At 43.7% G+C, this 71,896-nt stretch overlaps 3 protein-coding genes across 5 annotated transcripts; 2 read left to right on the top strand and 1 right to left on the bottom strand.

Annotated features, from left to right (window-relative positions):
• Positions 1-6,259: 6,259 nt before the first annotated feature.
• LOC119453099 (histone-arginine methyltransferase METTL23) lies at positions 6,260-20,645 on the bottom strand. 2 transcript variants are annotated; one of them, XM_037715097.2, is made up of 5 exons: positions 20,247-20,645; positions 16,179-16,283; positions 12,746-12,983; positions 10,347-10,431; positions 6,260-7,843 (listed from the first exon to the last, which is right to left on the bottom strand). In XM_037715097.2, the coding sequence occupies exons 1-5, from the start codon at positions 20,373-20,375 to the stop codon at positions 7,651-7,653; spliced, it is 750 nt and encodes a 249-aa protein (XP_037571025.1). In that variant the 5' UTR covers positions 20,376-20,645; the 3' UTR covers positions 6,260-7,650. The 2 variants fall into 2 exon arrangements, with proteins under 2 accessions (XP_037571025.1, XP_049523498.1); XM_049667541.1 differs by lacking the exon at positions 6,260-7,843 and adding an exon at positions 8,330-8,555.
• Positions 20,646-47,962: 27,317 nt separating this feature from the next.
• On the top strand, positions 47,963-68,039 carry LOC119453098 (mitochondrial glycine transporter). Of its 2 annotated transcripts, XM_049667539.1 has the most exons (11): positions 47,963-48,355; positions 48,847-48,959; positions 49,844-49,931; positions 51,093-51,163; positions 54,635-54,740; positions 58,228-58,297; positions 59,772-59,870; positions 61,465-61,631; positions 63,520-63,616; positions 64,590-64,642; positions 66,187-68,039. In XM_049667539.1, exons 1-10 carry the CDS (start codon positions 48,293-48,295, stop codon positions 64,598-64,600), a joined length of 885 nt encoding a protein of 294 aa, XP_049523496.1. In that variant the 5' UTR covers positions 47,963-48,292; the 3' UTR covers positions 64,601-64,642; positions 66,187-68,039. The 2 variants fall into 2 exon arrangements, with proteins under 2 accessions (XP_049523496.1, XP_037571023.1); XM_037715095.2 differs by lacking the exon at positions 64,590-64,642 and having other exon boundaries at positions 47,966-48,355; positions 63,520-63,612.
• Positions 68,040-69,217: 1,178 nt separating this feature from the next.
• On the top strand, positions 69,218-70,792 carry LOC119453096 (ER membrane protein complex subunit 8-like). Its single transcript, XM_037715093.2, is given in 2 exon segments — positions 69,218-69,908; positions 69,910-70,792. Coding segments are annotated over 2 exon segments (612 nt in total). The 5' UTR covers positions 69,218-69,450; the 3' UTR covers positions 70,064-70,792.
• Positions 70,793-71,896: the final 1,104 nt, after the last annotated feature.

The following is a 71,896-nucleotide window of genomic DNA, read 5'->3' as shown; positions in this document are numbered from 1 at the left end:
CCAGTAAGAATGTAATGTGACTGTTATGCACCAAGATATACGAGAAATGTGCATGAAAGCAAAAAGAGAGAAATTGAAAATTTCATTGGCATACTCGTGGCACGTACACTATTTCTTTGCTCTACTCCAGTTTGTAGTTATGTACAGTAACATGTCAAACAACAATGTGTAGTGGCTGCCATATTGATATGCAATGCTCATTCAAGAAAACTGCGCTGCTTTGGCTGGGCTTCAATCAAAATCTGTGTGGCTTCGTAATGTTTTTCACACCCCAAATCCTCAAATTTGTGACCAAACCATCTACAATATAAAATTTATCAGAAAGCTTGTGCAGTACAGTAAGAAAGAAAGGTGAGTTAACCTCTGTCGAGCATGCTGCAGATATTGAACATTCCACTTACAATGTAGAGCTAAGAAGTAACTTAAAAAATGCACACACGTGCCATTCTATGATGAATGACAAATTCAAACAAGAAAGTGGTCACAAAAAAAAGAGAGAGAAAGAGAGAATCTACACGTCATAAGAACACTCTGTGACAACCCTAGAAAAATTCACAAAACACACTGAAACAGCACGTACTGGACATCACTTTGTCTAAATCCACAGGGCGCTTCAATCTCCTTGCAAAACAAGCTGCCTTTACATTTCAGAGACATAGCACGAGTTCAACATTCGTTAATATTCATGACTAGATGTATAAATACTTGCTCACTTCTTCACTGATGCATGGGGGTACCATCTCCATTGCCATTCTTGTCCATTCTTGCATTAAAAATCTCAACACCAGAGGCAACAGAGGGTAACAAAGTGAACCAGACATCTTTGAGGCAACTCTAGTAGAGCAAAGGACGTGAATCCAGTGGGAGGAGCACAACACAACAAACTGTTGGTTACTCTCCAGCCACCGTTACCCCTTCTGCTTTCATACTTCTCCTAACGCCCCTTCATCAGCCTGTGCTGACTCAAAAAGATTCCTGAACAAAAACGTCACCTTGTCGATGCAATCGTAAACATTCCTTCAACCGTGCGCAGCTTCCTCTAACCCCCAAGTTCAACTCGTGTGAGCGCGTTCTTCGGAACGGGGACGGAAGATGTGAAAAAGACGATCAACAACAACCCTCGACCTGTGCTCGTCAGAGAGAGAGATTAGAGTGGTCCGTGCATGTACTTTGGAAAAATGGTGTTGCAAGGGAAGAGCAACTTCAAAAGTTGGGGAGAGAGGCGACTTCTTACGCTCATGGATGCAAACATTGTGCCTAAGCACTGCTGTAGTTGTGGAGCAGGTAACCACAATCCTCAACTCGACAAGCGGCATTCAGACCAGCAAAGGCTTAGCAGTCAGAGAAGTCCGACAACAGCAGCTAGTGAAGCCACCTTCACACCCCCTCTGTTCACACATATCATAAGTGGCTGGAAAGAGTGCGAACATTACCGGACCGACTTAGCGGCATCTACTCTGAACACCGCGCTATGCCGCGGAATCACTGACAGCGTGGGCACGGAGGCGCAAAAGGTCTGCATCATCCGGGCAAAGCTTCCGTCATCCATATCAGAGTTCTGCATTGTTGCACCAACGTCAGAAAAGCAAATCGTTCTCGTCTCGTGATACACATTTCGCCATGCGGGGCCACTCCTGTATCTACCAAGGCTCGCCGACAACTTTGCGAGAAAGAATAACAGTGAATAAAAAATAAATGTGTCATCACGAGATGCTCCATGACACAACAAGGTGATCGGAGCTCGCCAAATTGAGCGCTTTCTCCGTCTCTGTGACCACAATTACATAGTGTACCGATGGCAAGTTGGGAGGCATTCATTAGGAAGTGCACTAGTACGAGGCATTATAGATGGTGGAGTAGCCCAGTCTGTATCCTGCTCCATAGTGTATAAGCTAAAGCCACCTAAGAACTACTGGTGGGGAAGCAGAGGTCGTACAGTCGGGTGATCTACTGTCACTAGCTAAAGTTCAATGTAACCAATGAAACGTGCCATATTCACACAGTCTGATGAGCACTATTTCCCAAGTAATAACGGCCATTTCCTTCCAGTGGGTTGTGCAAGTGTGCTTCGAACATTTTGAATACCAACTGTACAGCGGCCTTCATGTTTATCCTAAGAATTTGTAAAAATCCCAAACAATTTGCAATTTTCTTAGTTTGGATGGGGTTTGTCTTACATGTCAATCCTAAGCTTACTGTTAAATGTTGACAATCTGGACAAATGGAATAAACTTTCACAGTGTTTCCAATTTCACCGTGGCCCCAATATCATTCCAACCTCATCGAATGTACTGTGGCAGACAAATCAAATGCTAACACGTTAGGCCTAACAAGTTGAGCCTGACTAGAAAGCAACCTTTCACTTTGGCCACTTTGTGTGACGTTAGCATAAAATCCACTAGCGTGCCTAGTTTAGAGCTTATACCATTTTTGGCAACAGGACATCTAGCACTGTGAAATAACACCCTGATTGGGAATGTTCTGCTACCTCGCTTATCCATCATGTAGTACATAAACAATATACAAGAAGCATAGAAAGCCTGGCCAATATACACTCAACATTGTGGCGACCTTGGCCCTATATTGGGCAGCACTGGCCCTAATAATAGCCAACATTGGCCTAGCTTCCACTGCTACCTGGGTGCACTTGTCAATCTCAAACTGTGCTTTGAGGCAGGTGCACATACCCGTACATTTAGTTCAACTACCGGCACACAGGGAATCCACTTAAAGCTTGCAAGGCTGAAAACCTTTGACCGCTGGAGTGGAATTTCGTTCTTCCGTGCATGAGGGTAAAAACGTGCGAGTTAAAAAATGTGTGAGCAAGCCACAGCATGCATTTGAGGCATGCATACCATTCCGTTAAATGCGGTTTACCTTACAGATAGAGCCAAGAGCTAATGTGCAGGCCAGGGCTAGATGAATGAAGAAGGTGCATCCTAAATTCAGTCACGCTGCAGGTTTAACTTAGATTAGGAGAGATCTTAGTCCCTTGTTGAGCTACAAATGTTCTATGAGCAACACAACATGGCAGCTGACATTTAAGGTCAACTGGACAGCCATGCGCAAACACTTGACACATTCTTAAAACATGCACATGCACTGGTATACAACACTACGCTTTACTATGAATTCATCATGCAAGCTGATGAGGAATAGAATGTATCAACATTGGGCAACAGCTTAATATTAGGGTAAATATTAAATATTTTCTTAACATTTTGTATATATATTTACAGAGGCAAAATACCTGTCTTTGCGTGTCAGTACACTACCCGGAACCAAACTTTATAATGTGCAAACTGGTGTTGTTAGTATCGGTGCAAGCCTTCACAGAATAAAGAAAGGTGTCAACATATATGCAACAGCCAGTTTCTGAATACTGGTTTCTGGAAAAAGTTAATGCTTGCATTTTACACTGATGTGCAAAACATATCTTCTTGCAGAGGTACATCATATTGCAAATGTTGTGCATTTCCCTCGGGTTTAACTACTAGCGGTTGTCGCAAACTTCCTTGAAACACGCAAGACAGCAAGAATCGTACGTGGTTGTGAGTCCACACGTGTGGTAGTTGCCGTCATTGAGATGAGTTATTTCGAGTCAAATTGAAATAAAAGTAAATTATTAGGTTAATTAAGAATGCCTCAGTTATGCATAGTAATCACTACTTTGAAGAAATTGTTAAATGACAGCCTGAATGCAGTCAGTCGCTGAGTTACCTGCTGTGTTTTAATCCCTCATTCATTCTCACAAGGCCTGCAGGCCCTTTCTATTAGAAATAAACAACAACAGTCACTAAGAATTGACAGGGTTCACAAGAGTGCAATCAACTACCACAGTTGGTATGTCCTCTGTATAACCTTAACATCACAGCTTATATTTTCAGCAGAGTGTTCCAAGAGCCTTTCGGGTAGAAAGTTTGAAATCAATGAACAGATTTAGTTGTAGCCACAATGTCACACATCAATGGTTACGGTACTTCCGAGTGCTCACAAAGGAGCCATGTGTAACACGCTATGGTAATATAGCAAAATAAACACATCTAGTATGCAGTGAGGAAAGGTTCACACCACCACATTTCTCCAAAGATAAGCCAATGCGAGACATGCATAGACATCAAGATCATGCACCAGACAAAGCTTGCCTTATCCAGTTCACCTTTGTAATAAAGAATTTGTCTACTAAGAACAGAAACGTCACGAGATCCGGAAACACTACTTGCACGAAAACAGCGTGTCTTATGATGCCTTCTGTTCGTGGTGCTGCACATGGTGCAACAGAAAGGGAAAGGTTCTTTACAGTATGTTCCAAAAGGGCCCACTCTGCATATACTCTGCCCAGCCAGGCGTTGCCTAGCAACGGAGACACATCCTTGCTGCATATAATTTTTCCATTTGGCTTGTGCAGTACATGACACGTTCTCACTGTCCATTTTTTTTTTATTGTAACATACCCATTTGGAGGTTATGCAGAAGTTCATGTTCATGGCTGGGTGGAGAACTTGCAGAGCGGGCCCTCCTGGAATGTACTGTGTACTGTGAAACTCTTTTTTTCTGAAGCAGCCTTCTGTTTGCGGTGCAGCAGAAGTGGTGGTTTCAAACTGCCTTCTGTTCATAGTGTAAAAGAAGTGGGGCATCTGAAGCTGCCTTCTGTTCGTGGTGCAACAGAAGTAGTGTGGCTAAAGCTGTCATTTGTTTGTGGTGCAAAAGATGCGGCATCAGTTGCCTTCTGTTTGCGGTGTGACAGAAGCATTGTCCAAAACTATCATACTGTTGGTGGTTGAATATCGGTAAAAAAAAGAAAGGTAGTGACGTAAACAACTAAATTTCATGGAAGGACACAAATTCTTGTGCACTGCCTGAAATGAACAAGAAGTTGGACTCAGGGAGTGTTTAATTATGAGCAATGTTCCACCATCACACTCCTGTAGTGACATTGTCATCTAAAAAGCTTTGTGTTCAAAACCTTATTCCAAATTTTCAGCAGAGAAAATCAATTAGCAAAGGTTTAGGCTTATGAAAAACAGTTAATTTGGCAGCACTTGCCTCAAAGTTCCAGCCAGACAAATATGGCTTTTTCCAGCTCGACTTACCGACAGGGGTGTCATTCTTATTGTCTGGGGCCATTCCTTAATGTTCCTGGCACCAATTTCCCGAATTGGCACGTTATAAAAAGTGCCTCCTTTTCTAAGATTACCCCCATTCTTTGAACAGGATACTTAAAAAGCTGGCGCAGAATGCATTTAGCAAGGTCTAAAAGTTTACATTCATAGACTCTAATACTAGCACACAAGCATCTTCCTCGTGTTCCTCCAACAAGCAGAAAAACAGTTTCCTCCTCTCGCAGGAAGTTACAACCTGTCAACTATAACTTTGTGACCCTTAAATGCAGTGCGTGCTTTAGGTTCATTATAAACAGGCAGTAGGAAACGACACTTTTGGCATAGGGTTGTAAGAAGGTGTGCTCCCATTTGCCGAGCAAGCAGTGTTTTACCCTTTTAGAAGCCCGATGTGATATCATCAAGCTGCAACAACAAAACTGCGAACACCATGCCAAACACGCAGTGAGGCAGTGCGTAGGATTAAAAAGCAGAAAATGCTGTATATAGATCATATGTACATACAATGTGTCATAACACATACGGGGTTGGTTAGAGATCACTCCAAGCCAAAGAAACCCTGGAGACATCGCTTCTCGCAGCTGTGGCAAATACACACTGATCAACAAAGTTTTTTTGGTCAATACCAGGCCCACTGCACACAACATGAACATGGTAAGCAAGCTCTGTTTGTAAAACGAACGAATAAGTAGCAAGAAAACACTTCCTTACCCACTACTGTGACTCGTTTCTAATCTGCAAGCCCTTTAACAATCACATTTGTGAGGTTGAGCACGCTAGGGTGGGTCTACAGACAGGATCACAACACGCATTTTTCTACGAAGGCTGAGCAAGTTGATTACTTTAACCGTTCCAAGCTGCGTTGACGTCACAGACACAGCTAAGTGGGCAATAGAAGACGTACAATAGATATCAGAAGCAGTAGATTTCACAGTTGTATGCAATGATCATTACTCGCTTGACAACGTGCAGGCAATACTTCTTTTGCACGCAAAAATACCCGGTACAGAATGTCAAGAAATAGTGGTGTGTAATATGGCATGCCATACAATACGGCACAATACCAAGCTCCAATGCCAAATTAGCAAGGTTGAGATGTGCTCCGAAACTGTGGCATCAAAAGTGTGTAACAAGCTGAAGAAAAGACAAGAAAGAGCTTTGTTACAATGTAGAGGCAATGTGGTGTAGTTGTGTGAAACACGCTCACAAAGTCATATAGAAGAAAAGTGTGGCAACGCATGCCGAGGCGGGGCTTCGTAACAATGCGGGTTCAACGTGCAATGTCACAGAAAGCATAAAAATGAAGCGTGATGAAATGGAGTTACATTAATAAACAGGGATGAGTCTGAACGTTCACGTCAGAAACGGTTGCAATGACTCCATGAAGCCTCTAGTTTGCCTGTGCACTGGCCAGAATGTACTCAATTTCAAATTGCCTAGTGACACTTAGGTCTAGAGTAACGAACATTTCAATGTTCCGAGTGTCGCCAAAACACAGTTTGCAGCAGTATATATATATATATATATATATATATATATACATACCAATTATATATGTTTCTACCGCACACGGTATATGTTTCTATAGCACTACCATGGAAAAATGGACAAATGAATCTTGAATAAGAAAATTCCAGGTCTCCGGAAATTTCGCTTAAGGTGCGTGACATACTAGCACAGTTGATTTTTCACTTTGACACACCATACATTGTTTGCAGGGAAATCTTATAATACACCTATTTATGAAAACCAGCAAGGAAATCTGACATCATTTCGCGTTTGTGTTTCAATTGCCCTGTTCAAAATTCATATGTCTGCAAATACTGTACATCACCGAAGAATGACAACTTCGCGAGTTGACATAAGGAATATGAACACCGACCTAAAGTGGTACAGATTAGCTGGCTTTGATTCCATAGGGTCTTTCATCATCTGGGCCCCAAGGCTGACTTAAGCGAGACTCTCATTCATTCTGTCGACCTTGCACGTTCAGTAATCAGAAAACGGTACTGCACAGAGACAGCTTGGCCAGTTCACAGGAAATCAGAGCAACACTTTCTCACCGTGACAGGAACAAGTCTGCATGTCCAGACGTCAATGGCATCCAGACACCCGGATATTCAGGTGCGATATAAAACCTCGAAGGCCAAGCCTCCTTGAGGTGCCAAGACAGCATGGCGATTTCACAGGAAATCGAAGCAACCTTTCATGCCATCACAAGAAGTCGTCTGCTCGTCCACCTCACGCAAATGGCATTCAGACATCTGGAACGTGGCACGTCGTCTGCACATCTTGACGTCTGGAATGTGGCACCCAGATGTCCGGATGTCCAGGTGAGGGTGTAAAGCCTTTACGAAGACTGAGCCTCTTCGAGGCTCGTTCTTCAGGAAGCGGGGAAAGTGGGAACGAAACAGCACAACAACGACTGGGTTGTATTCGATGCACAACGATGACGACAACAGCACGTTGCCACCGACGCGGTCGTTTTTCCCAGCTGCCAGCGAACGCGATGCACCGCGGGTCCACTTGTTCACGTCTTCGCCTTGTCCGTGGCAGCCGGCTCCACAGTTGTGTTGACACTCATCACGAGCATCTCGATGGTGTGCGAGCCTGGAAGGCCCGAGCCGGCGAGGTTGGGCGAGTCTGCCTCAAAGTTCTCGAGCGGAACTTGGACGCAGACCAAATTCCACTGCCGGAGCAGGCCTTCCATTGAGTAGTCCGCACTGGAAGTAAGGCAGAGAGAAATTTGGGTTTGCTTCCTAGCACATGTCTCTACAGGACAATGCCACTATCTTGCCTCCAAAGGGCTTAAAAACGAGACGAGGAACATAGTGGCCAGCTTGTGAATGCAAGATGCCATGAAGACCAAAAGTTTCAAGCGGCTCAATAACAAAATGGTAAGGTTAACGGCTGCGGGAAGCACAAAACAGATGGAAACACAGAAGCAGACGACACAAGCGCACGTCTTTGTCTGTCCCTCGTGTTCCCGTCTGTTTTGTGCTGCCTGCTGCGGTGGATTCGCAGCAATTCATCTAATTATGGTGTTTCTAGGGTTACTACTAAAAAAATATGTGCACTAAATGAATCATTGACTTCTTGGTAAAAGGCAACAAGGTAGCTTGGATCAACTAAAGCATTCATAAGTTGCATTCTTGAAAACTGTGCAGGTGAAGACAGAACAAAGAAAATAAATTTGACAAAGCCGGGTGCAGACTCGCAACTGAATTTATTGAAATGAAACACACAAAATATGCGAGGGGAAGTCAAAAAGTAAAGGGACTTTTGCAATTTCTCGCACTAGGGTTTGGTAACACTGCTAGTATCCAGCGCTGAATTAGTATCATCTGCAACACTTCTATGGAACGCGTCACTCTTATTCCCGCGTTAGTCGTTAGAGTGTAGCAGACCGTTAAGCATGGCAGCTCCATTGTTGATCTGCACCAAGGAGGAAATGAGGGCAGTGATTCGCTTTCTGTTCCCAGAAGGTGTTAAAGCTGCGGAAATTATTCGTCGAATGCAAGCGCAGTATGGTGACAGTTGTTTATCGCGAAGCAAGATCTACGAATGAATAGAGCGTTTCAAACAGGGAAGAACTTCTTTATGTGACGAGGAAAGATCGGGCAGGCCATTGATGTCAACGACTGAGGACAATTTGAAAGTCGTTCAGGGTATGGTGATGGAAAACAGATGAATCACAGTGGAAAAATCGCCAATACTTTACATATCAGTCATGGTTCAGTGTATTCCATCTTACACGACAGGCTAAATTTTCGGAAAGTGTGTGTAAGGCGGGTCCCAAAAGAATTGTCAGCGCAGCATAAGGCACAAAGATTGGACATCTATCGTAAACATTTGGCCCGTTATCGTCGCGAGGGAGATGGATTTTTACAGCAAATTGTTACTGTAGATGAAACTCGGATACATCATCACGAACCGGAAATTAAGGCTGCGAGCATGGTTTGGAAACACTCATCATCACCAGAAGTTAAGAAATTTGAACGTCAACCATCAGATGGTAAGATTATGGTAACACTATTCTGGGACATGGAAGGTGTGGTAGACGTTCATTTCACCCCAAGAGGCGAAACTGTGAACAGTGAGAACTATAGTGATGTGTTGCGAACTAAACTGAAACCCGCAATCAGATCCAAACGTCATTAAAAAATGCGAAAAGGTGTCATCCTGCAGCAAGATAACACCCTGCCACATTCTGCCAAACGGACAGCCGAAACAATAAAGGAGTTAGGATTTGAATTGCTGGAACACCCGCAATAGAGTCCAGACCTGGCTCCAAGCGAGTTTCATATGTTTGGACCATTGCAGGAAGCGCTCAGGGGAAGAAGATTTGCAACCGATGCAGAAGTCATTGATGCGGTGCAAAATTGGTTACAGGCGCAACCAAAAAACGTTTTCTGACAGAATCAAAAAACTTGTGAAACGTTAGGCAAAGTGTGTTTAAGTGCAGGGAGGTTATGTAGAAAAATAATGTATGTTTCAGTTCTCTATCATTCGAATAAATGCACCTTTTCTCAAAAGTCCCTTTACTTTTTGACTTCCCCTCGTATATGCTAGCTACCCCTCCTACGTACATCAACTGATCAAATGTGAACAAAGGAAAAAGCAACGATCACCGTGATAGGTAGTCATTTATGCGAAATGTTGTGCTTCGAAGGTACGCAAATCCTTCACTTCACCTGCTCAGTTTTCAAGAACGCAACTGTGCCAGTTTGCCCCGTTATCCATACTTTTGATACGTAAGTAGTTTGTACACATCTGGAAGTGAAATGAAATGGAACAGTCCATAATGCATGCAGAGAAGAGAATGACATCACAATGCTGACTTCAACACAATGCCATTAATGTTTGACTGGCCTTTGTACGTACATGACCAAAACAGCAAATTAGTACAGCAAGGACTAAGTAAGACATGTGTTGTGTTTTATGCGCTATTTTATTTATAGTATATATATAAAATGACTGACAAATGCAATCAAATTCTGCTGAAGTCAGCACTCTTTCTTGTCCTTACAGTCACATATTGGACAATTTTGATGAGTTAACTCAGCATAAGTCATCTTATACAAAGCCAGGAGTCAAAGTCGCCTCCTTAATCGTTGCTGTGGAACACATCATAAAACACCCACTTAGAGTCAAATTACATGGCCTGTAGTAGCAATTAGCGTTAGCTCTCACAAGAGAGCAGTTGTTGAGCTCACGGGTGCTCACCTTCGAATCTGGTAAGCGCACCAGAAGCGCCCGTGAGGGTTCTGGTGCAGCAGGTAGGACACGGTGACAATGATGTTCTCAAAGTCTGCAACAAAGTGCAGGTCAAAAGATTGAAAAAAAGTATCTACTAAAGTCATATTGCATACAACTGTGACTAAGGGAACCTGCAATAGCAAGTTCACATGTTGCTTGCACGCAGTGCAACTAATGTACGTGCCCTTGGGCATCAACTGCCAATCACTAAAGGCACGTATTGATTGAAATCACCTCCCTCGAAAGATTGTTCTTATAACTGACTCCTCCCATTTTTGAAATATGCATTTTTTTTAATTGTGAGTAACGTACGGTCTTGTTCTTACATTGTACTACGTGGGTTCCTAGCTCAGCTATTTCTGTACTTTGTACAGTGCAATCTCGTTACGATCTTCACGGGAACTGGAAAACAAAAACGTATCATCCGGAAATTGTATTATCCGAAAATATTCGTACATAAGAAAAAGTAGTATGTAAGAAGAAAACGTATTATCCTGAAAAACGTCTTAAGCAAAATCGTATCAACAAGATTCCACTGTATGCATGCTTAGTTGGTTGCGATTGTATTGCTCTACCTTGTTTTTGCATTTCACCCGTGCCTGCTCCCCTCTGTAATGCTGCTAAGCCCTCAGGGCAATAATAAATGAAATAAAACGAAAAACTGCCACATTAGGTACCTACTGAACGCTCGCCGGCACACGTACGTGCAGTTTGGCCTTAAGTGCCTTGGAAAGCCCTCCAACTCTTCTGTGGTATGGTAGTGTGGCACCATCTAACATTCACTCAGTGAATGACAACCACTGCCTCTGAGATTTCGGTGCACACCCTTGTCCTCTTTCACCTTTTTATCCTTTTTCGCTTTTCTTATTGTGCATGTGTTATTAAACATATGGCACATGAAGAACTTCAGAGGAGATGACATGGACCAGTGCAAACACTGAGCATAACTTGCTCTTGCAAGTTGATTTTTGTACGATTACACATATTGAGGCACATATGACACATAAGAGGCTTCAGACAAACAATCCCACGAATCAGTACAAAGGCTAAGTATACCTTGCTTGCGCATGTAGAAAAAAATAAAGAGAATCAGAGCTGTCAAAACAAATAGGCCACAACAGTGGAGAAATTCTAGGTCTATACACACCAACATCCCATGTTGCAGATACCAGAAGGTTCGGTGTGCTCATGGTGTTAATATACAGTTGACTCATATGGGTTTTAAGTTTCCTCAGGAGCACATATCAATCATTGATTTATCACAGGCTTGAACTGCCCAACACTGAATATCAAATCATTAGCATGCATAAGGTCCACTGCAGAATGAAGGTTTCTGCTGCCAGCGATCTATAGTTACACTACCTGTCCTCGATGAAGTTAATCCACCACAAACAACGAATCTCTTTAAAAGCCTTCTCACTTCACCCAAGCCTCTGCCATCTTAATTTCATTTCTCCATTCCTTGGCACCCATCCTCTTAGGCCACCAGTTAGCTGTTCTACATTTTACATGGCCTGGCCCATTGCAGTTCTTTATCTCAATTTCTACTAAAATATCGGCTACTAACATTGTTCTCGTTACTGCACTCTTCCTACTTATAGTACTTCCAAAAGAAGTTGTCCTACGGCAAGTTGGTGGTTAGGCTTATTATACATGCTGTTTTCAATGCAAATTATAGAGCACGAAGCCAGGGAACAAAAAAGACACAAAGAAGTGCCAACTATTAACTGTCCAATAGCCGACCCAGTACAAAATGAAGAAGGCTTCCAGACATGCGCAGCTCAGAGAAGGTGTGACGTAGAAACACGGCATCACAAAAGCTGCCTTTTGAAAACAGACACTGCAAAAGAAAACAAATGTGATAGATGTGCCACTAGCGCAAGCCGACTCTTTCTTTCTGATACAAAAAGCTTCCAACAATTCCCTCGCAGTATGGTCCCTGGTTCGAGCAAGTTATGCATGAAAATTTTCTTTTGTTTTCTATCTGGGTCTACTATTAAACAGTTGGTACTAGTTGGTGCTTCTCTGCATCTCTCTTTTTTCCTTTTCTCTTGCTTCACACTCTGTACTTTGTGCCAAGAAAACATGTATAGTAATACTTCTACTTTCTAATGTATCGTGCGTCATTTTTTTATTCCGTCGCCTGTTTCGTGGCACTCGAATATTGCTATAAGTGGCTTCGACTTACTAGTATAAACAGAAAATCCAAATGCCAGGCTGCATTCAGAGGCTGTGGGGCTATTCAGCTTTACCTATGACCCCGTAGTCTGTAAACTCGTGCGGCTGACTGTACGTGCACGTCACCCTCTGTGCTGTTTTCGCGTGCTACAAGTTTGTAAACCAAGACAGCTCTGCTAAGCCGATACCTTTGGGGTCGTAAAAACAGTCCGACCCCAGGATGATGTCAATGGGCCCGAGTTGGAAGAGGGCCGGGTTGAACAGTCCCCAGGAGATGGAGACCACGGGCACCTCGTTGGCGGTCAGCCCGTTGGCCTCCACATTGCGTTGGCAGTTCTTGAGGCCCAGTGGCGAGCTGTCCGACAGGGTCACTCGGGCTCCCAGAAGAGCCGCCAGGATCCCCGGCAGGCCGGTGCCGGCACCGATCTGAAACACAACGCAACGGTCAGTGGTGCGGTATCAAGCATACGGTACAGGCTAGTTGATAAAACATTCATGTTGTATTTTCCACCAGATGGCAATGCACTGAGACACCCTCGGAACAGTGCGAAAAGTTGGAACGTAAGGAAGGGCACGCGACGAGACAGTCGTACTGTGCAGGCGTTGCAATCAAAACACGGGGGAAATAATAATCGAGACGTATCACGTCGACAGAGAAGCAGAGTCCTGTGTCAGCCAGCCAAGTAAAACCTAGTCAAAAAAAGAAATATTGTTTCCAGATGTGTCATAGCCTTGAAAGCTGTGGTGGTTTGTCTGTTTTTCACTTTTGCTTTGTGCATTTGTTTATCGCCACCGAGTTGGGTATTGCCCTATATATATATCTCCTCTCTCTAATAAAATTTAGTTAATAGCCAGCACAGTCTCGTCTTGCGCTTCTTAACGTTGCGTCTTTTCGTGCTGTTCTAGCATCATCTCGCCCAACTTTCAGTACTACAGCTGTGAAACAACAGTAGCTAATAGTGGCTAGTTGACAAAACAAGTCATCTGTCCTCATCCCTCTTTGTGTTGTCTTTTGTGTCCAGAAAGTGTTGCAGTAAACTAAAACAATGATCGGCTGTCAACATAATGCCAACATGTTGACTGATTGTGCTATTGGTTTATTGACTGGGCTGAACAAAAAAAAAAAAAAGTGACAACTAGGAGGCCTCTAGATTAATTCAGATTGCCTGGTGTTCTTCAAAGCACATAAAATTTATTTATTTATGTATTTATTTATTTGTTTGTTTATTTATTTATTTGTGTTCGGTGGAATTGCCGTAAGGCATATAAAAATAATAGCAAAAGGAGTCAAATACAAGTACTCGAGCATTTTTGCATTCCACCTTTATCGGTTTGTGAAAATTTTTGCCATTGCCAGCTGTTTCGTAAGAAAAAAAGCAATGCTAATAATCAAGCTAGCTTTACCAAACAGACATACCTAATGCCGGAACTATGTATTTTAGTGTAAAAACTAGGTTCGTCACCAAACAGCAGCTGATAACTGCCTGCCCATTCTACATATTCGCTGCATAAAAACTACTGCATCGTTGCGCCTATAACCTGCATCGAAATTCGAGGTGCTAAGGTACAAGGTTAGGAGGCGGGTTTCACGGCAATGGCGTTCTACATTGCCGTGAAGCTGCACCACAGGCCAAAATTTGCATTTAACTCAAACTTCTACTTTGTACCTAAAGCTTATATTAACTGACAGGGAAGGTTATACGGCTAAAGGTACGGTACAGCTGCAGCAGCAAAGTGCACCACAAACAACTTGCAACATGCCAGATGAGTGAGCCACCTACAATAATAAACAAAGATGACTGCAGCCAGACAATGAACAATGACGGGTCATTGGCAGGGATTCAGTCGGGTTATCTTGCGACAAACACGACAGGAAGCGTCGATAACGGCACGGCCCGAGCCGTGTAGCCAAGACCCACAATTCAAGCAAACAAGGTCAAGGCTCTGTGCCAGTTTGGTTACTTCCACGGCCACTATCCTGTCCGTGAATGAGCCAAGCCAAGAACATCGTCTTTGCGCTTCTACATCAAGCGCAAAACAATGGGTGCAAAGCAACAGGCACATAGCATGTCTAAAACGACAACCTACCAAAATATGTTGAGGACAGTGTTGTCTAAACTGTGGTCTGCAGACCTCCAAATGTTCAAGGAATTCTGCAGGCACCTGTTTCACAATGCGTGATCAATGAGCATCATCCACCTAAAGGGGTGAACCGAATTGTCTGCCACGCCTTTTCTGTGTGAAATTCAATTCTCCATATAGATTCAGATTAAAAAAAAAAAAAAAACTAGAACGAGATTCTAATCAAACCAGACTTCCCCGCTCTGACAGGCCCGAAACGTTTACTACCTGAACGTAACACCAATCTTAATATCGACCATAATTTTTCTCAATGGTTGTTGAACACTCGTATCACAGTAACATACATAAAGGTGGTGACAGTGCACAACTGTGACCACAAAAATGGTGCTGGTTATCCCATTCTATTAATTTTTCTTCAGATCTAAATGCAACACTAATCAGTCATTTTTGCAGGAGCAACTCATAATTGGCTGTAGTACAACATGTCAAGTCACCAGCTAGGTAGGTGTCAACATGGTGCCTGGCACTCGAGTCACCAATAAATTGCTTTTGTAAATTTTGCTATGGTCGGCGTTACCTTAGTAATTGGTGAAGAACAACTGCCTAGCCAAACCATACGGGCCTCTTCTTGCATAATGTGGCTGTGTGCAGTTATCTGCACACAAAACTTTTCACGGCAAAGCAACCTTCCAAACACTCTACTGTTCCCTGGCAAGAAGGCTTGCACAAATGAAAGGACACTCCAGCAGAGTCTAGTATGAACACACCTCCAGATTTTACCATCGGAATTGCTGCCAACATTTTCATCCCTGTATTCCGCTAAAACAGCAATGCCAAATCGTATGCATAGCTCTAAATGTTTTGCTTGTTTAATTGCACAGCCAATGGAAATTGTATGAGTGGGTCAGGATTGTTGTATATGCTTAGCTGGAATGAGGACACTAGAGGGTAACACTACGTCAAGCTTAAACTGATATAGCATCTTTTTCAAAACCTTATTTTCATTCTGTTGTTAGAAAACAGTTCATTAATTGTTATCACTGCAGTAAGTGAAAACCAAGCCTACCCTGCTTGAGTTTTGTGCCGTAAGTTCAGTGATTAGTAGGTCAGTGTGACGTCATGAATAAATTATTTTCTCACAACTAGGCTGCATTGTGGTAGGAAAAATTTTACGAACTTGCAAGGTTGAGCCTTTGGCTCCGTTAAAATGTGATGTGGTCCTTATTTGCTTATTAACTATTGACGAAGCAGATGCTGTGACGTCACGACAAGCTGTGATGTCACGACAAGCTGTGATATCACGAATCTGTGACGTCACGACAAGCTTATGCGGGAACTTCGGGCCCAGTGTCACCACCCATCTTTAATTTTTGCGTTTTCTTCTGACTTGGCGATCCAGAAAGCCTCTCGAAGTAAGAATGGCTGTTGTGCTATTGCAGAAGCTTAACTTACTTTGACAGCTCAACTCTTTAGTGTCACTTCAAGCAATATGACTTGCAGCAAGTCACCAGCGAGTGAAGTGAGCCAGATCGCACTCACCTCGAGAATGCGTTTGCCCTTGATGTGCTCCCGGTTGAACCAGAGGTACTGGGCCAAAACGGGACTGCAGGGCCAGACATACATGCCGTAACTTGGGTCCAGCATCTGCAACCAAGAGTGACAGGATGCATGCGTTTTGAGACCTGGTCTTCACTACAAGCTGCAGGAACAAAGGAATATTCTTGGTCCATAACTTTTGGGGATATCAGTTTCAGTACCAGTTTTCACTTTTCACTGTCATCAAACACTTTCGGGGATATCTATGTCAGTGCCGGTATCACTCTTGCTATTATCAATCACTTTCTGGGATACTTATGTCCGTGCCAATATATCACTTTTGCTATCATCAATCACTTTTGTGGATATCTATTTCAATGCCAGTATCCCTGTTGCTATCAACAATCACATTCCGGGATATGAGGTTCAGTGCTGGTATCACTTTCACTATCATTGATCACTTTCGACCGATCTTGGAGATATCAGTTTCAGTATTAGTTTTTGATATATCAGATTTATTGGACAAGCCTTTGAGCAGGATGCCCATGACTCCAATGGAGTGTTGTGTTCAATGTTTTGTTATGCAAATGTTTGCATGAAAGTGATCAACCAAGAATATGTCCCCAGGACAAGTAACAGTTGTAATGTATGTGCGGTATGGATCAAACTTAATACAGGACATGAGCCTAATTAGTGCTCCAACACTGATTGCAGCTAATGTTAAACATGATCTTCAGGCTGACCTTTCTTAAATTACTGCTTACATCATGTACAAGCATGACTACATCTTGTCCTTTAATTGCCCAAGAAAACAAGGGAAATGGATTGTGGAATTCGCATTAATATTCAGCAGAGGTTCCTCTAGCTTTGCCATCGGTACGGTTATGGTTCAATGTTGAGGGGAGCACTTAACTGTTTTGTTACGGCTAGAAATGTGTTCAAGTTCGTTCCGTTTATGTTTTAACATTTTATTTCAAGACGTAGTAGTCACAATGTATACCGTGATACATAGAATTATAGCCTGATCAGTGGTGTATTGAATGGATGTAAGGCAGTAATGAATGCTGAGGCAGTTTTTCACAACTTTTATGTGAAACTTCAAAAAAGCACCTCAAGGAACCTGAATGAAAGTAATAATTAGCTATTTTTAGTATAATTACTAAGAGCAACAAGAAACTTTGAAATATACCAAATAGTCGCCTGACTCGTAGCTCCCTACTTTTGCAAGTTGGACCACACAAAACAAATTACTACTGTGCAGATTTGGTGGCGTCAATAGAAACCATAGAGATGCCCATGCAATGTGACAGAGCATTACTTTCACAAATGTGAGAACGAGTAAGTTACTATTGTATAGGGAGCATTTTTTTTTTTTTTTTTGCTCATTGCAGCAAGCACCTGGTTCGTTGTTTACTCCGATCTTTAGGCTCGTGAAGCAATGGTTGTCAGGTCATGGAGCATGCAGAAGCCTCTTCATCCTTGTATACTGCATTTGATCAGCTTTTCTGGGCAAGCAAGTTGGTCTAGTGCATGTTCAATTGGCGCTGGAGCCTTCAAGTGCTTTGTTCAGCTCCTGTACAGTGCTGTACATTAATGTGGAGTGTTGCGCAATATTGTACAGTAATGAAAAAGGGCACTTGTACAGGCGGTGTTCAAGATGCAAGAGATCAGCGTGCTAGTCAAGTTTCGGTCGAAGATCGTTCTGAAATCGAATGCGTGCTCTCGTGAGAGTGACAACCCCAAACGAAAAGAAAGATAGCTCGTAATAATTTGTACATACGCTGTCGAAACACTGATGGATAAAAGCAACCTATGGTGGGAAAAATAATGTTGCACTTGATATTAGTCAAATGGAATTATCAGTATAACATGCATTCATGAGCATCTATCATTTTTTGAGACATTGTTAGTACAGCCTAGACTTCAGATCACCAAATTAGAAAACCCAAGAGAACCTTATGCACCTTCACTGCTGCTGTCATTTAAAAACTGTATTGCCGAGTGGACCTGAGCGCAGATCTTGAGTCGTTTTATTGAGGAAGTGTTATCGGCCATACCTCCCAGTTCAAGTTTCATCTTTCCAGACTCCCCAATCTGCCAAAAATGGTCAAATCAGCGCAATAGTTGAAGTTCAGTCATTATTTCAGACGGTGCATGGCGTTGCGAGTATAAGTATTCCAACAGACATGTTTAACAATGTGTTGAAATATTGTAGATGAAATTGAATGATTTATATAGGCCCAGTAAGGAAAAACTTAAATGGCAATAAAGCCGATATTGCTGGAACACTTATTCAACTTTCTCAGAAAAAAGTGACTAATTTGGTGCTTTCGGTTGACACACGGGTGTCTGTGTCACATCTCAGCAATAATCAATGGCAAAATACTAATTTGGTGTCTTTAAGAGTGGAAGATAATGAACATGCATACTACATATTTTAATTACTAAAGGCATGCATTCACAATGTTTTTACTTTATTAAACAGTTTTACCTTGTCCGTAAATATATTACTCTTTACGAATTTGGTATTACCGGAGATGTGGACAGCAGCAATGACACTGGTAGCGACATCTCGTGATGCTTTGTCCAACCACAATGTGTTGGGCACGGTTTCATGTACATGTGTGTTCTTAATGAAGGAAAAATTTTCAAGGCTGCATGTTAACAATTACGTCCCCGTGAACACTTTATAACAACGGCTAAGTAGAATATGGTTGATTACAACAATAATAAGTCTGTGCTCTCTCTGGTTAATATATTAACTCTATGTATGCTCTGTGCTATAGGCATTATAATATCTGTGCCACCAATTGCCCGTTACTCATATCTACGTCTCTAGTAACCCAGTATTCGGCAAAGGGCAACGTGTTTACAGACAAGCTAAAGTTATTATTTCAGCCTCATAATAATGAATGTGTGTGTGTAAAACCTGACATGAAAGACTCTTGTAAACAGCTATAATGCTTCCTGCTCTATCTTATCTCTATACAAACTTTGCCCAGGTCATTAGGAGGGGACCGGGACATTTCTACCGCATCAATGCGATGAATTTTCCCATACCACACAATATACCTCGCCGGCTAGACTGAGAAGTCACTAGTATGCTATAATTTGAGCCCATATAAATGCAAGTTGCCTGGAGGGTAGATGCATACACTTTCCACTCTAGATCAAAAGAGGGCCTTTAATGACAAATCTTGCCGCTCCCGTCTAACACTGTACGTCAGAACCAAATCTTCAACTGTAAATCAATGCTCCAGCTGTGTTGTTAACATCCTTCACACGAGCCAAAGGGGGTTGCAAAATGGAATTCAAAATGAAACTTAAGGCTTCCGCCAAAAAACTCTCATTACACGTACAAATGCTGATAGTATAAAGTTTGTTGGCGTAACTACAAAACATCGGTAGCCTGCGCACGACGCTGATATCATGACATATGTCGCATGAAAGCAAGCCCAGCAAGCCGCCGATCACGTAGCAGAGCACTTTGGCCTCTCTTACGAGTATCGCGCGGAATTTTTCTTTCGGACAAGCATAGCACACGCGATCGACAACGCAAGCTTACACCGATCGCTATAAAAATCGGTCGACGAGGAGTCTACATATCTTGTTGTGAGGCAAAAGTAAGAGTAATCTCAAAAGAACAATCTAATACCAGCGTCACACGGCACGGCGCACTTTCAATCGCGATCAAACCCGACTGGGATCGAATTTCTCGGTCGCGATTGGCTCCCTTGTGCAAGCTCTGGGAGGAAGCCAATCGCAGTCGAGAATTTCGATCCGGATCGGGCTCGATCACAATTGAAAGTGGCCGCGTGACACCAGTAAAAAAAAAAGGGGGGGGAAAACCGCTGCTGGACTTTTTTCTCCCTTTCTTTTTACTTCGTACAGTGCTTACACGCGCCTAATCTACCCAACGGTCGCTCAAATCAAATTAAGGCAACCGGTTGCACAATCAAGATGTCTGAAACCGAAACTGTCTTTCGCGGCGTTCCTTTTTCGCGCGCAGCGCGCCCTATCAACTGCTGGACTGATATCACATCGCGATAACAAACGCGCCGCCCACTTTACCTCGATGATCTTGACAGTGAGCGACTCCTTGTGCGACTCGAAGACGAACGTCCTCGTCTTGTAGCTGCTGTCGCCGTTCTCCATGTAGTCTGGCTGCTTCATCCGCTGTTTTTTGCGACTCAGTGCCATGTCCACTCAACGCGTTCGCCGTCGAAGGGCTGCGCGGGCGCCTCTGCTGATCTCGGCCAGCGACTGTCGCGATCACGCTACATGCTAACCTACGTACGGCCCTACGTGCCTATACCTAGAACAATAAACGGCTACGCCCCTGGCGAAGAAAAAAGAAGACACATCTCCGAGCGCAAAGAAACCTAAGCTAAACATAAAACGGCCTAAAACACAATACACACACCGAAAAACTGGCGCACGCACGGCGCCTTCCTCACTAGCACTCCCCCATCTTTGAAATAGCTTCGCCGCACTGCACCGACCGCAGCGCCCTCGCGTTTTCGTGACGGCGGTGACGGGAAACGCGTCCGTGCGCGCGCGTCGTCTGCTTCGCGAGTGACGCGCATGTGAGTCCCCTAGATGACGTCAGGTCGCAGTGGTGGGACTTTCACTCCACTTTCGGACTGTTTTCTCTAGTGTTTTTTTCCCCTGCTAAATGCGGCAAAATGAAGATAAATGTTTCAGGCCGCACTTGTGTAGAAATGCGGGAATGCTCGAGCATGCTTCAAGACAGAACAAATGAAATGATTCAGTGTGTAGAATTTTAAGAGCATGCCTAGTATGTTGGAACGCTTTCCTATGCCTCAGATTAAAAAAACATAGTGGATGTTATTGCTGCTGGTGTTGATCCGATAAGCCCGCACAGTTATGGGTGGTTATCGATAATTAAATCTCGAGCATGTTGAACGGACTCGCTATATTATAAACTGCTTATAAACTCGCCTCAAGAATCGCGTAAGGCATCAGGAAATAGCGCGAAATGACTGTAGAGAACTAAAAGTGTCCCTCAAAACTGTGTTTGCTTGTCTGAAGACGATGTCTTTTTGGACGAGTGGATGAGTTCCCTGAGTATGCGCGGTGTCTTTTATCATCGCCATAATAACATGATGATAATATAATGACGATGATCTATGCTGTCGCGTAATGACGGACAGTCCGTAACTGCTACTGCGGTAGCAAAAAAAAAAAAAAAAAAGAAGCTTACATGTTTTCTTTCTTTAAATGTTGTTCTGGCGCAGTAAAAGTAAATGGAAAGAAGAATGGAGAGAAAGTCCCTTCTTTCTCTCACTTCTTTCCGCTTAGTTTGGTGCGCCTGAACCACATTTCAAGCATGAATCAACTATAGCCCAACATCGCATTCTGCTGTGTTCCGTCTCTCTCTTTTTTTTTTCGTTTTCTTTTTACAAGTTGCCAAGATTAAGTCGGACGTAGAAACCCCGTTGTTCATTGCAGACATCCACATAAAAGCGCGGAGCAGACGGCCGCGCCGAGAACCTTGAAGACGTCCCACATAAGTGAGCCGAGACGAGTACGTATGAAGCACTTGTGCGAACTCTAGGTTGTTGTCTTCCGTGGGGTACGGTGACGCATATCACTTTCTTCTTTTTTTCTTTTCTTGTTGCTGTTTTCATCGCGTTTGTCCTTCCCAGACGCACGAGCCGAGCGCCCCCCGATCCCCCCCCACCGTTGGTCAAACAAACGCAGAAACCTCCTCGCGACCCAGCTAGGGTTGTTTTCGCGATGAAGCGATCGTACGAGGGTGCGGACTGGCGGAACGAACTCCTTATTTGGAAGGAGCTGTAGCTGCGGGCTGTTTCCGGGGCTCCTCCGCTGGCCTCGAGGCTGGCATGGGCCAGGCATGCGTCGAGCAGGCGATACGAGCGCGAGTGCGACGCCTTTTATCAAGCGAGGTTTTTCTCCTTATTTTTTTTCTTCTCTCGAAAAAAAAAAAAAAAAAACACGTCATTGCAACGACGTGTCACACGACGGCTAAGCTGTATAGGCTTACAGAGTCTAGCTCTGGAACTTTCTCCGAGTTGTTATACTGCGGGGGCTTCTCTATGCAAGTGCCCACCTAGTGGACATGTCCATTTCGTCTGCTACTGAAGTTCTGATTGGCTGGGCTAGGGTACGCGTCAGAAGGGGACAGGATTCTCAGCCAATGGCAGCCTTGCTAAAGGTGTCTGAGACACCAGCATGCCAATGTCCTATTGACCCTTTTCGCGGCGATCCCGTGGGCGCTGCCATGTTTGATCACGTGGTGACGCGTCCATTACTTGCCTCAACTGCCTCCGTTGCCTCCTTGTTGACAATGGAAATGTATGACGCCGGCGCGGCTTAGAAAAACCTCTGTTTTCGGAGATATCGTAGACGGTGACTAGGCGGACGACACGAAGCTTTGATCACAGCTTTAGAGAACATGCAAAAGCGCTTTCGGAGCTGATTAAGCTATGTCCAAACGGCGCAAGCAGCGTATATGGTGCTTATTCTAAAAGCGGGGCTAAATATGTATTCCAAGCTTTCCGATTATGAATTCAGTCAGGATTAGTGTGTTTTGCTCTTTGTTCTTTATTCGGCAAATAGTTTTGAAGCAGTGGCTTGTCAGTTTCTGACTCAGTGAAGTTCCTTGGTGCGGCCACTATCTGATTATTTTCTGCCTAATCGCTCGCGAGTGTGCTCAGTTCCGATAGATTTGTTCTTGCTGCGCACAAGGCTTGAAACGTAGCTGTTTTGTACATTGTAATACCTTGTAGCAAATATATATTACAGCTAGTAACTCGCTTACTCTTGTGGACCGTCACGAAACATTCAGCTTCGACCATTCGTGCACCATAGGCGTAGTGCGTCATTTATTGTGCGTATACAGTGCGCATATATTCAAGTGTGCGCTCATTCACTTATTCTTGATACGTCGGCGATAGAGTGGGCGTAAGTTTTCCTGCCATTTGGGACAGATGTGTATAGATAACGTGCGCGAAACTTACTATGTCAGGAAGCGCGCCACTCCCTTTGTCATTGTTTAACGAGTGGTACTCACTCTTGCCGACGTTCTTGGGATGAAGCCCTTTCTTTGAAGGTTAGCGATACAAGGCTGGCAGATGAGCAAATTTCTGTATCCTCGAGAAAAGCCGTACATCACGAAGTGCCGGTAACACGTTCGGACAGTTGCAACAGCGGTCCTTGTCTCGGTCGAACTTGGCCACACAGATTCATTCTATTCCTTAACATGCCTGTCACTATTTTTGCAGCCAAATACTGCACACGTCTTCAATCCACATGATTCAATCTAGCATGATCGGATCACATTGTGTTAGCGAAAACTAAGTTGCGTTTCCGACAGCTGATCGCACAGAATCAAGGCAGAAGCGGTAGTGGTTTCGTATTCGTGCGCGGTCGCTGAGGAGAGATATGGCGTGCCGCCGTGAGCGCCATCTCGTTTCTCTAAAACAAACTGCTCCGCGAAAAGGGTCAATAGCAACTTGCCACACTGGTAAAGGGTGGACCACCAGCCCCGAAACGTTACAGAACAACATTATTTACAACGCGTATGTCGTCGCTTAGAGTTCAAAGTAAGAAAGAAAAATGGTCATGCGTGTGCACCTAAACCAAATTATGCAATCTGAGATGTATTAGAGCAAAGCAAAGAATAAACTGCTGGACGAATGTAAGAGCATATATATTCAGGAGCCGGTATATAACGTAAGGATTCCTTTCGCTTAGATTCTATTCCTTTCTTATCATCTACCGTTCACGCCTGGCTGATCCCGTTTATAACGTTAGCGGAGCGGTACTCGGACCAGTGACGAAGAGCGAAAAGCAATAGTACTGGAATATAACCGTCAAATTATCCCGGCCAGGGTTTTCGGCGTTGCCATCTCGGTATTGGATTAATTGCAAAATAATCGCGGGTTTTCTCGGAAGCCCGGAATGGAGGAGTGTATGGGAATGGAATTGTGACTATAGTTGCGAAGGAATGGGAATGGCTTCGTTTTCACTGATTCTCCTAAATTAACTGTAAAGCATCCAGCACATTGCACAGGGCAAGCAGGTGTGATTAGGAACCTCTGTCATGCAGTATACAGAAAGGAAAGAAAGTCCGCGTTATCACGGCTGTTACTCTGTGGTACCTTTGTCGGAATTCAATGTATGAAATGGCTATAAAATGTGAGGCCATTCCTGAAATGGACATGCAGACGCCTTTGGCAGCGCAGAAGACATTCTTTGTCTTCAGGTGCAAAGGGCGTATGTAATAATCAATCAATAAATTAATTAACCACTGGCATATTTATTTCATGGCCCAGGAACTGCTACGGAGCCTTTGTACTGGTGCAAAAAGTAATAAGCAAGACACAATGTGCATAAAAGTCGCAGTTTCGCCCGAAAGGCGAAGCATAAATTGCTATAGCAAATTTACTAGTAGAAGCTATACGGCGTAAGGATAGTAGTTTTATCGGCTGCATAAACTTCGACACATTCGCTTACTAACTGAATTAACAAGCATGGATGTCAGCGCGCACAAGCAAACATGAATAGATCACACTCGATGACCGCAGACAACCACTGTCAAAAGGCTGGCCTGAGCAAGCGCGGTTGCGCAGTGATCGAAGGTTCGTGCGTTCTATCGCTTCAATGGAAACATGAGCGGCGAAAGCACAGCGCATACAAAGGTAAGAGCGGTGTGGAGATAGCTTTCAAGATACGGTACGCGTGACAGCCCTCAGCCGCGCGAAGTACAAGTACGCAGTTGCTGGCAGAGTAGAAGCCGCGCCCCTTCCCTCCCGCTTTCCTCCTTTCACCTGGGAGATTAAGTCGCCAGTTCCCCTTGCGCCCGGTCCCAAGATACGCATTTGGTGCCGCAGCTAAACGTCGCCTCTCCTCCCTCACTTCTCCCCACGGCATATTTCGTACGACTGAAGAAGTCGCGTTCGCTCTCCGCCATGCGTTCGCTCGCCGTGAAAGCTCGCGGCGGCGATTTTATCGCCGTTGGACTTTATACGGAACCTCACGGCGACGACGGCGACGGCAGAAATGCGCTTGGAGTGTCCATATAATTGCTATATCGCAATAAAAACAAATGTTGCAAAAGAAAACAAGGAAGCGAGCGTAAAAAAGGAGTTAATCATACAACATGATTATCTATATACGACGTATACGCATGTACAAAACACAGGGAATGAACTTTGAAGTGTGCCAATATAGGCAGAATACTTCTTGCATGTTTTTTTTTTTTTTTGAAGCCGAGCCCTAGGACAGTGCAATAGCTGCAACAAGACCGTGCAGAAACGTGGAATGCTATCCAGCTGGTATACTTTTGCGGCACTGAAAGTTGTGCGGGGTGGCGACGCTTTGGGCATTGCATATTGTGCTATGGATCACCTTATAAAGGAACAAAAGGTCTGATCTAATACGTCTTGTCTATAGAGGTGCAAGTTAAGGTACATCTGAGAGGACTGGGCCATGGTCGCCGGGGCAACAAGAGCAGTGCTTGAAAATCGATATAAATTTATTCTGGAAGCCTTCAATGAAGGTGAGCATTATATTTGAACATCCCGCTCCAAACTACAAAAGCATACTGTAGTATTGGAAGGCACACCGTAGAATACAATTACAAAAGGGCAGCAGGGGAGTGGAATTCATGTGATATTCAACAAATAACGCCAAGAGCGCGAAGGGCACGTTGTTTCACCTGTCTATCGTGTGAGGAGGAGCATATAGCGTTTTGTCGAAGTACACACCAAGATCTTTCATTTCATCAACCCTAGGCAATGGAGCATCATGAAGAATACACTAAAATTGCACAGCACATGGTGTGTTATCAGCGTATAACTTAATACCATAGTTTTGGAAGCATTTAAAAGCAAAGGTTACTGGGGGGGTCCCTGCACCAGTTCGAGATTGAAAAAAAAAAAAAGTCCTTTTTTTTTTTGGAGCTCTCGCGAACAGCTGTTGACAGTCTTAAATAGCTTTAAGTTGTCAGCATAAAAGAAGAGAGCCAAGAACGGATCCTTGAGGAGTTCCACGATAGTGACCTCATTGCTAGCAGAGCTCGGTTCATTAATTCCAAAGAAACAAGATTTCTTGCGTAGGTAATTAGATAACAGGGTAGTGATGGAAGAAGGTATGTCCATTTGCGTGAGCTTTGTAAGGAGGTGGTCATGGCAAACTGCATCAAATGCTTTACTTCGGTCAAAGTAAACAGCGTCTATAACTGACCCCTCCTATGTACTATATACACTGGAAGCACGAGTCATAAATGTAGCCAAATTCGTTGTTGTCCAGAGCCCTGATACAAAGCCTATGCTGGCAATGTATTAAAATGTTCTTTTAGCACTAACAAAAACCAAGGAATGCAATACAGATTCAAACACAATGCAGACGCAGCGCAGAGGTTAGAAATGGGCTGGTGGTTAGTAACTGCATGCAGTTCTAGCACCCGATTAATGTACGGGCTGCTACCCGTGCTACCTTCTGAGTGCTACGAAACGTACTAGACTTTATTGAACTATTGAAGAGTGTATGTGAGAACAGGGACAAATGTGCTCCAATACGTCTTAAGCAGTATACTGGAGGGATACCATCAGCGCCACAAGATAGGGAGGGTTTGAGGCGCTTCATACACCTGAAAACAAGGCCTCCAGTTTACACACCGCACCAGACTGAGAAGGGGGGTTACAAGAGGTCGGAGAATTTCTTTACACCAAATATAGAACAGAACTGCCCTGCAAGGGCATCAGCAGCGTTTGAAACATCACCATTTTCATCAACAAGACATATACATCTTCAGCGCTCATTTTAGAAGAGTAAGAGCGCGCGTAGCTCCAGGAATATTTTGAATTACGTCTGACGTTGGCTTCGGCGCGTTCAATGTGGTTGTAGTTTGTTATATTATAAAATTTGCGTAGGAATATGCGCATGCCATCTTTAATAACTTTGGTAAACAAGTTAGCCGGTTCATCTACGAATGAGCAGTCAGCGTTTTCAAGATAATGGTGCAAGCCTGCACTGTAAAATAATTTACACCCTTAAAATGGAAAAAAGGGTGTAAATCTGTCATTGACTCACACTACACAGTGTGTAAGGGTGTGAGTTATGGACAAAACTACACCGGTTCTTTTCTTCACTTTTAAGGGTGTAAAATATTTTATAGTGTGCTTAGTATCTGAGGGAACAGTTGAAAGCTGCGCTTCATGTTGTTATCGGAACGGATGCTGCATTTCTGTGCTGCCAGAGTTAAAGAAACAATTACAGAAGGGTGGACCTTGCCTGGCGCTATATCAGATAAACGTTGGTATACGCATGACGGAAACAGCTTCAAGATTCGTGAGACAAATATCTAAAACGTTGCCGCAGTATTTCTCAGTGAAGTTTACCTGCTGCAGCAACTTAAAATGGCTAAATTCAAGCAATGGGTGTCATTTTTTGAAGAAGAAAAAATGTAAAAGGAATTCTGGCAGACAGAATGTCCATGATCTATGTATGTATAGTCCAGGAAATTCTGGGTCCATTAATGTCGCTAGCAATAAACACTTCATGGTTATTATAAATTATGATAGTTTCAATCGATGCGTGGAAAGGACCAAATGTTGCAATTTAGTTACGTTCGGTAATAATAATAATAATAATAATAATAATAATAATAATAATAATAATAATAATAATAATAATAATAATAATAATAATAATAATAATAATTTTCTTTCATAACGTACGCAGAAGAGAGAGCACGGTGTCACTAAAGCTCTTACATCATACTGTCACGTGGTAGTGACGGTCGAAAGCACAGTATCATTGAATGTATCTGTTCTATAACCATTATACCGACAACGAACCAATTATACCAGACTATACATACTCGTGGAATGAAACTTGGCTCGGACTTTGTCAACTCCATAGAGTTGAAATGAATTGAAATGTGCCTCTACGTCATTCGATAGAATGGAATTTGGGAACGGAATGCGCAGCGGCCACACTACGCAAATCCGATGGCAGTATATGTAGGCAGAAATTTAACTCTCTCTCTCTCCTCCCCATTTTTCATTCTCCCCCGTCCCGCTCCCAAGTATAGGGTAGCAAACCGGCTGTGTTAAACTGGTTAACCCTCCCTGTCTTTCCTTCTCCTCTCCTTCCTTCAACAGGACCACTACACTTCGATTTTATGTGCGAAAGGGTTTGTTTTATCCCCTCTCCCAATATGGCGAGTAAGGGGAAACACGTCCTTACGCACCCTTCTGCACATAGTTGAAGTCACCGGATATAGCCCTGATTAACGCTCGCGGGGCAGATATGCAGATACAGCGTCCCCGGAGTATGCACAACACAAACGGCGAAAAGTGTGTCAATGACACGTCGAGTCCTTGTCGGTTGCAATCTACTGAAGTGCGCGTAGCAGACGACGCGAGAGGCAAAAGTGTTGCAGACGAATCACGGCTGCCTCGTGCGGACGATAACCGCGAGGTTAAAAAGAAAATGGCGCATGAAACAGCGCGCAAGCAACTTTTGCAGCGCATGCAGGATAACTTAACAAACTAATTTCATGCGACCTTTCCTTTTTTGTACATTATAATGCATACTATTATATGTGATCGCGAAAGTGGCCACATGTACTAACGACCAAAAAAAGAAAAAAAATTACGGACCAAGGGATCTGACAAAAAGCTGATTATCTCCGCAGCCTCAAAACGCAGCCTGGTATTCCCATTTCCAGCCTCTACTGGCATATGCGAACAAAATTGTGATGTACGTTTTTACTAGCTTCTTTTAAATTCTGCTCGGATATTTAGCGTTTTCTGAGATCCCGTGGTCCGTAAATTTTTTTTGTTGATAGTATCTATACGTCTCGAAACTACTAAAATTGTAACGTGACGATATCGCAAATTACAGATTACCGAGAGAAAAACTGAAAGACAAAAACGAACATTCGTAGCGGAATTTAGTGGTAACAAATTCGTGTTTTAATTAAGATGAAGCTTTAGCTCGGACTCAACTGCGTTGCCGCCGATTCAAATACACGTAAAAGTGCAGAAGCGCTTTTCGGAGATAAACACTATAGACCGATTTTAACGAAATTTGTTGCATTTGAGAGGGTAAGGTAAGTTCTAGTGACTGATGGGAGCAAGGCTTTTAATTATGGCCTGATTAAAAAAATTAACAACTGTAAAGTTTGAAAAAAAAAAAGAAGCACAATGTTTACAAAGTTCGGAGTTTAGAAACTCGTATAGCTCTGCACTAAGAACAGATATCGCTGTTCTGTGAACTGCATCCGTTAGAGCATCCAAAGCAGACAAACTTTATATATATATATATATATATATATATATATATATATATATATATATATATATCGTGAATTCATTACATTGTTTACAAGGGTTCTGCAAAAGTCCTACTGACATATTTGTGGTCTATTTGAGAGCCATGTATAATACGTACATTTTGCCCGCTTTAGACGTGCTATTATTAGGTGCAGTTGGAAGAAGTCTGATATCTTTTTTTTTTTCATTGCAGAGTTGGAGTTGTAAACTTGATAGTTTCGTTTAAATTTCTGGAAATTCGCGATTGTGAATAATTTTTTATTAAAAAATGACAGCCTAAATAAAAAATTCGCTGCCAACCGTCACTATACTTTTTTTTTTTAATGCGACAAATCTCATCTAAGTTGGTGCAATGATCACCGAGAAAATCTATTTCTCCTTTCCCATCTATTTAGGTAGGAGTACCCGAGCTAACGCAACATGCGTAGGAGTGCCAAATTTTTTGCTTCGAGGCGTAATTATCATCATCCTCAGCCTATATTTTATGTCCACTGCAGGACGAAGGCCTCTCCCTGCGATCTCCAATTACCCCTGTCTTGCGCTAGCGATTCCAACTTGCGCCTGCGAATTTCCTAACTTCATCACCCCTCCTAGTTTTCTGCCCTAGGACTTTTTTTTATTATGTTATTGTTTGCTGTTGCCCCGAGGCGCGCGCATGTCCAAAATTTAGAAAGGCTCGGTTTTCAACATTCTCCACCATGTTGCCTAGAACCAAAAGTACACCCAAAAACACGATCAGAATTGGAGGCGTAATTATCAGTGAATCTAAAATAAAAGTTACCTTGCATATGCAACACTGAAACAGGCAGCAACGTATTAGCGCGGTTTTTTAGCCAGTAATCTGTAATTTTTACGTTTCTCACTTCGCATTTCACCGGCTCCACGTTGAAGGTCAACTAGCAGTTTGTTGCAGCGGTGAAACGTGGTACGTGGCGTTTCATTATTCGATAAAAGTCAGTCATCTTCAATTCCCAGTCAAAGACGAGAGCGCAAATAATGCGCAAAGCATAATATGCCCGATTGAGCGAAAATACGTCGGCGTGACCAAAAGGTGATACCAAAATATAATATAATATATATATATATATATATATATATATATATATATATATTGGAGGACGCTTAAGCATCGCCTTTAAGAGTGGAACGCGGTAGCGTTATCGGGATCCGTTCGCATCACATTTTTCTTTATGAGTAGGCTTCACTACAAAATACAACGTGGGAAAGCCAGCTTACAAATACCAAGCTTACACTGATCCCCTCTAAGTCGCTTCACTTTTAAACAAGTACATTGCTGCGAAGACATTTTTACAGGAGCATTTTAAGCCATATTTTATATCAAAATGTGAACGGCCCGAGGACTTTAAACAAATACATTGCTGCGAAGACATTTTTACAGGAGCATTTTAAGCCATATTTTATATCAAAATGTGAAGGCCCGAGGACTTTTTTAAAAATTATTTTATGAATTGTTTGCTGTTGCCCCGAGGCAAGCGCGTGTCCAAAATTTAGAAAGGCTCGCTTTTCAACATTCCCCTCAATGTTACCTGGAACCAAAGTACAGCCAAACACGATCAGAATTGGAGGACGCTTAAGCCTCGCCTTTAAAAGTGGAACGCTATAGCATTCTAAGATCCGTGGCTGCTTATCAGGTTTCTTTCTCGTATATTCATATTATACAATCCGACGCTATCACGCCTGTAGGTTGTGGTTAAGGCGTACTTTACGATTTTTACTTTGAGAAATTCAATTTTTGTTCACTAACGCCTTGCACCACGCGGAAAGCCCTGTGTGGTCGGGGTGGTTCGGCACGATTATTTCCGCCAGACGCCGATGCTTAACGCCGACGCCGGATTTTCTGCGACACGGGGCCCTTATAGCGCTGTCGCGTTAAAATGGCAGACGGCGCGAAAGAGTAAAAACACGTCAGAAAATTCGTGCTTGGATTGACGTCAACTATCTCTGGAAGGTTCCTGCAAACAAAGTAAACGAATGGCTTTGAAAAGAAAATTTGGTACATTTCGGTCTGTGCGCGAATCGAACCCGGGCCTCCGATGTGCGAGACGCTTCCCCGGCACGACCCCAGCAGCTTTTCTTTTTTTTTTTTTTTTTTTTTTTTTTTAAAGGGCGATAGTCTTTCTTGGGCTACATAAACGCGAAAAACTTTGCCTGTGTGTCTGTCACTCAATTCAACCGCCCGGCCTAAGCCAAGCACGAGGAGAGGAGGTGCAGAGAGAGAAAGACAGACAGACAGCGAGAGTACTAAATAACTAAAATAAACTTTCTTGGCGAGGCGGGATTCGAACCCGGGTACCCACGGGGCCGAAGGCGAGCGTCATAGCCACTAGGCTACGCACCCACTTTTCTTTTTCTTGCACGGTATTTATTGCATCATGTATATGCGAGAAAAATAGGGGAAGAGGCACGCCGTAGTGGGGGACTCCGGAAATTTGGACCACCTGAGGTTCTTTAACGTGCACCTAAATCTAAGTACACGGGTGTTTTCGCATTTCGCCCCCATCGAAATGCGGCCGCCGTAGCCGGGATTCGATCCCGCGACCTCGTGCTCAGCAGCCCAACACCATAGCCACTGAGCAACCACGGCGGGTGAGAAAAATAGGGGAAAAGCGAAGAAATAGGGAAGAAATAGGGGGAAGAATAGGGGAAGAGCGTGAGGGGCGGGAGGGGGGAGAAGAGAGGGTGTTACCGTATCAGGGGCGGCAGAAGAATATCGTCTTTCTACGTCATTTGCAGCGAAGCATGCAGATATGCGGCCACTTTTTTTTTCTTTAAACATTGTATTTATTACAATGAATGAAATCATGCATGTACAGGAACTATTTACAATAATAAGATCACCAGGTGGTCACAAGCAATCACAGGTCAAAGAGCAGTGCATACAAAGAAAACGTCACACAAAGCAACACCTTCCATCACAACAAAAACTTGAAAGGTGAAGTTAAACACCTTATCGAAAGTGGATACCAATCCGGCTGACATTCTTCCTGATGGTAAATCCTTTAAGTGCGTAATCACTTGAGCGATATGCGATCTTGAGGAAATTGTCCTATCTGCATTTTGGTCTTGCATGCATGCGAATTTTTCATAGGCTCCATATATAGGCTGTGCAGGCCTATATCAGTAAAAACATGTCGATTGGTACGTCATCACACGGAGCAACAAGGTATCGGACACTGTGAGAATTTAGATCGAAAGATTTTTGCGAATTTCTATGGAGGACGTCCCAGAATAAAACGGCATCTTTACAATCAACAATAAAGTCAAAGCGGAGAAGGCAGTCCCCGAGAAGCGACGCCGGTGCCCGAAGTAAGAAAAAAATTGCGCATCCTGCGCTTGTGTAGTTCAATGTAGTGCTAATGCAGCTCCTCTAACATGAAACCTGGGGAAGTGCGAAGCAGTGATTCGCCAGTGTTTCCGTTGTGTTTTCCTAGTGTTTGTCTTGTTTTATCCTGTGTTTTATCTTGTGTTTAGCAATCCATCATCCGTTTTGACATTTGTGCTAAGGCACAACTGGTGGGAAACCGCCACGCACATCAAGGCTAAGCCTTTGCTGATGATATCGTTAGAAGCGATTTTAACGAATTTCTGTTAATTAATGCGCTTGATGATTCAGTATCCCTGTCTTTTAAATTATTCTGAATCATGTTAGTTTATTTTCAACCAGTTTTGATCAATTCTGCCCTTGTTTTGACCCTGTTTTGAGCACTTGTTTTTGAGCGTTATAACGACGGACGCCGACGACAGCCCGGACCCTTAAAGTGCTTCTCACTTAAAACAGTATTCAATAGTTTCAGGCCCGTCACATAGGCGACAGTTAATTGACGAAACGATAGCATTCCTTTTCTGAAGACATGTTCCAACTGGAAATGTTCCAGTTTGTAATTTGTAAAGAAACATTTTTTGTAGAAGGGGGAACTGGCATTTTGCGCACCCTTGCAATTGTACCTCATGTCCTCGTAATCTGATGTATACTAATTGATAAAACGGTGGCGGGAACAACATGGATATTGAATCTTTCTATATATTTTTTCGTGACACAGTAAACAAATAGTCTTTAGAAAATGAACAGTCAGAAAAGCAATAGAAAAATAAACCTCACGCATGAACCCCCATAAACAAAGTCTAGAAAGGAAATTCGAAGACACCACCAATTCTGGTTAACCAGGTTAACGTGGTTAACCAGGTTAACCTGCAAGAAGGCTCGTAATACCGGATGAGAGCTCTCCCGGGAAAAGAGAAAACGCGAGACTAACTGTCGCACATACAAATGCACCAACCCTCACCCTCCAGCAGTACACACAGGTCGAAAAATATTCCGGTGCGCAAATGAATGGATCGAAGAGCTCAGGGCTATGGTTTGGATCATGGACCATTACACCATCACATTATGCTGGCACTGAATGTTCGTGTGTGCCACCTAAGTATCTAGGAGTTCCACTGCATGCTTACAAGTTGAGTGCACACTACTGGAGAGCGCGTTCCAGCCGTCCAGCGCTGCACGCAAATACCTTTGTCCCGCACCGTCTTTCAATATTTGGAAGAGCAGAAGCCTCCAACATGTTTTTGGCAACCAAAGTTTTCTATGTCTTTCAGGTTCTTCCCTGCGCAAGGCTTTACATTCAACGTTTTCACAGCATTTTTTCAACATTTATCTGATCTTCCAGTTTTGAACCTATCAGACGCCACGGCGGCTTCACGGTATATATGGCTGACTAAAGGTGTGCTATAGTGCGTGCGTCATTGCACACGTCACGTCGCAGCCATCTGGCTGGCTAAAGGTGTGTCTTAGTACATGCGTCATTGGGCACGTGACGGCGCAGCCAATGGGGTGGGAGGAGGTGGCGCCACGTCATGAGTGAATAAAACAAGCGCGTTCATGAGGTTCCGAGGTCTACAAACGCTATAATGTTTTCGCTTTCCCACATACAATCAGGCTGTAGTCTCTGTCTGTGCCATTTTTTTTTTTTATGAGTGCCTGATCCCTTGAGAGAATAAAAAAAAAAAATATCTTCAAGCTGCCGGCAGTCCCATAACAAACTGTCCGATTCTTGAATCCAGTTTCAAGAGAAGGAGTGAACCAGTTTGCACTCTTGATGTGGCTGAGTGTAGCTACCAAGTATGGCTCGCGAGTTGAAAAGCAACGTACATAGACAAGCATGCCAGGCGTCCACGAGGTACGGGCTAAAATTAGGAAGGAACTTGATTCCCCCTGGAAAGGGAGAGACGTCATTTGGGTATACACTCCAGTTCTCCCAAACATGGTGCCGATCGCTGATTATTTTCTCCCAGCGACAGTGAAAAATCGTTGATGGAGTCCTGAAGAACTCGATCGCCACTTACGAAGGCGCTGGTAAAGCGCTCACGTGCGCGCGGTGCTTGGACACCGCGAGCATCTCCCGCCGGAGTATGGTGGCTCAAACTCGTTCGAAAAAAAAAAACAAAATGAAATCAAAATATCTCCCTCACCCTCGTGGTGTTGGAGGCGTTGCTTGGGGCGGTTGTATGGACGATGATGGTCGGCTGAGATCTGGGGGGTATTCTGTAAGTGTCCACCTAGCGGACATGTCCATTTCGTCTGCTGCTCAAGTGCTGATTGGCTGGGGGCGCCTGTCTCCTTGTGACGCGTACCCCAGCGGCCAGCCAATGAGAACATCAGCAGAGTAGACGAAATGAACATGTCCACTTGGTGGACACTTACAGAATACCTCCCCTTAAACGTGTGGGTGTTAGCCATGTGAAAAACGAAGCACTCTTTGTACATCCCTAAGGGTGTTAAAACGTTTAGTGTGTATACCCACACGTATTACAATCTTCCTCTCGGTCCACTTCGGTTTCAAAGTGGAACATTGTTTTTTATTGTGATCCCTAAATTTATCTAAACGAAACTGGCATTTCCCATAAATTCACAATATATACGGAATAATGTTCAGCGCATTTGGACCCCGTACTTTTTTAAAGCATGCGGAACGTTGTTCCACGAAACGTAATAGTCATGTTGAACTGCGTTCCAGAAAATTAACCACTGTTGTCTGTAACAGCGACCTGGAACCATGTGTTAGAGTGCACAGGCTACATTTACAGACGGCACGCTAATATTGCACTTGGAAAACGTTGCAGAAATGCTTTAATCGTGGTAAAAGCTATAGTGGGGGCCTCATCGTGTGGCCTTATAAAACTTGGAGTCATTTCAGAGCTTGACCCGAAGAAGAAACGCCGCAGAAAGCAATCCGCATGTATATACACCCATATAAACCATGCAATGAGATATCCGACAGTGGACCGCTGCATGCCTTCATGCGTGTATGCAGAATTTATACGACCGCTGTAAAACGCTTTCATTTCTTTTTAGCACACTTTTGTTTCGGTGCGCACATATACCGAGATCCGCAAAACATCGCCACTATACGAGCGCTGCCAAGTACTTACAGCACTTACACAAATTAAAGCTTTCTGAAGTGCATGCCTCCGGGGTTTCGAGCGCAAGTGCACGTAGCAGACGACAAGACCCAAAAAAGGAGACCGCTCCATCCCAGCAGACGACGTGGAGCACGAAAAGGAAAACATCGTAAACGAGTAAACGAATAGAATGATATTCAGAAACTGGACCTCGGTGCGGACATTCGCATTTTTTTATTTCATTTCAACAGGAATCAATAGGAACGTCCGGGAGTTTTATTTATTTATTTTTTTTTCTTCGTACTGGCGTAGCGTATATAGAATCCGGGGGGAGGGGGGGGGGGGGTTAAGCGTTTTGTTTTCAGCCAGGGCGACGGGCACAAAAAACATGTCGTCTGCTTCGTCTACTGTTTTTCGTCTGTTCTTTCTTCGCACGTCTGCCCGCAAGCACGCGCATATACTGACGGACGTGCTTTCGAGGCCAGTCTCGTCAAGCGATCGATTTTCGCCGCAAGGCCGCGCGCTGTGCGCGTCATACGTGGACTCTTTACATGGGTGTGCCCCCGAGGCGTGCCAAGAGGTTCTTCCTAACCTGTAAATAGCATCTCCACTTCGAGTCGGATCGATGCATACGAGCGCACCTTGTTTCCGGAGGAACACCATCGCCACGTTGTTTATACATACATATACACTGTGTCCCAGATAAACGTCGCTGTAATAATAATCAATAATTCATTTAATGTGTCCAGAAACAACACTGAGGTCTGGGTGCTGGTGCACAAAAAAAAGACGTAAAAATGTAAAACAGCTACGACTACAAGATATATGGGATAAAAAATAGAATGAGAAATATAATGAAAAAGGGAATAAAAAAAGAACTGAGTAAACAGCTACATAATGAACACCAGTACAGCAATAACACGGAATTGTGACACGGAGTACACATACAGAAGGAGATAGAAACTATACGAAGGCAGGAAAAGAGTGCAGCTAGAAAGAAGGCTCAAGAGAAAGTGAGAAACTTGGAATAGAAAGAAGACAACACGTTTTGAAAGATATTAAGACAGAGAAAATTAGTGTTGTACAGACTTTGGATTTTGTGGAGAGGCGAGTGTTTGCGGAAAGAAGCAGGCATGTGGAAGGGCCTATATGTTAATTCCCTGGTAGTCTTCTGTGGACCCCTCTCTCCCCAGCGTAGGGTAGCAAACCGGATCTTCCCATCTGGTTATAACCTCCCTGCCTTTCCCCTTTCTTCTATCTCTCTCTGCAGTGAAACAGAAGCTAGTAGATCCGAACGTGCAATAATTCCATGAATGATTTTGTATAAAAAAAAGAGGACGTCGGTACGACTAAGTGTGCAGCGAAGTGACGGAAGTGTAGGATGATTATTCCGACTTCGAAGCTGTTGGTGTGTGAGGTCAGGAAATGGTGTTTATATGCAGGGTGTCCCAGGTAACTTTAGCCAAACTTAAGAAATATGCAAATGCAATGTAGCTGGACATGTGACCAAGCTAGGTAATGGTGCTTGCCGTTGCTTGGAGATACTCAGATGATTTTTTTTCTTTCCGCCTAAATGCATAATTAGTCTTAATTAATTAATCAACTTCTCAATTATTATCATTAGATGAAGAGTGTCAATGAGAAAATTGTAGAGCAAGATGAAAAATTCCCAATACAGCTTTCTGTGTTGCTTAATACGTGCTACATAAAAGTGTTTTTCCGAGCGTGAAAAGAAGCCCGCGAATACACGCTTAATTGTCGCGCGACTAGCCGCTTGAGGCACTTTGCGTGTATTCGCGAGCTTCTTTCACGCTCGGAAAAACACTTTTACAGGTGATTACAGAGGGGCCAGAAGAGGCGGAATTCTTCTATGTGTTTGTTAGGCTCGGAAACTCTGGCTTTTCTACAGGCACGCCATTTACGATTTAGAGCAGTTATACGTTTCACAATGAACCAATAGGGAAATTTACATCGTTTGGGCTTTTACTGGGGTTTGTAGTTATGCATACCCCTCAGAACGATCTCTGTGAATAAGACGACTTTCTGACCGATGAACGAGCGAATTTCTGTTAGAAGGAAATTTCTGATACGACGAATAGGTTTACCCTCCCCCATCGAGTTCGTCTCAACGGTAGTTCCTTACTTATAGTTCTCTTTTTTAAGCCTAATCTAAAGAAGTTATTGTTGATGTGCTCGATACAGTGTATGATTGTGATTATCCATAACGGTGCACTCTTACTATACCACTACGCCCAGTGAACCACAAATATCCATTGGATGTACCACAAAAGACCAAATATCCAAGACATTTAACGACGTCCAGTTTACATCTATAGTATGTTCGACTAGTACGTGGCAGTCAAGGGTCATCCAGAGGACGTCGAATGTCCTTATGATTTGGACATCTCTTGCACATTCAAAGCTCTCGTGCATTGATCGTACATTGTGCGTTATGAGTCGATGCACGCACTATGCCGCAGAAATACAAGCAAATTGTCTCTAATGCCTAACAATGGGAAGCTAGGAGAGAAAAAGCATTAAATTAATTATTTTGCAATTTAGCACGACCTTTGCACGCACTGCTGGAGGTCTAGTAACGTTGCTGCTGGACACCGCGCGCAAAAGCCAATACTTTCGCCATTTTTTCGCTATGCTTTCGGTCTCGGTTACGTCATTTTCTTTCTCGTACAAAGATAATTTATTTTTCAGTTATATCTATTAGTACACTGTTGAAAATACGTAACCTTTAACTTGCTGATGTATTACGACAGTTTATAAAGAAAAAAAGAAGCTTGAACTCGCAATAGCTTTGACTTCGCATCGCCACTGATATCAATTCAGCAACACGCGCCTCGATGCAAGTGCGCAGCAATGTTCCGAAACGGGCGCGAGCAGCGTGTGCTTTATTTGTGTCTTTTCGACTTTTGTGCGGTTGACCATGGCCCAAGTACTGTACGTATATACTAGGCAGAACTGTACAGTTGCGTGCTGAAATTTAGAGCTGTGCTTCTGACTGCTATTTGTGGTACGTTTGTTCGCCTTGCGGAGCGCTTACGGGAATGTTCTGGAGGCAATGTTTTGATGGTTAATTTTCGCACATGTTTGTATCGCTTGGTTTCCGGCGTTCCTCTTCAAGTGTCAGGGATATTTCTCATTTGCAATGTCTATATCTAAGTCCCTGGCAGCATTATGTTATTGGCACTTTTGTGATCTGAGAAGCTGCCTGACCAAGTTGCCTATCAAGATGAACATTCCATCTCTGGATTCTGCTTGCGTGGAATTTATTTTGCCATATATTTTTCAATGCAGCTAGAAAGTACTGGCTTTCTATCTTGAATCCGGTGGCCCCAGAAGCAGCTGCTGGCAAGCAGGCCATGCACTTTTGGTCATTAATTAGTATGTGATACTACCTCTTACTAATCAGTTTTATTCTTTTTAATTATAATTGTGGCACTGTGCCTACTAGTCATTTTGTGCCTACTCGTTAGTCATTTTTTGCCTACTCGTTACTTGTGTTTTAATAAAGTTTAATTTTCAAGAATCTGTTTTTGATTACGTGTTTTTTTTTTTTTTTTTTTCTTTTTTAGATCCGCGTTTAACCTGTTTGTGTACAGCGAGAACATGTAATGAATAATTTCATACATGTGCGTGGCTGGGGGCTGATCATTTTTGTAATAAAGATTTATCAGTTGTATAAATAAAAAAGTAACATTGGTATGACATTGTGAGTTTCACAGGTGTGCTTTACCTAGTGCTTACTGAACTCACTATTTTTCATTTATCCATTGCAGGATTTGTAATGATGCATAATGATCAAAATGCGGATTTACAGTTTTCTCATCAATTTTGATGAGCGCTAGAACTATATATAAAAGTTGACAGTCACTTTAGCGAACACTGAAGAGGATGAAGGCAGAAGCCTGCGCACTCATGAAGCATTCATTAAATTATTTGTCATTCGCATGCGTTGTTACTTCTATTGTTTTCTCCTACCAAAGTTGTGGGCTCGAGTGCCCTAATTACCTGTGCCTTAATTAACTTCGTCATAATTAACACCAATGGTTGCGGGCTCTACTCCCACCAAAGGTCAAGGGTCTGAGTGCCTTAATTGTATCTTAACTTTGTCTTAATTAACACCAAAAGTCGACTTCCACCAAAGTTCGAGAGTTCGAGTGCCTTAATTAACTCTGCCGTAATTAACTTGCCTTAAATAACTTCGCTCTAATGAACACCCAAGGTAGTGGGTTCAACTCTACCTTCACCATGTCAATTGGAATCCAACTTGGAGATAATTTGGAGATGTGGCCGGTTCGCCCATATCTCCAAGTGGTTTCGACTCCCAACAAAGGCCGTGGGTTAGAGTGCCTCAATTAACTCTATCTTAATGAACTGTGCCTTAATTCGCTTTGACCTAATTAACACCAAAGGTCGAAGGTTCAATCCCCAATTTTGATGCCATTGAATTTTGGTGCTGCGACGCTGGACATCGGATTTTCGACCATTGAGCCATCTAAGGATTTCACCTTAAGTGTTGCAGTTTATATTTTCACATTCACACGTTTACACGTTAACAAAACATTTCAAGCAAAGTCACCAGCTACATGCCGACAATGTGGGACAGTGGGTAACTGTGCCATTAGTGTGCCTCAGCAGATGTACCATCGAGGACAAATTAAATGCGAACAGCGGAGCGTGTGGCCGAAGCATAACTAAAGCTATACGGTGTATGTCGTCGGCCTGTCGTTGTGCACATGCGTGGGGATATAGTTCTCAAGGAAGAGTGCAGCCCTGCTCGCCCTATTGCGATAAACGTCACCCGTATTTTGTCCGAAAGTTGTTTTCTCATCTCTCCTCGGGCAGTGCCATATCCACCTGGCAGTACACTGTTATGGTGACTAGCACCATCGCTACATCTGTAGCGTGATATAGCTGGCATGCACCCAGCTTGCTAACGTGCATTGCTTTGCTTTTGTTACCACCATCAAAGCTGCCAGTGTCTAATCGTAATTTGAATAGCACGAAAAATGTATTGCATTGGATGCGCAACAACAGTGCTAGCCACCTTAAATGTAATCACAGATAGGAATGGCACTGCAATGGCGGGGTGAGAATACAAGCTTCCAACAAAATACAGGTGACGTAATACGCACTAGGACAAGCAGCCCCGCACTCTGCATCGAAACCACATGCATGTGTACAATCATCGCTGGCCGACGCCACACATTGTGCTTTTAGTTATGTTTTGGCCACACACTCTGCTGTTCGTATTTCATTTGTATTCAATAGTACATCTACTGTGGCACTCGCAGGTATACAGCTCATTATAGGGACAGCAGGAAAGATCCACTAGATGTTCTATGGACGTCCTGCGTCCCAAAAAAGAACATCTATTAGAGGTTACTTATGTCCAGCTGCGACATCCTTTCAACGTTAGAGCAACGTGATCTGGATGGGACTTAGATTATCCATGGTACGTATTTGTAACGTTGTTTGGAGAAATATAGATATCTATAGGACGTGTGCAATGTCTCAAACATGATGTTCTATGGACATCTATGGTACATTAATGGTTCACTGGGCGGCTACGGAGGCGATGAAGCCAGCCACGAATGAATTGTGAAAGCCCGCTTCATAAAACGTCACGTGAACGCGAAGCAGGCGCGCAAACCAGGCGACGAGATAGGCGCATGTCGCGCTGTTTACGTTGGCACGCCCAGCTATACAGCCGACTCTAAACAGACGTTATTTTGACAGCGTGAGCAGACGGCGGGAGTGTGTTGCCGAAGCGATAACGCGCTGCGCGGACATCTTCGCGATAGCGAAGGCGCGCGCGGCTAACGAAATACAAACACACGCACTTATAACAACGCGTACGCGTGCATCAACGCAAGAAAAATACACGGATCAACGCACAATAGAAATAATTAGTTCAGAGTTGGTTGTCAAAGTAAGCGAATACAGTAGTTCGAATGGTGACTGTTGGCTCCTCGATTTCAGTGCACACATCTTTTTTCCTTCTTCTTTCTTTTCCAGCCATACATGTACATTTTTTTTTAATTAGACATATGATACATAAGAGGCTTCAGACAACAGTACATTTTGTTGCGCCAGTTGGTGCTTGCTTAAGGACATAATGCAGCACAATGACACACCCACAATGAAAGACATATGCGGACGGCAGAAATCAAATGGACGCATTTATAGCGATGCAAATCCCGAAGTATATGAATAAAGTGCTCGTCTGCTTCGCGGAGGTCCGATATGTATATATACTCCTGCGAACATTCGCTTTAAGAACCATGCAGATCCGACGCACTGTGTGAGATTACGCGATATCTTTTTTCAGCAAACATTGAGAATGTCGAAGACCCGCTGGATCATTTGTCGTGGTATGAGCCATAGTTATACAGACAGGTAGTATTATAGACTGCATGTTAATTCTGTGTCGGACATTCTCCAGCAGCGTCGAGGGGAAAAAAAAAAAAAAGAAAACGTCGCGCGACCGCGAAACAGGCGAGCCTCGTCACGTGACTTGACGTCAAAGCGTATTGTGTAACTGATTCTGGCACGCGAACAGCAGACGACTCTAGCAGACGGTTGCCTGCGGCAAGCAGACGACGCACGGAGTCGGGGAGTGCTGGATCTTTAGGCTTAGCGCCGGCGTGGATGGGAAGCCGTATCGCATTATCGCATGCTGTATCGCTTGAGATAACGGTTGCGCGGGCTTGGTAAGCAGAGCAGCGTGGCTGAAGGAATAGCAAGAACACACATTCGATCGTATATATAACGTACCGAGGAAAAAAAAGCACGAAGTTTTTCGCGCGCACGTTGGCGGCAGTTGCTTCGGATTCATTATTAAAATGTGCACCGTCACTATAGAGACGAAGATAGAGAAAGAAGATATGACACAAGTAGACAGCTATTTTCTTATTGTTATATCACACTACCCGGTTCTTGGCCAATCCCCCAGAGTTGGTATGTGCCACTACCATATCTAGGTTCTACACCTACACACACAGCGCTACTTCGAACTGCTGATTTTATTGTCGTAGGTGCACGATATGCGTATGTACAGGGTGTTTCTACAAAGACTTGAAGTAATAGTTCAAAATAACCGTTTTGAAAAAAAGAGGGACGGTTCCTTCGGAGACATGCCATCAGTGGTGGCTGCTACGGGTGTTACGTGCTAATTAGTCGCTAATTAAAAAACATCATTAACATTTTAATTAGTAGTTTTAGCAGGTTCATCGTAATCTGGAAGTTGAGGCGAGCTCTCCGTATAAGCCATAGCAACTTTTGGATTTGGAAAAATTCGATTACTCGCCGAACTGTAGCACGACGAATTTCGCCAATCAGAGTGCGCGAAACCGAAACTGGGGGGTGGGGTGGGGGGGCTGCATGATGATGATGATTTATTGGCATCAACTTTGAAGCGGGACAGTGAAAAATAGTCACCTATCCTGCTTGATTTAATCAGGTATTCTATACATGTTTTTTGTTTATCCAACATTTCTTATAGATCTCATTCATCTTTTTATTTCCCTCAAAATCTACCTTGTACCTATACCTGTGACTAAGTGATCAAATCAGGTCGTATCAATCTCTTCCCTGCTTTTTTTCCGCCAATACTCTAATCGCCTCTTGCTTATCTCTACGGCTGATCTGTTGATGTTTCCTTCAACTTTAAACCCAAGCGCTTCTGGGAGTTGCACGTTACCTACGGTTCTCGCTGGGTGTATCCCGTCGCATTCCATTAGGATGTGCCGAGTGGTCTCCGGATCTTTACTGCAGCATACACACGCCTCATCTAGTTCCGAATATTTGCTCCGGTATGGTTTGGTCCTTAGGCAACCGGCTCGAGCCTCAAATAGCAAGGCACTGCCGTTTGTGTTAAACGTACATGCAGCTTTTCCTTTCTAATTTCTTTCTTCTCATTCTTGTAATTATTCATGGTCCGCTTTGTTTCCATTCGTTGCATCCAATTCACTGTCTCTGTTTCTTTCACTTTCTGATGACTCCTGGTTGTCTATTTACAATTTGAATTATCCTGTAATTGGTTGCCAACTATCTTGACCTCTTCCTCCATTCTGTGTCCACGCTTTTCATGAAGAGATACTTGTGCACTTTAGCCGCCCATTTATTTTCATCCGTGTTCCTGGGTCTTTCTTCAAAACTAATTTTGCTCTGTGCTTCTCTGACTTCAAGAGAGGTCCAACCCATGTGTCACCCTGCACTGCCTCATTTGTGGTTTTACCGTGGACTCCCAAAGCTAACCGGCCTACCAATCTTTGGTCAACTTCCAACCCCGACAAGATACCCGATTTTAATCGCAGAATGGCATTTGCGTACGTTAGCGCTGGCACCACTACTCCTTTCCAGATTCCACGCACCACCTCATATTTATTGTGGCCCCACAGTGCTCTGTGTTTCATGATTGCTGCATTCCGCTTCCCCTTCAGATTATCTTGGGGGGTGCTTGAGTAAGTCATTCCTTCGTTTACTGTATACGCCGAGGTATTTATATTGCTCGACTATGGGTATGACTTGATGTTGAATTGACACCATGTAATTCTACTGGTCTCTTCATTAAAGATCGCAATTCCCGATTTCTCTGTGCTAAAGATGCAGCGACAAGGTGCAGCGAGCGCAAAGCCACGCCCCTCGTGACGCCGTTGTGTGACGTCACCCAGCAGCGATCAGCCAGCACGCTGTGACAGCGAGGTGTACCGGGAGCCGCAACTACTATTATTTACCAATGCGTGGGACGAAATACATGGGCGTTCCAGTTGCTTTTGGCCTTAAATGCATTAAAAAAAAAACAGTTTTGTTAAAGAGTTAAGTGGAACAGCAGTGCATTTTTACGACGAGTTTGATGGCACATATATCTCCAAACTGGTGTCATTTTGAGAATTCAAGTGCATATATTCGCCTCGAAAAACTCACCGGCTACAATTCGTAAATTTCAATATGTACTGTAAAGTAATTAATTTGAGAAGTTAATTAGTGATTTTTTGTTAACTAGATGAATGCGTGTTTCGATTTCTCGTGCAAGTGACGTATCCGCCTCTCTGTATGATCCAGCTCAAGGACTACAATTATGTTATCTGCAACAGGCATTTTAAAAAAAAATCGTGAAACTTAAAACCGATTACCCCGTATAACGTCAGTGTTAAACACAACATTCAGAGCTTAAGTTAATATGTCATATGTACATGCGTCGCACAAAAAAAAAAGAAAAAGAAAATAAATAAATAAAACGGTTTGACACCGACCTCTACGAGGAATACGCCCAAGAAAAAGAAAAAAAAAATTGACGGGTTGAAGCTCATGGAAGGAATATCTACAGTGCATGTTTCTTTTATTTCTTTTCTTTTTTTTGGCACGCGATTTTGTGGATTTTGTGCGTGTCGTCATTTTAAGATACATTTTAAGACAGCTAGGGGCCTTCGCCCTGCAGCGGACATAAATATATTTCCGATCACGTTCAAAGTGTACTCGAATCCATGAAAGAAAGGAAGATACTTCGAATGCCGGCCTGTGACCAGTGAGAGAAATCACTGCATGCTCCACTTGGGCCGTCACTGCAATGGCTCTCAATCAACGTCCGCGCAATCTTATCTGTAGATACGATGCCTCGCTCAGTGCACCTATCGCACGTATAACATTCGCTTGGCGCCCATTGTCAGAGTCCTCAAACTTTTTCGTTAAGCATTAAAAAAAATTGTTTTGTCCATTTTACCTGACTTCCTTATACTTTTCATGCTGGCTCTTCACCTATAATTGCGGCTAAATACGTACGTTCATTACTGGTTCATTTTAATTTTTTTTTGCGTCAGCGTCAGCGTTCGTTCTGTCGGATTCTATGATACAGCGAACTGTGGTGGAGAATGTCTCCTAAGTTCTGACAGCCAGATTGCCATGGCTACATCATTACCTCTGTCGAAATTCCCGTTCCTTCCGAACCCTTTCCTACACGCCTCTCACACTCCTCCAGTACCTTCTCTCTCGACATAGTACCTTCTTCCCAGCTTTCTTGTTTTTTCATCTCTTTCTGTTTTTCTGTTACATCGAAACTTGCCAGTTCTGCAGCCCTTGCCTCCGCGCTGTCTGCGATCAAGTGTGCCCAGTCATCCAGATCCAGTTCCCGACGCCGCTTAACGCTGCTAACAGCTCAAGTACACTCTAGCTTAAGTCATCTGACGAAGTTCTTTTTTTCTTTTCATTTCCACGAATTTCACACCATCATAAAAATACAACAGCAGAATTGTCGAGATCTCACACGCAAACTCATTACTACTAATGTTCGAGTAATTACTACTTATTCGCCCTATAATTAAATTTCAAGTGAAGTTTCACTTCACTTGAACAAACTTCAAGGGACCCCAGGAAGAAGTTCGTTAAAGTGAAAGTTCGCTGAACTGAAAAAGCTATGTTGCAACTTGTTATCAGGAACTAAAGAAAACACGAGTTGTTGAAATGAAATTTGCACCCTTTTATTTGCAATGCTGCTTATTTGAACGTGAATTTCTGCTTATTTGGCATGTTTTGAAGAATGCAATAATCTTTTGCTGCACTCGTGCACTTAGGACTGCAGTACAGTGGCTGTAACTGCAGTGGCCATGAATTGAGTCATTGTGTCCAAGCTCTCATAAACCTTCTCGTTCTCCGGTACAACACTCTGCTGGGCAGCGAAGGACTTCACTTTGTACGAGTACATCAGCGCTTCTTTGGCTGAAATTCGTGATGCTTCCTCTACAAGGGTTACTTCTTCCTCCTCCTCCTCCTCTTCTTTCTGAGGTAGGACGCTCGCTACAACCTCTTCTGTAGACAGAGTGGCGCATGTCTCAACGCGAGAGTCACAGGTGACATAGTCTTCAAAAGGCAAAGCGCTGTCTGTGCTCAGTCTTTCAGACAATTCCTTGCAGCCACCGGGTTCAGTGCTGTCATCAGTGTTATGCTCCTCGTCATGGAGATAAGCGTCTAGAAGCAAGTTTGCAATGACTAGGAATGCTTTCTGCCAGTAGTTCGCTATCGTCGTTTTACTCACAGTCCACCGCCAAGCACCTGTGAGCATTTCTGCTGCCTGTCGCACGTTTAACGCACGTAGCCAGCCAATCCAGTTCAAAGCCGAAGGTGTCTGACTGTTCGTCACGTGTAGAGTGAACTATAGTGAACCTAAAGCCCCTCCATCCACGCGCTGGCCGGCGGAAACGTGGATGGAGGGGCTTTAAGTGAATTCCTATCTAGTTCACTATAGTCACGTGGCATGAAGCGCCAATGGCGGAACTTAATGCCAAGGCCACGGTAAAGCTATGCCACAGAAAGTGCGGTTGTGCTTGTGGTCATATGACGTGGGAGGCATTAGATGGTGTCACAAAGTATGTTCGCAGAAGTGAAATGCTCTCTGCACTTTGAAAAAGTTCGTACAACTGAACAATTCGTTTAACTGGTGTTCGTTCAAGTAGTATCACAGCTGCGTTATCAATAATTAAATCTTCAAGTGTACATCTATCAAGTATATATATATATATATATATATATATATATATATATATATATATATATATATATATATATATATATATATAAGCCAATTATATAAATAATTGGCTTTTCAATAAATTTCCTTCGGGGTTTCCTGCCCCTATTCATTTTTTTTTTCTTTTATTGGCTTTAGGCCTGATATACCTCCTGTGGTGCGGGTTTCCCTCATGTTCATTTATGTTGTTTTTATCACCGAGGGGCTCAAAAACATATCGTGTTTATGTGCGCCTTGAGAAGGCGGCAGCACGAATTAATGTTTGCGCACGTTCGGAAGTGTCAGTTTCGATTTAACTTTATTTATTATTTATTTTCTGATGAAGAAGAAACAGTAAAGTTTGCAAAAATGTATGCAACGCGTGTGGTAAATTACACTCCAATTTTTTTCTTTTTTCTTTTTTTTATAAACCGCGATCACTTGTGACGCTTTGTTGATAAATGTTTACAAAATTACGGCACCCTACAAATGTTCTTTCAGTTTCAGTTTCAGCGTTTCGGCCAACATAAGCCAGATACAAAGCCACTTGTTTTGGCCTGTTTACGTGTTTATTGCACTTCGCGAGTCAACGCCGCACAAAATTCGCCGCGCTTAAAGCTGTGCTGTGCATCGAAAATCGTTGCGTTCGTCTCGTTCGACTTGCCCTACCCTTTCTGCGACGTTGCGAGACCGCCTTGTCTGGGCTGTCGTCTGGCATCTTATCGGTGACGCTGCGACGTCTCCCTCCGTCCCGGACGAATGGGCGTGCGACTCGAGCGATGAGGACCGCTACGCGGCGATAAGCTTTCTTATCTCGCCTTGAAAAAGCTTTTGACGGCCGGCGAGCCTCCATGCGCCAGTCTGGCACCGAGGAGCGCAGCGAAAGCAAGTCCATGGCGGACGTCATCATCAGCGTAAGCTTATCGCGTTTGTTTTTATAGAGCTCTCTCTACAGCGCCGATCGTTTCGATTGGTCAATTATAGGCGTTGCGTTCACTAAACTGTTCTTATCTGCATGGCATTGCACTGGTTGCACCCGAGCCATGTTGCGTCACCGGGGCAGTTGACCTCTCGGCAATGCGATGTCGTCGTTGCAATGCTTCCGGGCATGCCGCGCGTCGTCTGCTAGAAGTTACCTTTGTCTGCTAGGTTTGTTTAGTTATATCGGGTTTTTGCATCATTCGTCTGGTTCCCTACCTGAAGGCTTATACGTGCACTAGCGCTTAATGAGCGGTCGCATTCGTGATTTGGCAGAATACGTCGACTCGATGCGGTATTCAGCCGTGGCACGTTCACTGCAGACCTCGTTAGGCCGAAGTTGTATTACGAGATGGCTTGCTTTCTGAAAGTATGCAATGTGCATTATAATCATTTGTATCGCGATGGACTTCTGCTTGCGTTGCAGTCACCACTCGTCAAGTCATTCCTCGCCGGCTCACTGAGCGGAACGTTCTCCACACTACTGTTCCAGCCATTGGACTTGCTGAAGACCAGACTACAACAACCACAGATTTCTGGGTGCGTTATAGGAGTGTTACAACCAAGCCAATCAATGAATTAAGGGATTTGTAGATTTATCTCTTAGTAGCTTTTACGGCGAGATTATTGTGGGTATTATCAGTAGACGCGAACTCGAACCTGGATTTCCCATGCGTACGGACTATCGCCTCTTATGAAGCGAGAATGCTCCGTTTCTTCTTGCTGACAGACACATGATGATTGGTAAATGCTTGCATCATCCACTTCATTTCTTTGCATGTGATAGTTCTCATAACATTTGGTCACGGCAATCGTTAGTCATTCTACAAAGCTTTAAATCTTAACTAATATACTGCCAATTAAGGGGACGTGACGGCACACAGGCAGGCAGGAGGCGATAAGAACAAACTGCAAAGCATTTTTTGGGTGACCTTGTGCCCTTTAAAGAAAAGCACAACTCGGAGGCTGCGATAGCAATAAATGCGGTCGTCGAATGCCATTTTCTTGCATCTGACCACTTTTACATGTGCGTCATTGAACCTTCTAGATGCGCTTGTGGGTGACAACGTAATTTCTAGAACATGCTGCAATCATCTAGTTGCACGCATGCAAACCAATCGACTGGCCTGTCTTTCTGGAAAGAACGGCAGCATTCAAGAATCACAGATTATTTCATATCGAAAGCACGTTACTTGTGCGACAGCAAAATGTGATAAAGCCATTCACCCAAGGCAAATGATCGAGACTGAACGAAACTCGTAGGGCATTGTTAACAGTTACAATGTTTACAGTTATCTTGTTGGCAACTTTATTACACTGCCTGAGATACTTCAGCACATTTAAAACATCTCACGCTGCGCTGTCTTTTACGAAAGCCAAGTCAGATTTAATGCAGGTGATCGTTTTTTTTTGCTTGCATGCAGGGAGACCTCAAGAGTGGGTATGTTCAAGCATGTCGTCCACGTCGTCAAAAACGAAAGAGTCTTCGGTCTGTGGAAAGGCACAGTACCTGTAAGTGAGTGCAAGATATTTGGTCTCTCAAAGCCATTGACATTGAACTCCATGAATCAATAAATCGTGGATAACAGATAGCTGCTGTTGGTGAAGTCTTTTGCTCTTGCAAAAGTAGGAGTAGAGTGTGGGAGCACAGAAAAAAAAAACAGGAGTCGCATTGTAGATTTATCAATTACAGTGTGCATTCGTTAGCCAAGACAGTAAAAACGCATATAACAGAAGTAGGGGTGTTCAAACAGGTAAATTTTCTAATAGAATAGGACACAAATGTACAATAATTGCTGGCTTCAAATCTCGAATGAAACACTGAACATTCTTTCTTTCTTTTTTTGTGTGCAAATGTTGAAGATAAAGAAATGTGGTGACAAAATATGTTCAAAGAACAGCTTTATTTCCTTCGTACACGCAAGGGTTTTGGAAGTGCATTCAACCGACAAAGCTTCGAAGGCTATAGAGGGAAGGATTTAATTATTGATAACGCAGCTGCTCCGTGATGCTCTTGAAAAATTTTTCAAAAGCGACTTGTCAGTAGGTGCTGTTTTACATTAGAGATTGTCGCAAGTTTGTTGAAGGGCGTTTTGGGCTTCTTTTAATAAGAACTGCCTGGTGCATTGACCTGGAATGACAAATTACTTATTTTTTCGTAGCATTTCGTAAATGTGCTGTGAATACTGAGCGCCAGAGGCAATAAATCCTCGGGCAAATATTTTTTTATATATTCATTTTGAGTGCTTATTCCGGTTATGAATGCATTAAACTATAAATTTCTCTATGTGCAAGTGCAAGTGGTCAGAGTGAAGGTGAAGAATGTGTTCTAGATTCCCATAATGTGGAACTGCATTTGGGAATTACAGGCTGTGGGTTTTTTGCCTTGTGTATAACAATTGTAAAGCTTTGTCATGTGTGTAACAGCTGTCTGTAAATCTGCAGCTTTTCAAAGCTGTTCAAATGGAGAGGATTTTGCTTTGCAAGTTTCCTCTTTTTCTATATATTTTTTTTTTATTATGGCAAACACGGCAGTTCTTGTCGGCCCTTTAGTGCTCGTTGCATAGAGCGAAAGTGAAAAGAAAAAAAAAACCTGGGGTTGGGGGGGGGGGAGTCCTGTGGAAATGGCTTGAGAATGTTGTGATGCCAGATATTTGGCTTTTCTATTTTCAGTCCATCGTTCGCTGCGTTCCTGGAGTCGGATTGTACTTCTGCACGCTTCATTTCCTCAAAACAAGCCTCCAGTAAGCTTTATAAAATATTCTTCAGCACTTTTCTTTTTAAATATGTTCAGAGAGCAAACACTTTGCAAGCAATAACAATGCGAAAGTGCTAAAAGGAACCTATCATTCTTGTAAAAAAGTAGTTCTAGACAGTTCAACTGGTTTGCCATTTTTGTTTTTACCACATGAGATACTGCATCCACGACTAAGTGTTGGCACGAAATCTTGCTAGCCAATGTAACATGTTGATTTTCAATGGAATGTGCTGGTTATATTAAGGCCTAAGAGTTGGCTATTTAAGTTATGAGATGTTTACAGATCTGTTTATCGATATGTTGTACTTCTTGAATGACTGTGTACAAGAAAGCTGAGGAGTAATGCAATGCTTCGTGAGGATGAAACTTTGTTTGCTTGATTGCTTGACTTGAAGCATACACGTTTGTTACAAACGCATCTTGTACATGCCAGTCAAGTTCTTCATTGTTTATTTCTGATCACAATTTCCAAGAACAGTTGAATTGGGACCTAAGTTTAGGCATTAAAATTTATGCTTACTGTGTGGTCACATTCTCACTAGAGTATTTGTAAACTAAAATTTCACCTTATGCGCACACTTCATTTACTTTCATGCTGCTTTAATTTGGTTTGTAACAAAGATTTTGCACGAAGTACGTGACAGTCGAAGTAGTTTTTTCACTTCCATGTTGGATACAGTGGAATCTCGACAAACGGAACTGCCGCCTAAATGAAACACCAACTTCATGGTTGGTTGGTTTTGTACTCATCCAATGCTGAAAGCTTTGTCTCCTGATAAATGGAACCATTTCCCCTGGTCCCTTGAGGTTCTGTTTAAAGAGAGTCCACTCTAATTAAAATTGGTTTCTGCTAATGCATATCTAAGGGAGTGCAAGCATTCGCTGGTCATTAACCTAGCTCACCATGACATTCTTCCTGGCTTAGTGTCCAAGAGATTCTCTTTGTTGCTTTGCCAACCGCCTCCAATCTCGTGGGCTAGGAATGCGCAAGTCACGCCTCGAGCTGTTTTCGCAATTGCATTTGGCATCCTGCCGCACGACGTGGTCTGGCTATCAGTCGCGTGTGTGTGTCTTGAATGGCATGTTATCTGCAGTCGCGCACCGTCTTTGTTGAGATATACGATAGTCTTGAGAAACTTCCTTGTCCAAGATGTTCATGTAGTCTCCGTCAGCGAGCATTTTGCTCACCATAAAGCTCGGCCCGCGTTTGACAGGCACACATTCTTGAAGGTGTGGCTGCAAAATTTATAAAGTCAACAAATTTTTTTCTTTGCCATCATATATGTGAACTAGAAGGGTGGCAGACTGAGCTAGTTGGGCCCTTCATTCTTGTTGCAGTGTTTTGTGAAAACTTAAGTTCTTTGTGCAACAGGAACTTGCGATAAGTAGAAGCCTAACACTGAAGTGTATTTCCCCCCCCTTATTTTTGCTGCTTGCACTGTGAAGGGGGAGCTGCCTAAATGGAATGCCACACCTTTTGAGTCCACTTATGATTTCTTTCTCTATACTGTGCACTTCTCACGAAGTTGATTTGTGTACAATGGTTTATCAGTGCTTGAAAACTTCTGCATTGTCTTGTGACGCTGATAACTGTAAGATATCTATGTGTACACTTTGATCACATCATTTTTTTCCCTTTCTTTTTGTTAATGAGTACGACAAATTTTAAGGCAGAAGCCTTATATGTTTCATCATTCAGTCGACCTTCAACGTCCTTGAGCGAAAACAGGCCGTCAGCACATATCGTATAAAAAATATCAGTGAGCTCTCCAGGGAGTTAAAGGCAGTTAAAGCGGGCCAAAGCATGATTGGGCATGAGTGGATGACAAAGTGAATTAAGAGAAATCAAAGCAAATAATTAAGATGAATAAAACCGAATTAGGAAGAAGGACAAAGCAATTTAAGAGGAAACAAATTGAATTAGGATGAATTAATGTGATTTAAGTTTAATCAAAGTGAATTCAGAGTAATCAAAGCAAATTAATAGGATGACTAAGCGAATTAAGAGGGATGACAAAATGATTAAAGTGGATGACTCAGCAATCTAAGGTGGATGACTCAGCAAATAAAGTGGATGACTCAGCGAATTAAAGTGACAAATTAATGTGGCTAATTAAACTGGCTAATTAATGCATTGCACTTGGGCTTTCGCCTTGAAGTCGTCTTAGGGATAACATAAGAGACCCTGTGGATTTTGATAAGTGTTCCGATGCCAAATTTTGCTGCAGTTCTTCTCCCGGTCACTTTTTTTTCCCTTATCATTTGTTATTGACTCGGGGCACTTCTGCACTTTGAAAAGTCTCTCAACTTTTCTAGAAATTCCGGTGAGCAAGGATGATGGCAGCACATGTTTGAATGTTTATGTGCATTTGTGAAAAAATTTTTCATATTTTTGTGTGGATAACTCTCTCTTGTAACTGTGCACCTCCAATTGAAACACTGAGTGGGGGGGGGAAGACATGTAGCATAACCTGCCCACATACGACAGCTGTCAGATATTTACGAAAGCAGTCTCCCACCACCATCAGTGCCAGTTAAAGTTCTGGAAGCAATTCTGTTGTGTATGTTCATTTGTTGTTGTGTTCGCAGCTGTTGTCTCTTGGAAGCGTGGCATGTCCTCGGAGCAATGTGAAGCACACAAAGTTTAACTGCCTTTGGGTTTGGCTTCACAGCAATGCAAAGTGCATTTTTGAGTACAGTTGAACTCGAATGTAACAAATCAGGGTCAAACAAATTATTCTCTGTATAGAAAATTATTAAAGTTACTGACCGGTACCCATGTAAATTAATTCCCTTGTAATGAACCAAACATCGGATATATCAAATATGGGGTGTCTGCTGCCAGCTCTTTAAAGCTGCTTGCATGCTACGAACACAGCGCACAGGGTAGTTTTTTTTTTTTTGTCATGATCAGGTAAAAGTTGCTGCCTGCTATGCATGTTCTCGTTTTCAATAAATTTCTTATCCTTGCTTCTTTCTTCCAATGGAAATAAAAGATCCGTATATAATGAAGGCATCGCAGAAGTTTAAGTTCATTATCGGCAAGTTTGGGTATATCGAATTATCTGGTTTATCAAACTCTATTCAGCTTGTAAGGCCGTTTGTTATAACCAGGTTCGACTGCATGCACGATTCTGCCGTTAAGTGCATTGTCACGTCAGTCACTTTGCCATTGCCGTGAAGCTACACACGAAGGCAAAATTTGCGTGCAACTGTTCTTCCAATTTTGTACTTCGAGACTTCTACTTATCTTGGTGTGCGTTGTACACATGAAGGTGCAGTATTATACCAGGAAAGGTAGGAGCTTTATCGTGCGCCACCAACCTGATGCAGTGATGGGCCAACTTTAAAGTTGAACCAGGCTGGCTTGTGTTTCAAAAAGAACGGCCAACAGATTTCGTAGTGAAAGTCTGGCTTTTGGCTACAGCAGGAATAATGGATTGCCTTGACCGTGCAGCCTTGACAACCCAAGCTCGAGCGAAGCCATGTTCCTTGGCGCCAGCGCCCGGTCCATAGCTGGTGTTGTGCTGCTGCCGGTCACAGTCATCAAGACAAGATTCGAGGTCAGCCTCATTGATATTTTCAATTTTTATTATTATTATTTTTTTTTATTTACGGGATTCCTGCATCGCCGTAGTGGCATTACTGTAAGGATGGAGGGGTGCATAGACAGAGTCTGATCAGCTTGAAAACATAGCTGAGCAATTGAATTAGAGGAAATCGAAATGCGAAATACAATATCAGATGGCTTAATACATACAAAATTGATACAATGCCCACACAGAATGCAAAATACAATATCGAACTGGCATAAGCAGTACAAAATGAAAGTGCAGATAGAATGAAGCATCATAAGTAAGCTATAATGCAATAGTTAGTGTCGAAACTACCCTGAACAGCTTCCGGCTTGCTCACACAATGGAAAACCATGGAACAGACAATGAAAAGAAGAAAAAAGAGAAGTTGGAGCAGCTGGGAGGTATGGCTTAATGCAGCCAGGGCAGTACAACATGTCGGGAAGTAATGAACGAGCATAAAGCTTTTACAAAGCACTTTCCAACTTTGTAACCTGCCATTAGAACACTGCAAGTGCAAAAGTTTTTCATGGCCTCCTAGTTAGGAAACTGCTGTAGCCTGTGCAAAGCGCAGTGTAAGATGTTGGAAGCCATTGGGATTCTGCTATCGGATAGCTGACGATAGGAAAGAAATCGGAGTTTTGTGGCAATGCCTACCTCTTGTCAAACATCCCTTTTTTTTTTTTTTTTGCCTTTGCAAGCTGAGTCTGCAAATCTCAGAGCCAGCAGGCACAATCTCCTGCTGACAAGCGGCTCTGATAAGGGTGTGTGTGTGCGAGTTGGGTTGAGGCTCCCGCTATCTCGGTGAGCAAACTGTGCGGAGTTGGTGGAGCCGCGATGTGCTTTTTATTTTATTTCGTGGGCTTATCGAGGAAGTCGCGCGATCTTTCTGCCTCTTGTCGTCAACAGCAGCATTTGCTCGCGCCCACCCCTTTATGCCTCTGCCGCTTTTTGTATAGTCGAGTGCGTCCACTTCATCAGCTCGCCGCAGACAATGTGGTTAGAAAGAGAGATACCTCCAATCAGGTTTTCAGCTGCTCAACCATTCTGATAGAGCAAACTTGATTTAGCTTCGAAGGGCGGTCTAAAGGAGTGTAACAACTAATCGACACCAACAGACAATAAACTGCGTGAGAGCTCCAAGCGGAGCTTGTTGGTACATGTTCAGCATGGCGAACAGGATAGATAATGTGACAAGTAATACAAACAGGAAAGATATGCTGACAACAGTATGTATAAGTTGCTGGTCCGCCCAAGCAAATTAAAGAAAGCGTTGCGCTTTCTGTCATGTTTCCTATCGTATCATTATATTTCTGCGCTTTTCTGTTATTTTCAAAACACGTAACGATATAGTATACTATACAAAACAGTCGGGAAATTGTGTGCAGTTTATTAGAAAAATTAAGCTAGAATAATTGTCACTTCGAGACCTGCCGCGGTAGCTTAGAGGATGGTATTGCGTTGCTTAGCTCGAGGTCGCAGGTTTGGTCGGCGGCCACATTTCGATGGAAGCAAAAATGCAAGAACGCTCGTGTGCCTCGATTTAGGTTCGCATTGAAGAACCCCAGGTAGTCAATATTAATCCGGAGTCCTCCAACTTCGGAGTGCCTCGTAACCAGTTTGTGCGTTTTTGGCACGTAAAGCCGCAGAACTTAATTGAATTTAATTGTCATTTCAGTGGCTCAAATCTACCTCTCAAAATTGTATCTTCAATGACCGCACTTACACCTACCTCTCACAAGTACCCTAGTGTACGGGGTGAGCCAGAGATGGGCTTAAGCGGAGTGTGTCTCTGGCATTTTTCTAAAGCGTTGATGGTAGAGGAGGTCAGTCAGACACTTCTACCCTCGGCCGAGTGCTCTCTCGTGGCAAAACTGTCAGCTGGAATCGCAGCACGGCTGTCGTCACCCGGAAGCCCGTCTGGCGTCGTCTGTTGCCCGCCACGTTTCGCGCAGACGCCTCTGGTCGTTCACCTTTGGCTTTGAGGATGGAAGCACGAGGATGCCAGCACGCACGTGGCTTCATGTTTGTGTGGAGCAGTAAAAGGCAGGAGGAAGCTTGGAGCCGATATCTCCCCTTATCTCTTTATCGCCCATCTTGTCTCTGATGGCAGACACATGACTGCCTGCCGCTCCCCGTTGGAGCACCAGACCGCATCTCCTCTCGCTAGGCAGTTCCTTCCGCCCAGCAGGTGTGCAAAGTGTGGGGCATGATAAGGACTCTCAGTTTGATATTTACATTCGTGGTTTAAAGCATGTTTGTCTAGATGAAAAAAAAAATAACACGGCGGTGCTGTTGGCCAGCCGTGCTTGCATGTGCCTGGAAAAGGAGTCGAGTGCATCGCAATCCATGGTTTACGTTGCCTCATCGAGGTTTGTCAAGGTGGTGCATCTTTGGAGGAGTTGTTCTCGACTCATGCACATGAAGCGCCGGAGAACTTTCAAGTTTTACCGTATCGCCGATAACCTGAAGCCCCACTTTGTGGATGGATTTTCGCATGTTGCAGAGCCACTAAGTGACAACATTCACATTCTTACCAAAAGAGAATTTATTTCACTTCTTTTCTTACGGAATATTTTTAAACTTACCCATGTCTAGAACACTTCTGAGGCGTTTCCTGTGTCTTACCTCGTGAGCCAAGGCATGGAGAGCGGGGCAGACACAGAAAGGGGTGGAGGGGGAGAGGGGGTTGACGTCCACACTGCACCACTGTCTCTCGATGTCAATGCTATCCTTGCTTTATGAATCATCACTCTTGGTAGATGAACTGATGATGACAATGTCATCACCCTCTTCGCCTGAAGAACAAAACTACACTTCGCTGTTTTCACTGTCAATCTCGCTTTAAGAGTCAAATGGCAGCTTCTTTTTGAATGCACAAGCTGCATGCAAGCTGCCAGACTCACGTACAAGTTGTCGGCTCGAATCGATGGATTCGATCCTGGCTTTGGCAACTGCATTTCGGTGGGGGGCGAAATGCAAGAAACACTCCTGCACTTAGATTTAGTTGCACATTGAAGAACTCCAGATGGTCAAAGTTAAATCCTCATAATGCGATCGTGGTTTTGGCACGTAGAACCTTGTAATTTATATATAATTTTTTTACTTTAATTTTTATCAAATGTGAATAGTAATACCACTGACAGGGTTACTAAAGCAAGAGAGAGAGAAAGAAAAGAGAGATCTGTACCCAATGTGCAGTTGGTTTCAGTGGTTTCGGCTGTCTCTCAGATTTTCTTTACTTATGCTTGTGCACGAGCAACCATTAATGTGATTACTTGGGGCAGAATGCAAAAAAAAAAGCTCACATGACTCATCCTGAACTCAAAATCATGAGTTCAGGATGAGTCTGTGCACCTGACATGCATGCACCTGACAAAATGACAACCCACAATGGCATCTATCGTAGTCCATGAGTAGCTCTGAGACGTTTAGTGCCACAATTTAACTTTTTTTTTTCTTGTCTCATTTTCAGAGTGAAGTGTACCACTATAGGACTATGAGCGAGGCCACGAGAGACATCTACAGGACAAGTGGCCTTCGAGGTAGGTGCTGCGGCCACTTAATTAAAGGCCAACTGCGCAGAAATTTCCCTTTGGCTAAATTGGTTATAAATGAGTAGGTATGTCGAAGCAATCTTCGCAAAACCACAGTGCTGGCGATTTTCTAAATTTGTTTGGCTATTAACAGCCTTTAAGTAGCCCCTAAGTAGATGATAAGGGAACCTGGTCGGATATGATGCAAATCCTGGACCATTGCCTCCGAGACCCTTCAGCATGCCGCAGACACTGCCAGATCTCGTAGATCATGCCCAGGTGCTGCAGCTGTTCCTTAGTACGAGGGCAAGTCAAAAAGTAAAGGGACTTTCGAGAAAACGTACATTTGTTCTAATGATAGAAAACTGAAACATGTATTATTTTTCTACATAACCTACCTGCATTTCAACACACTTTGCCCAACATTTCAGAAGTTTTTTGATTCCGGCAGAAAACAAGTTTTTTTGATTGCACCTGTAACCAATTCTGCATCGGTTGCAAATCTTCTTCCCCAGAGTGCTTCCTTCGATCGTCCAAACATATGAAACTCGCTTGGAGCCAGGTGTGGACTGTATGACGGTTGTTCCAGCAATTTGAATCCCAACTCCTCTATTGTTTTGGCCGTCCGTTTGGCAGAATGTGGCCGAGCGTCATCCTGCTGCAGGATGACACCTTTTCGCAGTTTTCCACGACGTTTGGATCTGACTGCCAGGTTTCCCTTTTGACTTTACTTCGACTTCCCATTTCACCTCAAGAGGCAAAAATGTGAACAGTGCGAACTATTGTGATGTGTTGCGAACTAAACTGAAACCTGCAATCAGATCCAAACGTCGTGGAAAACTGCGAAAAGCTGTCATCCTGGCCGCAAGACAACGCTCGGCCACATTCTGCCAAACGGACGGCCGAAACAATGAAGAAGTTGAGATTCGAATTGCTGGAACACCCGTCACACAGTCCAGACCTGGCGCCAAGCGATTTTCATATGTTTGGACCATTGAAGGAAGTTCCGCTCAGGGGAAGAAGATTGGCAACCGATGCAGAAGTCATTGTTGCGGATGCAAAATTGGTTACAGGTGCAACCTAAAAACTTTTTTTCAGACAGAATCAAAAAGCTTGTGAAACGTTGGGCAAAGTGCGTTGAAGTGCAGGGAGGTTGTGTAGAAAAATAGTGTATGTTTCAGTTTACTATCATTAGACTAAATGTACCTTTTGTCAAAAGTCCCTTTTCTTTTTGACTTCCCCTCGTATTCAGGGTTCTACATCATTTTTGAGCAAGCAGCAATGGAAGCAGTTTAAAAAAATTTTATATAAATAAGTTCATTTCGTTGTGAAATTTCAATGCAGTCGGCCTTAAAAAAAAGCAAGTGCAGATTGTGTGCGCTTCCATGGCTGTGCAATGTATACGCCCGTGACCTTTCGCTTGGTCGTTCACTTCACTTGTAATTCTCGCTGTTCCTGATCTGGCTATTGTTCTACCCTGCAGGTCTTTACTCTGGTCTTATTCCGACCTTGGTGCGCGACGCTCCGTACTCTGGAATCTACCTCGTCTTCTACGTCCAGGCCAAGCGCTTCATCCCTGAAAGTGAGCTTTCCCACGCACAGAGACCAATCGTAACAAAAGCACATCCTTTTTATGCGCTTTCCATATTCACTGAATGCCTGTTTGCTGGTTAAATTGTTTGTAATCGTTGTCATCATCAGCAGTCTTTTCGTGTCAACTGCAGGATCAAAACTTCAAGGTTAACAAAGAAGCTTCAGAAGAGGCTAATGATTGCGCACTGAGTGATGGAATGAAAAATCGTAGGTGTAATGTTACGAGATTTGCAAGGCAGTTTTTCAAGGGTGCTGCTTTAAGGTGTTTTGGGGACAAAGACCGTAGCTTTGACGAAAACTGTTGGAGTGCCCCTTTAATTATTCTGCCATTCTTTCACATTTACAAGAGCACATGAACCAAAGGTGCTATAACTTCAGTCTGTGCCGTGCATTGATGCTTGTCCCGAATTGTCTTGAGTGCAATGTAACAGTGCTGCATTTGTCACGCACACTTTCTCTTGACTGCATCCCTGCGCTCCTAATGACTTTTACGATTCAATCGTAATGCTGAGCTTGACTTGAGGATTACCCACAGCAGTGGCTGTGTGGGTGTGGTGTTCTGCTGCTGTTCACTATATGACAGTCTTTATCCCCAGTATTAATACGATGGCTTCATTTTGGTGGAGTGCAGTAACATTTGTATACCGAGCTTTGAGCACACGTTAAGGAACCCCGGAGTTCAAAATTCATTTGAATTTCTCCGCTGTGGAATCCTTCATAGCCCACTCTACATAAAACGCCATCACAGATTAGTTTGAACATTGATTGATTCTTTAATGTGCAACCAAAACTCATCACACAAGGGCTTCTTGCGTTTCTGACCCATTGCAGTGCAGTCCACACTTCCATGTCTAGTTGCAGAACCCTATAGCTTGCGAGCCACTATGGTGGGTAATTTGAATGTCTAAATTTCACTCAATGTGGAATTCGTACTGAATGGATGTCTTGCTTTAAGGCATACATTTAAAGAGCATATTAAAAAAAAAGACAAAGACGGGACAAGGAACTGTACAAGCGCTCATTATTAAATATATTTCAGGAAGAAGTAAATGCACAGTTCAGGGTCTGCACATGCAGACCCTGAACTGCAACAAACAACCACCAGGGGTAATCAAAAGGAAAAAAAAAAAAAGCTCAGCCAGTTCTTTATCCAAACTAACGGCCTTGTCAATTTAGCCTTTCACGTGCATACCTATGAACTGTCCTTTCACTTCTTCCTAAAGTACATCAGTTGCTAGTGAGTGCTTGTGCTGTTTCCTGTCCTGTCCGTATCTTTTTTCTCATTTATTGGGCTCTTTTAATTTATTCCGTATCATGAACCAACTCGACCAACAACGCGTTGTCTGGCTTTAAGCCTTGTTTATAATATGAGTCCTTTGATGGAGGCATACTATTATTCCTGGTGAAACTCCACCGTATTCAGGATTGAGATCTGGAGGGTTGAAACGTTACCACTCTGGCAGCTGGCGGTCTCTAACGTTGGGGAAGGAGAATTGTCTCTCACGTTGCAGTGGAAACATTGAACCTTGTTGCAGCAGCCGTCCGCTAATGACGGCCCTTTGCTGCAAATCTCGCTTCTCCAGGAGTGAGGGAAGGGAGCCACCTGGTGGCCGCCAACTTCACGTGCGGCGTGGCCGCAGGCCTGCTCGCCTCGCTCGTCACGCAGCCGGCCGACGTGATCAAGACCCACATGCAGCTGCAGCCCGGCAAGTTCCGGAGTATCCTCGCCTCCGTTCTCCTCATTGCCAAGGTGCGTGCGAAGAGCCGTGGAAGCACGGAGGTTAGGCTCCCGCGGTGAAGTCGTTTATGAAGAGCGTTCACAAAGTTTTAGTCGGCAGTGGCGCACCAACGGGGGGGGGGGGGGGGGGTTTCAGGGGTTGTAACCCCCCCCCCCCCCTGAGGCCGACCTATCCCCCCTTTTTTGTTTAACCCCCTTTCTTTCCTTGCGCATTTGAGTACTGCAACTAAGATGTAAGACACGCAATCGTCTGCACACTCGCAAAAAGCTAATTTTTTTGACAATTTCCCGTGAGGAAATTGAAATTAGTGCTGTTTAGATGGTATTGGCAAACTGTCAACCCCCCCCCCCCCCCCCCCTGGCAGAGATCCTGGGTGCGCTACTGCTTGTCGGTACCATAGATTTGGAACAGGCGTGTATGTGATAGGCATCAAAATGAACGCACGTCTCTCTAGGTTTAGCGGAATATAAAAAAAATTTTGTTCTATGTAGTACGTGCAAAGCAACCTTAGGGCATATCAAACTGAAAGTGGCAGCATCAGTTCGTAAAGCTGGTTGAAGCACGAGCAGTGATCCACTTTCTGCATTTCAAGGGATGCGATGCCAAAGAGATTCATAGAGGAGCCATTGACTTCGTACGGTGACCGTCACCGTGCACTGCCAACAGCTCGGCAGAAATCTGCATTTCTGCATTTTACATGTATTGTGACAGGAAAATCTGAGTTGGCCCTGAGGTACCTGTTAAACGAATCCTACTCCAAGTGATTGCTGTAGGAGTCCAACTTTGTCCGCTGTGGTCCAACTAAGTCCAACTGTGGTATTGAGTCCAGTTACTTGGACAAAATAACACATTCTATATGGGCCACCAGCAGTCTCACGGCAGAGCTGAAAAACGGTGATAGGTGCCACTGGAAAATGTTGAGAATTACTCAAGTCAACCAGCTATTCCGCTTTTCAGCTTTAAAATTCTTCGTGGACCATTGAAGACGATGGTGGTTAGGGGTGTTCTCTGGCTTAGAATTATGCAAGACTATTGTTGCAAATGAAGTCGGCTCTCCAGATTGGTACAGATTGGCTCAAAATGGGGTAGTGGGCATTGGTGTAGCACGTTTCATGTTCTTACAATATCATATCTATGGGAAAAGCTGCACAAACAGTCATTTCATTACGGTGTCCGTAGTATCGTGGACAAGCACTGAAAATTACCTCTGCCAGTTTACTAAATGGAAAGGCTTTGCCAAGACACCCAACGTCCGCAGGAATTCATCAAGTACTCATATTTGTGAATGGCGCAAAAAACACAGGACAACGAAAGGGATTGGGCGTACAAATGTGCTATCCCAGCTGAAAGTATATTAATGAAATTAACACACCCTTAATCATACAGGCAATGGTCACGTGAATTCGCTGCATGGAAACAATGCAGATGGCCACCTTAAGAAAGAAGGTGAAAGAACACAACATGATAATCAATATAAAGAACATTGATTACCATAGCCTCCTCTCCCCCAAGATTAAAAAAAAAATTAACCAGTCTTGTAGAGTGATACTGATAGAACTAGCTTATGCATAGCATGCACTGGTATGTAAATTGCCTCAGCAACTTCTCTTTTGTACTTCATTAACACCTTGGTATCATTGAGCACAGAAAAGCAGGGCTTTTTTTGTGCCATTTTCAAATATTTGAAATAAAATGACACCGACCACAAACGATTTAGTACGGTTAACGTTCTGGCTCCCACGGGAGCCAAGATGCTTCGTTGGTGTTTGACTGTAATGCGAGGTGGTAACTGCAGTGATTCAGCAATCATCTCCAAGCTTTTCATGTTATAGCTGCATCTGTGCATTGTGGTTTGGCGAGCAGTCACAGATTGTGCCGCACTGTCAATGTCACTTGCAGGAGGAGGGCATGGTTGGTTATTTCCGTGGGCTGGTACCAAGGATGCTGCGGAGGACGCTGGTCACTGCCATGGCTTGGTCATTCTACGAACAGGCAAGTCGTGGCCCTCGCGTGGTTCCATTTGTGTGGGAGCGATTAAGAACCACCTTGCGAATATAGACTAAAGACAGGAAGACGTGGACAAAATGAACATAGACTACCAGAAATGCATTTTGTTTTTCTCCCATAGCTGTTGTGTGTGTGTCCTTTTGGGTTCCTCGTCTAGACATCTACCCATATATCATGCGAAGAAGTTATCATTCTTTAATAGACCGTGTTCGAACTCAACAGTAATAACTGTGCAGCAGCGCTAAGCATATAATTCCACTCTTCAGTGGATCCTGAGAATTCGTTCCAAGTGGATCCGCCTTGCGAACTCCATGGCTACAATTTGTAAATTGCAATATGGGCCATCAAGTAATTAGTTCAAAACCTAAATAGTGAATTTTTGTTAATTAGTATATTATGCATTTCAATGTCTTGTGCAAGCAATCTCTGCCTCTTCTAGTAGACCAGCTCATTAATCAGAATTGTGCTATCTACCACAGGCTAAAGCCCCTCCATCCACGCGCCACCGCCGCTTTTTCTAAGTAGCGCCAACCTTTCATGTGCGCCGCTGTTCCCTGATTCGTCGCTCAAACCAGTTCCGCTTCCGGGGTTTCCGTTTCCATTTTTTCTACTTCCGGGATTTCCGGTTCCTGAATTTTGGCTTGTTGCACGCTCGCACCTCTACGCAGCAGTGATGTTGCTTCCGTTAAAACGGAAGCTGGGACTACGCAAGTTCCGCTTGACGCCGGAAACTGAGGGGGTGAGCGAGGGAGGAGCGTGGAGGAGGAGGGTAGGTTGGCGGTACTTAACCTGGTCGGCGAAAACGCTTATGGAGGGGCTTTACCACAGACAACCTTAAAAAATTTTGAAAGTGTTCGCTGAAACACTCTGTATGTGAACTTAGTGTTCCTCTTTAGCGTCTCATGTGTTGAAAGTGATTCAGTTGTCTGATGGTGCTCTTGTGTTGTCTGCTTTTCAGGCAGTCACTACATGACGTCTGCTTACACCGTGGTATTGTCCGTGTCTGTGTTGTGTGGCAAGTAGTGTCTTTTGTCTGCTTCTGGTTTTGTCATTTGCTTGGTCATGTGATGCTGTGTCTTGCTATGCCGTGATTACTGTCGCATAAAGAAGCGCTCTGTGACAACATAAGTCATACACTTCAATACTGCACTCCAAAATGCTAGCAGAAGCTTGGTGAAAAGTCTTCCTTCTGTTTGTACACAGCGAATTATAGTTTTTATTAGGGAATTTTAATACTTTGGCTTGAAATGTGAGTAGAAAAGAGGACTCGACATCACATAGAGAAGTCTGTACATCACAAGCTTATCAGCGTCACAAAATGTAGCAGTGTGTTCATCACAATTAACAATGTCACAAAATGGAACAATGCATGCAACAAGTGTGACGATGTCACTAAACAGAAAAGCGTGCATATCCCAGGTGTGTCAGCAGTGCAGGTTAGAGTAATGTGCACATCGCGAGTGGCCTTATTTCACAAAACAGAGCAGCGTGCAAGTGTGACAGTGTCACTGGAACAGTGTGCACGTCATAAGTGCGTCATTGTCACAATATGTAGCTAATGGCTCGTCACAAGTCTGTCACACTATGGAGTAGTGTAAGTGACAAGTGTGACAGTGTCACTAACTGGAACAGTGTGCATGTCTCAAGTGTCACCATTGCAGACAGAGTAGGGTGCACATGCATGTGCATCATGTCGCAAAATGACACAATGTGCTTTGTCGCATTTGCACATTGTAACATTCTGTACATGCAAGTGTGTCAGCATCACAGGTTGTAGTAATGCACACATCACAAATGTGTCGATGCTGCAAAGTGAAAGTGTGCACGTCATGAGTGTGTTGGTGTCACAAAATGGAACAATGCTCACGCAGTGGAGGAATTTGCATAATGACGCTGACTTGGCTGTGCGTTCACCATTAGTATGATTGACAGAGAAGGCTTAGGATGGGACATCAGCAGATTAGTGAACACAAGTCAATGTCCTATGACCGCATGTTACTCAGACCGGAAGTGCATGATGACTGTAAGTGTCACTGAGGCATGCATACAGGCCATCTGTTAATGCACTTTCCCTTCAAGCATTGTTGAATCGTAGTCACTGCACTTGAGACAATGCAGAAAGGCTTCTTACTTGCACAGTGTGTGACATACTGGGTCCTTTTACTCACTCTCTGAGCAGGCCCATTGTATCTTACTTTTTATATCTGATTGTGATATAGCTCGTGTTTAAAGCTCATGCTAGAGGAAATCGGTGTTTACATAGCTTATCATTGATCTTCACTAGGGACGAATGAAGAAATTTGCCCATAGATATTTTATCAGGGCAGTTATAAAATGTCCCCGCCAAACAAAAATGGATGGTGCATACAGAGAGAACAGTAGAGGAGTAGAGGCATGCCCAACATTTATGGAAACTTGTCACGTCTGTTCACGTCAGTGTGAATCAAGAACTGTTAGCGACATGGAAGCTGTATCAGTGCTCCTTTTTCTCAATGCTGCACGAACACTGTGTATATTGCACAATGCTGACAATTGGGCACTTTTCTATCTCTTTTGCAGGTTACCAAAGGATTCATCAAGAAGTGAACCAAAAACAGTCTTTCAGTGTGCCAGAGCTAAAAAAAAAAAGAAGTCTTCATGAGAAGTTTCGTCCAGGCAATGACAATCCTCTGTGACCCCTTGGCCTCTAAGCTCATACTCTGTCCCTGTACTGCAGATTGCCAGTGAAATCATCCTCCACACTCAATACCTCACTGTACATACATCTCCCACTGTTTGTTACTGAATCTAGTCGTGCCCTTAGTCCACAAACTCCTTTGCCCGCAAGCAGTGTTGGGTAGCATCTGTGATTCAAGCCAGGGTGGTTCGTGGTGAGGTGACTCGCTGGTGCTGAGGTGGTTTTGAGAGCTTTGCTGAATTGTATCGACATGTTGTTTCACGTTCATGTTGTTTCGAATGGCTGTACCTCGTGTGTAATTAGCTTTCCTTTTTCACTTCTGTGCTGCCACGGCTTCTTTACGGAGCATCTAACAGAGCACACTGCTTGCTCATTCTTAAAGCACTGTAATTAATCACTTGTTAGCCGCATAAATTACTTTTTCTTCAGGCTGCAGGCTGCTACACTATCATGCTGGCAGCAGTTGCCTTGCACTCGAGTTCAAGAAGGAACATGAAGTGAGCATTCACATTTTGGAAATAAGCTTTAGAAGAATGTTGTTTTAGAACTTTAAAAGAGGGTTCATCATTTGGAATGGTTCCTGTTTCTTGATTGCGCTCAAGCATGTGCAAGTGAGGATTTCGTTATTCTATAGGAACAACTACTTGCAGACATTCATATATGGTGGTTAAATGATCCTCGAGAGCCTTGGGAGAGTAATTGCAGCCTGTAAGGCTACCTTTATCATGCTGGAAAACACTATACACTTTGTTGCAAAAGTTTACAGAACGTAGAGACCTGAAAAGCTCTAAATTTTTTTATAGCCTGGAAGCAAGAAGCTGAGTGCTGCGGTTTTATGTTACGTCTACCAGCATATTCAGCTTTTTGTAGCCTACATGTTCCATGACATCTGTGGCCCTTAGTAACATGCTGTGACCTCTCCAACTTTATTAGACATGGGCTAAGTCTAGTGCGAGTCACTCGCATGTTTGCTGATGCGTGCACTTTTTTCGACGGGTGGCGGGTGGTTCGTATTCAGAGTGTCAATGTTGCCTTGCACATGCTGCCCTTCGCCTGCGAATACAGCCAGTGGTGAGCTAAAGAAATGAATTCTAAGGAAAGTGTTACATTGTTTCTGTGACATCGAACCACAAGCGTTGCCTCATGTAGGTTGTCCCTTTCTACAAATTTAACCAGAAGACAGGTTAGTGAAATGTATTCATAAGCTTGAAAGGATGGCATTGTTTTGCTGTTTAACTTGTCAAAAAGCAAGGGAGGGTTGTGTGTGAGCCAGGATATCTTTACAGTTGCAAGTGAAGATGCAGTCATGCAAGAGCAACCTGTGACGATGTTTTGTGGCTTATGCAATGCAACTGTTGCAGCACCGTCTATGCAACTAGTTTTCATGCATACCATCAATGCTATTTCTTTGTACAAAGTTCTTCTTGCATGTTTTTCGTACATTTGTACAGATGGAAGCATGATCTTTTTACATCTACTGGCTCTGAAGAAGTGTCTGATCTGTTACAGCGAAGCATCGCTCTCAACAGTTTGTTTTTAACTTGGCCTAATCAGCAGAGTATTAAAACTAGCGCTACACTTGTGAAGCAGAGATTACACTGAGCGCTTATCTTCTCTGATTAGTAGCCTGTGCCTTCGGATGCTTTAACCAGAGCTATCTTATGTATAGTTATCAATTTCTTGAACTGGACTGTATTTTGTAGATACACATCAAAATAAATAGTTTTTAATGGCATATGATGCTGTTGTCACTGTCTACTGTGGTCCCATACACACAATACTATATATCAAATGCTTTTGCTTTGTCATTCGACTGTTACAAAAATATGTAATTTCAGGAACCACATAATTGGACCTACTTTTCTGCATGCATGCTAACTTTTAAATTTTGTATTTGCACAGGCCTTTAGTGATTCACACCGAAAGACTAAGATGGAAGTGAGATCATGTATGCATTAAATTTGGTGCATGTGGAACTTGACTCATAGAATGAACAAGACAGTATATATGATAAATTGCGTTTCTGGTAGCTGTTCATGGCTTTTGACTTAAAAAATGCGGGCTCATTTAGCGGCTAGCTAGCTGTCAAATGACTTGCACGTGCAATAAAGGATTCTTCGTCATGGTCGACTGTGGAGAGTATAGTAGTTCCAGATTCAGCAGAGTGTTGTAGCACAAAAACATTACCGATGCCGCCTGCTGACGGCTGCACATGCGCAGTTGGGGGAAGCGGTATCGGTAAAAAGGTAACACTGTAACTCGCTTCAATCTTGCGCCGCATTAATCATACCAGCATTCATATTTACTCTCGATTGTGATTGAGCAATTTCCTCAATGCTTTTTTGGGCTTACCTTAATTAGTTGTCCCCAAACAATAATCACCATTAGTTCTCGTGTTCGTCTTTCTCTCCCCTCTTTACTCATTCCCCCGTAGGGAAAATAGAGATGTCGGTTATTGTTCACGTACAAGTCCCAAAGTATCTGTAAACGTTGACCTAGAGGGATATGAAATGGGGTACCCTTTTACACGGTGAAAAATTGCCGTGAAGAAACTAAATTCCATTTTGCTCAGCTCGTGTAGAGTTCGTAGAGAAACTGCAGCACCTCGTTTGCCCGGGGAAACTACGGTAAGTACAATGCAGTGCGCGCCACAGGGACAGGTTGTCCGGTAGATTTACTTTAGAATAACGCTAAACAATCACCCAGATAACATTTTGCACTTCGCGTGTGCTCTATATCAAATGTGCTGCTGTGCGCAGTCTTTCAAACGATCGCCTTTACAAGAAAGAACGCGTCTTGCGAAGTCTAGTGTCGTCTGCTATCGTTGCGCGTAATTTTTATTTCATATACTTTTTGTTTTATTTTTTTGTACGTTCTATTTAACAAATGGTAAAATTTGTGTCTGGCAAGTAATAACTATTTGCACAGTTACATATCTCCCATAAATTTTCTTGCTCTTCATTGTTTTAATATTTTTACGCAAGGCGTCAGCACAATCGCAAACGACGACTAGCGCCCATTTATTTTGCTGCGGCCGCCTGATGAACTAATCGCCAAACGCCGGCGGGCGACCGACTTCCTGCTTTCGGATCCCATCGAACTCACTTCCGTTTTCCTCGGGGCGCCACCACCGACGCGAGAGAAACATGGCCGGCGGCAGCGCCGACGTGCAATTCGGCGTCCGCGCCTTCAGCAAGATGATCATGCACTGCCTCAAGTACCCGCAGAACGCCGTCAACGGCGTGCTACTCGCCGACGAACGCCGGCGCGCGGGCGACCAGCCATCGTCGCAGCTGCACATCACCGACAGCGTGCCCCTGTTCCACCAGTGCCTAGGACTGACGCCGATGCTCGAAGTGGCGCTCGTGCAAATCGACCAGCACTGCAAGAACGCGGGCCTGGTGATCGCCGGCTACTACCAGGCCAACGAGCACCTCAGGGACTCGGCGCCGGACCAGATCGCGCTGCGCGTCGCCGACAAGGTGGCCGAGAACTTCGCGGACGCCTGCCTGGTGATGATCGACAACCAGTCGGTGTCGCTGGACTGCGACAAGGCGCCCGTCGTGGTGTACGGCAGTCAGGACGGCCGCTGGCGCGAGAGGCCGTTTCGCGCTGGCCGAGAAGACGCTGGGCGTTACGGCGTCTTTGCTTCGGGCCAAGGCGTACCGCACGCTCGCCGACTTCGACAACCACCTGGACGACATTCAACGGGACTGGTGCAATCGCGAGATTAACGAGGAGATCGCCAGGTGTCTGTAGTTTCCGCACGTGAAAGTTCACCACGCCGCCACCAGATGTCCCTAGTTGTCTGCGGAAGCTAGCAGAAGCGACTGCGTTGATTCAAATGGACATTTGTTTTTTTTTTTTTCTTTGTTTATGTTGCTGGTGTTAGGGCAGGGGTCAAAGCACGGAATGTGACACCAGCACTGCGTTCGTTGTAAATTTTTGTTTCTCTGTTGGGAGGACAGCTTGTGGAGCGTCGCGTTCAACATTTGCTCGCGCGCAACTGTGGGTACGGTGTGAATGACTGAGTTTCGATTCCGTCTGCAACTTGAACCCGGCGGCGGAGCGGCGTCTTTTTCTCTGGCGTAGCCCCTAAAGATGACGCCCGAGTACGTAAGTGTAGAGAGCAACTAAAGAGTACTAAATAAATTTTCAGTTTGATCGCATTGAACTAAAGTGTAGCTTTGAAACATTGAAAAGTACTGGCACTGAAATACCTACTTGGTAGCAAACTTGACAGCGTCTATAAAGAGTTGCAGACGAATTTCCAGTATCGTGGGGACCCAAAGAACAAAACACGACACCGTTGATTGTGTGTGTGTTTTTTTTTAATTGCACACTTTGTGCAGTTCGTATCCACAGTTTTTCTACTTGCTGCACTTCTATAGAAGTCTACCCGGTTCTGTTTATTGTCTGTTGGATATTTGTTGTTTTCTTAGGTAACTTGTTTGTTCTGAGAGATGATTAAAATTATTGGCCCTGCTATTAATGGTCTGCGTGTCTTTCCTTGATGCGTGCTTATTTTTGTGATCCGTAACCATAGAACGCCTTAATGGTGGCGGCTATATTTAAGGCGAGGCTAGAACTCTTATGTCAAAGGCGAGTTTCGCGTAGAAATATCTCGCACCTTAGACGTTGACTGACGTTGAACCCATTAGCGCGCTTTTAGCCTGCCAACCTTGGGACCAAGATTTTGCGGCTAAATCGAGGCATCGATTTGCACGGCGCTTTGCGTCGCGAAGTGCTTTCGGCGGCAGTTTCGTAACACGTTATGGCCTTTACTGGCTACGCGCAGATCGCTTTAATGGCAGAAAAAAAAAAAAAAGAGGAAAAGCGGGAGGCACGAGCGCATAGTGAACCAAAAAGAAAGGCGAAGAGCCTTGAAATCGTTCGTGAAGTGTTGACAGTTAAGTACATTATAAAAGCTAATCCTCCGTGCCGTCAGCAACTTACATATGCAGAATACAGCAAACTTCGTAAACTCCGCCCATTTAAAATATTTGTGGAAGGGTTACTACACACGAAAGCGTGCGTCACTAGTCTTCTCAGCAACAGTTCCAATCTGTACTTGCAAGAAAATTTGGGTTATCGAGTCAATTCCCATTTAGCCGAGAACATTCATCGGCTGTACAAAAGACTACACTTAATAGAACGCCGCCGCGCCTCTTTCTCGAGAAATCAATCTTTCTAGCTCTTTCCTCACTCGCGCTATCTCTCATAAGCACTCAAGCAAAACAAAACAACAAAAAAAGACAGGCAGTTAGTCGGCGTTAATCTCAAGAAAAGCACAAAAGGCTTCCCTCGCACCGCACTGGGACGGTCGAAGCGCGTTTTTGTCGTCTGCTATCACACTTGTTGCGCCTCACTCGCAGACGACGGCCGATTGCGAGGGCGATGACGTCAGCGCCACTCTCGGCCAATAAGGGAGCGGCTTCGGGCTTCCCAGTGTTGCTGCCTCGTTGCAAGTTTCGGGCCCCGAGGGAAGCTGTTGCTGGTGTGGTGGTGGTTGTGTAGCGGAGGGGTGCAAAAGTTTTTTCTCGTGCGCCATCGGCCGGAAGAAGTGCTCTAGCGAACAAGTTTTTGTTGTCT

The sequence above is a fragment of the Dermacentor silvarum genome, chromosome 5 (assembly GCF_013339745.2).
Source record: "Dermacentor silvarum isolate Dsil-2018 chromosome 5, BIME_Dsil_1.4, whole genome shotgun sequence".
NCBI lineage: Eukaryota > Metazoa > Arthropoda > Arachnida > Ixodida > Ixodidae > Dermacentor > Dermacentor silvarum.
The sequence above is the reverse complement of the archived record's forward strand: the minus strand, read 5'-3'. Positions and strand labels throughout refer to the sequence as shown.

Bases quoted from the DNA above. Each gene is read 5' to 3' on its own strand.
- LOC119453099 (XM_037715097.2), bottom strand. From the start codon at position 20,375: ATGGCACTGAGTCGCAAAAAACAGCGGATGAAGCAGCCAGACTACATG. The intron at 12,984-16,178 runs GTGAGTGCGATC...GTTGTGTTTCAG, and splicing joins AGGGCAAACGCATTCTCGAG to ATCGGTGCCGGCACCGGCCT. The intron at 7,844-10,346 runs GTGAGCACCCGT...CCTTACTTCCAG, and splicing joins TGCGCTTACCAGATTCGAAG to TGCGGACTACTCAATGGAAG.
- LOC119453098 (XM_037715095.2), top strand. From the start codon at position 48,293: ATGCGCCAGTCTGGCACCGAGGAGCGCAGCGAAAGCAAGTCCATGGCG. The intron at 49,932-51,092 runs GTAAGTGAGTGC...TTCTATTTTCAG, and splicing joins TGTGGAAAGGCACAGTACCT to TCCATCGTTCGCTGCGTTCC. The intron at 58,298-59,771 runs GTAGGTGCTGCG...TCTACCCTGCAG, and splicing joins CAGGACAAGTGGCCTTCGAG to GTCTTTACTCTGGTCTTATT.